This window comes from Nelumbo nucifera, chromosome 5, assembly GCF_055504915.1.
Source record: "Nelumbo nucifera cultivar China Antique chromosome 5, China Antique-T2T, whole genome shotgun sequence".
Taxonomy (NCBI): domain Eukaryota; kingdom Viridiplantae; phylum Streptophyta; class Magnoliopsida; order Proteales; family Nelumbonaceae; genus Nelumbo; species Nelumbo nucifera.
Genome location: NC_142653.1, coordinates 60178654 through 60250742, shown reverse-complemented (window position 1 = coordinate 60250742; position 72089 = coordinate 60178654). Strand labels below are relative to the sequence as shown.

At 37.7% G+C, this 72089-nt stretch overlaps 3 protein-coding genes and 1 pseudogene across 6 annotated transcripts; 2 read left to right on the top strand and 2 right to left on the bottom strand.

Annotated features, from left to right (window-relative positions):
- The first annotated feature begins 7012 nt into the window (after positions 1-7012).
- Positions 7013-7338, top strand: LOC148791663 (uncharacterized). Its single transcript, XM_088888279.1, has 2 exons — positions 7013-7099; positions 7219-7338. Exons 1-2 carry the CDS (start codon positions 7013-7015, stop codon positions 7336-7338), a joined length of 207 nt encoding a protein of 68 aa, XP_088744405.1.
- Positions 7339-8890: 1552 nt separating this feature from the next.
- Positions 8891-11046, bottom strand: LOC148791662 (UDP-glycosyltransferase 73D1 pseudogene; annotated as a pseudogene). Its single transcript, XR_016075897.1, has one exon. The product of XR_016075897.1 is annotated as a UDP-glycosyltransferase 73D1 pseudogene (transcript).
- A 4061-nt stretch (positions 11047-15107) lies between these two features.
- LOC104586218 (UDP-glycosyltransferase 73C1-like) lies at positions 15108-17058 on the bottom strand. The gene has a single exon (XM_088889132.1). The coding sequence runs from the start codon at positions 16793-16795 to the stop codon at positions 15320-15322; it is 1476 nt and encodes a 491-aa protein (XP_088745258.1). The 5' UTR covers positions 16796-17058; the 3' UTR covers positions 15108-15319.
- Positions 17059-40533: 23475 nt separating this feature from the next.
- On the top strand, positions 40534-55085 carry LOC104586201 (NADH dehydrogenase [ubiquinone] 1 alpha subcomplex subunit 13-B-like). 3 transcript variants are annotated; one of them, XR_733424.3, is made up of 5 exons: positions 40534-40865; positions 52823-52894; positions 52983-53138; positions 54748-54925; positions 55022-55085. XR_733424.3 is itself a non-coding variant. In XM_010243360.3 (4 exons), the coding sequence occupies exons 1-3, from the start codon at positions 40651-40653 to the stop codon at positions 53125-53127; spliced, it is 432 nt and encodes a 143-aa protein (XP_010241662.1). In that variant the 5' UTR covers positions 40534-40650; the 3' UTR covers positions 53128-53138; positions 54748-55085. The 3 variants fall into 3 exon arrangements, 2 of the variants coding, with proteins under 2 accessions (XP_010241662.1, XP_010241660.1); XM_010243360.3 differs by having other exon boundaries at positions 54748-55085; XM_010243358.3 differs by lacking the exons at positions 54748-54925; positions 55022-55085 and having other exon boundaries at positions 40535-40865; positions 52983-53328.
- The last annotated feature ends 17004 nt before the right edge of the window (positions 55086-72089 follow it).

The window sequence follows — 72089 nt, the reverse complement described above, 5'->3', positions numbered from 1 at the left end:
GTGTGACAGGCAGAATGAAAATTCGGTTGAAGCTGCCTTTCAGTCTAAAGTTAATCTGCAGTCTCATAAAACAAAAGTTGATGGAAGAAAGTCACAAGGAAAACCAAAAGAAAATAATGACAAGTATTCTTCATGTGGTATTTGCAAGAAGAGAAACCACTTGGAGAAATATTGCTGGTTCAAAGGAAAACCACAGTGCCAAAACTGTAAAAAATTTGACCATGTTGAAAAAGTTTGTAGATTCAAGAAAACCCATCAAGCTAATTTTTCAGAAAAGAAAAATGAGGAAAATAATCTTTTTTATGCTTGTCATTCTATAATAGAAGAAAAAAAGGATACTTGGTATTTTGACAGTAGATGCAGTAACCACATGACTAAAAATGAAAGCATATTTCATAGTCTTGATAAAATCAAGACAAAAGTCAAAATTGGTAATGACGACTTCTTGGAAGCAACCGGCAAATGCACCATTGTAGTTGACACCAAACAAGGCAAAAATACATAAATGATATACTATTGGTCCCCAATATTGATCAAAATCTACTCAGTGTGGGCCAAATGATAGAAAGAGGTTATTCTTTACATTTTGAGGGAAACTCTTGCACAATCTATGATAAGCAAGACAAGTCCCTTGAAATTGCAAAAACAAAAATGACAGAAAACAGATGCTTTCCCATTCAATGGAGAGATGCAAGCTACATAGCAATGCAAGCACAAGTGAATGAGTCGTGACTATGGCATAGAAGATTCGGACACTTTAATTTCCATGGATTAAGGATTCCTCAGCAGAAGAACATGATGTGTGACCTACCAGCTATCAAGGAGTTCAACAATGTCTGTGAAGGGTGTATGCTCGGAAAACAACATCGACAACCCTTCTCATCCGACAAAGCTTGGAGAGCCAAAGAGCCATTGGAGTTAATTCATACAGATGTTTGTGGTCCAATGCATATTCCATCAAATAATCAAAACAGGTATTTCATCATCTTCATTGATGATTATACTAGAATGACATGGGTTTATTTCTTGCGAGAAAAATCGCAGGTTTTTGATATTTTTAAAAAATTCAAAGCCCGTGTTGAGAAGCAAAGTGGTCACAACATCAAGATCACAATAAGTGATAGAGGCAAAGAATACACTTCTAATGAATTCAACAAGTTCTGTGAAGATGAAGGCATGGAGCATCAACTCACAGTCGGATACTCTCTAGAACAGAATGGAGTATCCAAAAGAAAAAACAGAATAGTTATAAAGATTGCAAGAGCCATGCTCATGGAAAAGGGTCTTCCCAAAATTTTCTGAGTAGAGGCAATAAGCATTGTTGTCTATCTGCTCAACAGATGTCCTACTAAAGCTGTGCAAGATAGGACACCAATTGAAGCTTGGAGTGGGCAAAAACCATTAGCAAAGCATCTTAGAGTTTTCGGATGCATATGCTACACCCATGTCCCACAGGAGAAAAGAGGCAAACTGGATGAGAAGACTGTGAAAGGAATTTTCTTAGGCTATAGCACTCAATCAAAAGGCTATCGAGTCTATAGCTTAAGGAAAGAAAAACTCATAAACAGTCGAGACATAAGCTTTGACGAGGATGCTGCATACAATTGGGAGACAAAAGAAGTTGAAAGAAAGACTATCAACTTGCCTCTATTACCAAGTCAAAGAATTGAAGAAGATCGTGATCAAATCAGTTCGCCAACACAATCGGAACTGGAACAAGCTTCACAGTCTACTTCGGACTCACCACCAAGGCGAACTAAATCCTTAATAGAAATATATGAAACATGCAATTTGATGATCATAGAACCAGAAAGCTTTGAAAAAGCTTTTAAGGAAGAAAACTGGAGAAAAGCTATGGATGAAGAGATAAAAATGATTGAAAAAAATGAGACTTGGGAGCTTGTGGATCGTCCACAAGACAAAGACACTATTGAAGTTAAGTGGGTCTACAAGACAACTTAACTCAGATGACTCGATCCAAAAGCTTAAAGCAAGGCTAGTTGCCAAAGGATACTCACAACAATATGGTATCGACTACAATGAGACATTTGCTCCAGTTGCTCGCCTTGACACAATCAGGGCATTGATAGCACTGGCTACATAGAAGAAATGGAAAACTTTTCAAGTTGATGTAAAATCTGCATTCCTCAATGGCTATCTTAAGGAGGAAATCTATGTGGAGCAACCTCAAGGGTTCATGGTGCAAGGACAAGAAGAAAAAGTTCTCAGATTAAACAAGGCACTATATGGCTTAAAACAAGCTCCACAAGCTTGGTACAGCAGAATCGATAATTACTTCTTGGAGCAAGGATTCAGGAGGAGCTATAGTGAGCCAACACTCTACATCAAAACTCAAGGTACAAATGACACTCTCATTATTTCTCTATATGTTGATAATCTTATTTATACTGAAAATAATGAGAAGATGGTCAAGAAGTTCAAAAAAGACTGATATAGGCCTAATGCATTATTTTCTTGGAATTGAAATAACTCAAGAAGAAGAAGGGACATTCATCTCACAAAAGAAGTACACAAAAACTCTTTTGAAGAAATTCAAAATAGAGGGGCGCAAAACAGTTTCCACTCCTCTAGACAACACTAAAGCATTCAAAAAGGAAGATGGCTCACCAAAGGCAAATGAATCACAATTTCGAAGTATGATTGGAAGTCTTCTATATTTAACTGCTACAAGACCAGACATCATGTATGCAGTTAGTCTACTTTCAAGATTCATGCAGAATCCAAGTCAAGTCCACCATGGAGCAGCTAAAAGAATACTAAGGTATTTGTAAGGTACAAAGAGCTATGGAATTTGGTACAGAGTCACACATGACTCTAAGCTCATTGGCTACACAGACAGTGACTAGGCAGGTTCGGTAGATGACATGAAAAGTACACCTGGTTATGCTTTCACACTTGGATCAGGGATATTTTCTTGTGCTTCAAAGAAGCAAGCAACTGTTGCCCAATCATCAGCTGAAGCAGAATATATTGCAGCAACAATAACAACGAGCCAAGCTATATTGGCTCAAAAGGATATTTAATGACATGGGAGAACCACAAGTTGGTGCTACTGAAATCTACTGCGATAGAAAATCTGCTATTGCAATGGCAAAGAATCTCATATTTCATAGCAGAACCAAACATATTGGGATCAAGTATCACTTTATCATAGAAGCTGAAGGAAACAAAGAAATAGAACTCAGACATTGCAAACTGAAGAACATTTAGCTGACATATTCATAAAGGCTCTACCAAAAGGCAAGTTCAAATTGTTACGAGACATGATTGGAGTTGCTGAAAAGTATATCAAGGAGGAGTATTAAATGTTGCTACACATTTTTAGAAGACATTTGAATCTACTCTCTCGAAGAACAGTAAAGTTAAGCTACTTCCAAAGTTTGTTTCTTTCTAATATGTGTCGTTACACCTCCCAAGATTAGTTAGTTCCCATGTTAGCCGATTCTGCTCCCAAGGTGTGTTAATGCCTGTCCTTGTTCAGTGTAAGTCGGTTCACCTTCAACCGACTCCATCTACTATAAAAACCCCTCTTCTGTACTGATTCGAACGATTAGAGAGAAATACCAGAATATTACAAATTTTTTCTCTCGTTCAACTAAGTTCTATTCTGTTTTCTATCATAATTTTTTTTTACAGTATTTACTATTACTATTATCCACAACCATCAGGATCCAATTAACAGGCTCATAAGATTTCTCCATATCAATTTTGCAGATGAGGCCCTGGTTGACCAGTCCTAATTCTTGAATCTACCAGCTCGGTTACAATCCGGATTCCATGTAGGATCTGTCTTCTATGGATGAATAGCACCTTGCAAAGCCTAAATTTTTGGTTTAACTTAATCTACCATGGGCTACATCCTATTTCTCTTTGGCATTATTGTTAGGTTTTGACTTCTGATCTCTCATTGCTGTCTTCTTTTGATATGGTTGGCTGTTATAATAGTCTCCATCCACAGGTGTGTGCATGCTACTGAATTACATGAAAGTGTTCTTTTGATAAAGGTTGTTCTTTTCCATTTATTTTCCTCCATTTTTTATTGTGCTGTCACCCTTATGTTAGCTTTCAAAGAAGAATCTTAACATGATTCTTATAATACTTCCAACAGTTAATCTTAAAACGAGCCAGTTTTGTTGTTGCTGTTGTATTCTTCATCATTATCATCGTTGCAAAAGTACATTATTTTTCTTCATGTTATTGTCTTTTATATTTCTCTTTTTGTCCATCAGTCATTGATTCCACCGTCTTTTTTCCCTTATTTGATAGTTCCTCCTCCTCGGTGTTTTTGTGCTTGAGTGACCATCTCTGTGGGATTGACATCTCCATTTTAAATATAGATTAGTTCAATTTAACTATATTGTTGCCCCACACCTACCTGAGGAGTCTGGCATGCCTACTTGGAAAACTTGAAATGTTGACATGTCTACAATTTTATTTCCTTGTCCACTGGGATATGTTTCCAATTTATGTAATAACCATAAGGACACCGGTATGGATATTTTTCTTTCCGCATACTATTCTTTTTTAATGTGACACATCAAAAAATTATGCTGGTGGCAGGATTCTTTAGTTATCAACTGAATAATGCATTGAAGACTCTCCAGTATTACTGATCATCTTCCAATTAACTTCACTGAATTATACCATCAGTGATTCAGTTTTTGTTTTTATATCTCTGCTGTTCGGGTTCTCCTTTGCAGTTGTGATATTTCTACAAAGGCCTGTTGCACACTTTGGTGAGTAGTTAGGTAGTTTATTTAAATTTTACTAGTTATCATAAAAAAAGGACCATCAGTAATTAAGTATGCAGAAAACTCTCCAATATTAGCATTTACACCAAGTTGCTGGGATTAAACAGCATTTTTTTTTTTTTTTGAGAAAAGGTGAAGTATGATTTTATTAAAGCAAAAGGTCCTTTGTACAATGAGAAGCTGTACAAATAGCTAACAAGTTGGACCTCAAAAAAAGGCCATATTGATGACCTCAGCTTCAGAAGAAGCTTTGTGTTCAAAAGTTCTGTCGTTTCTTTCCAGCCACACCACCCACAAAATTGCCAAAGGGATGGAGGACTAGCAGACTTTCCCTTTCTTAGCCAACCCAGATATGTGCCATTCCTCCAGCATTTTTTCAACTGTAATATTTTACATGAGGTTCTTTTCTTGACTATTTTTCCTTTCTTCTCTTCTTTCTTTTCAACTTACTATATTTACTTTGGGTACTCTTCTTTTTCCATTTTGATCAGGTTATTTTGTTCTATTAAAGATAAACTCCCCTGTTCATATCTTTGTTATGGCTCATCTAATTTGATCATGTTATGTACCATTTTAATTTTTGTAATTAGAAATACCCACAATATGTCTATAGCTTGAAATGCCAGTGAGGATTAATTTAGTATTTTATATCATTTTCTCTTTCTTGACATTTGTGAAGCATTTGGGATCTACATGGATCTTGTTCTGCCATTCCACTCTTTAAGTGCTATATCCATTGTTAAACTATGGACCCCCTCAAATCATTTTTAACCACTTCAATCCATGACCTTTTTGGTTCATCCCCAGCTCTTCTAGATCCGCCAACTTGTACTAGGCCACTTCTCATGGTGCTTTAGATGGTCTTCTCTGTGTGTGGCCAGACCATCTTAGATGACTTTCCATATTTTATCACCTACTGGAGCTACTTCTAGGTTTCTAGGCTAAATTCATTTCTAATCCAATCTTCTCTAGTTTTTCCACTCATCCATCTCAACATTTGCATTTTTCTAAACTCATCTTTTTACATGTTATTTCTTGACTGCCCAAACTTCATTATATACAACATTAAAGACCATTACCCAATGTTGGTCCCAGCTCTTTGGGGTCATGGGAGGGGTAGACTGGGTATAGTCCTAATTTTTGGCATTTTTCCACACAGAGTGGCCACCCTCAGATTCAAATCTGTGTTTTCACGCTTGCCAGCCCAATATTTTACCATTACACCAAGTAATGGCCCCTTTGTTCGGTTGTTCCGTACAACATTGTTGTCCTTATAACTATTTTGTGAAATTTCCTTTTAATCTCATAGGGCTTTGATGCAATCATCTGTTTTGCCCATCCTGCTCTAATTCCATAGGCAATATCCTCCTAATCTCTCCCTTGTTATGAACTATTGAACCAAGGTAATTAAAGAGGTCTTATTGAGATATCTCTTATGAACAAGGACCCCAGTAATAGGAACTGCATTGCTAGGGAATTGTTAACTGTCGCTTTTCCTCTAGTGGCAGCTTTCATCCCCTCACAATTATCAGCATAATCTGATACTCTCTCCTCTTTAAAGATACCTAATTGTGAGTGATGTAGTCTCTGCTACAGATGTTCAAATGGAGGAATTTGCTCATGTGACTGAAGTAAAATAATGAAAATCTGATTAAAAGAGAATTTTTTGTCCCTAAAAGTGGAATCGTGGAGGTTATAATCACTTACAAAGGTTAAAGCTAGCCTTCTCATCTGGCTAGAGTGATCTTGTTGGTGGTGACTATGTAACTGTTAATGAAATTGATCTATGAAAATGGAAGGACCTTGGTCTTTTATGTTCTTAATTGAAGAAACTAAAGCATTGGCTAATTCCTTGCACAGCTCAATCAGCTGGATACCCAGATATCCAAACACTTTGTCTAAAGGTCTTGCAAGGGAAAGAGATCAAGCAGGACTTGCTCTGAGGAGCAGAAGGCCCAGAGGCACACTGTTTTTACTTTGATTTCAGTAGTTGTTGCTTTGTATAGCTTGTATTGTTCCCTGCTTTAACATCTTTTCGTATCAATAAAATCTCCTGGATCAGTGTTGATCAGTGTTAATGATCACAAAAAAGAAAATGTTGTGGAGGTTATAACACACAACCAAAGAATAAATAATTCATTAACTGCCTTTAGTTCTCCAGAGCATTCCAGAAATTACTTTCCCAAAATGGTCTTGTTTATTTCTTGATACATCTTTCTTGGCCGGATTATACAATCTTAATGCCTCGACTGCGCAATGCCATTGTGGCCTCCGGCTTGGTGGCCTTTGTAGCTGCAGGCTTGGCATTTCCTTTCCTCTTTGTGCAAGTAAAATGGAATTCTGAATTTCTAATTAGTACCTATTTTGATATTCTATTTTTCTGTTTCCTCAGGCTATCATTATTTATTTATTTACTTGTTTTATTAATTCATTCAGGACCACAAAGACGAAGCCTGTTATTGATTCATCAAAGCCACTACCACCACAAGCAACTTTCCGAGGGCCTTACATAAACACTGGTTCACGTGACCTTGGACCAGACCACAGGTCTTATCCAAGGGGGTAGCCTATCATTTGTAAAAGACTATGCATACAGCCTACCCAGGCAAATTTATGTAAAAAAAAAAAAACAAATCTTCTTTGTAGTGTACGTTTATACTTAATTAGTGAACAAAAATATGATCCTAACCATTTGAACACTGGGCTCTTTTGTGGATTATGTGATACAATTTGTATTGCATTAGATACCTGTCAAACCAATAAGATTACACGATCAGTCTGTGTAAACCACATTATCTGATTGGTGCACATACTCTATTTCTTCCTTCGTCTCCATCTTTTTATTGCATCAGTAGCTCTATGCTTGGGACTGCCAGTGGTCCAGATTGACCTGAAAGATCCAAAATTTGAGTACCGATTTTTTAGTAGGATTGGGATTGGTTTTACTTGTTCAACCCAAATTAAAAATGCCCCTACTCTAGCAACATTTAATGGTTTTAAAGTAACTTCCTTGTGGAAGGTGCCTACTGAGTGACTGACTCTGTTGGTAAAGTTTTTGGCTGGTTGTAGCACAGATTTGTGATTGATTCCCACCTTCACCTGGATCCAGGGAAGGGGGTTATGGGTTTGGAGGATGGGCTACCCCGTTGTGGCCCCATGAAGTCCAAAAATATAAAAGATATTTCCTCCTACGGCACTAGCTGTTGCCTTTATTCATATTTGTACAATTTTGAAACAGAAGGGTTGACAAAATTTTGAGGGGTCCTTCAAGCCTCAAGAAGAGGAGAATAATTGGGCTGATATATATGACAAGGATAATCCTATGTCTCTTATAGGGCAGCTGTTGTGTTCTTAGATGGATACTGGATAGGAGAGGCTGCCCTTAGGGCAAAACTGATAGTTGACAGTTTTAATCTTTGACTTTGATACCATGTACTGAGGCTATATGTTGATACATGTTACTGATCAAATATATATATATATATATATATATATATATATATATATATATGCATGTTGATACATGTAGCTTCAAATAACCGGGACAAAATATTCTAATACAGAAGTCCTTGTGGATGGCCTTGTAATCCTTATTATGAAATGCAGTATATTTTTATCAGTTTCCTTAGCTTTCCAACTATGACCCATTTATATAGGATGTCTAAAATTGTCATTTGCAGAGGATATATAACATATTTGAAGGAGATAGAAAAAGATTCAATAGGCATATTGTTATCAGTTATTAGGTCTGTAATTTGGGCAACTGGAATAAGACTTATTTAGGTTATTTAAGATCTATTTGGAGACATTGAATTTATTTAAGATCTGCATGTAGGTTAAAGAAACATAGATGATTCTTTTCTTTCCACCTGACAAGAAACATAGCCCCAACTATACTTGACATTTCATTGAAGAATTGCTCTACAGTCAAGTCATTTGTTAGATGAGATTTAGAGAAGGTTGAAGTAGTGATTAAGAGGGAAGAAGAAGAAAAAGTCATAGAGCTACTGATGTCTGAAAGACAGAACAAAGGAGAAATAGGGTGTTAATGGTTCGGTTCTAGGGCAAAATAAAAGAGAAAAAAGGAGGAGGAGAGAAAGAGAAGAAGAAGAAGAAGATGGAGAGAAACGGCTAAAGAGAATTCAAACTTTCTCCCAGCCAACCAGCTCTTTATTTATAGATTTTGTGATAGTAATACAAAGACATTTATGTTCCTCATTAAGTATGGGACTCATAACTTAAACTTAGAAAAAATAGACAAAGCAACTAACAATAAAACAAAGCATAAAACTAGAATACCCTCTTGACTGCCGACTCTAACATAGGTAAAGTGAGAGCTTGGGCAAATGGCAGAAACAGCAAATGAAGAGGAGATTTACTTCAACATTACACTTATGTAACAAGCCAGACATAACACGTTCACATACTTCCTGAAGATGCAAGTGTAAAAACTCGAAAGATTATTAGCTTTCTTTGTTTTGACTGCACTTTTTCTGACCCTCCTGCATAATCTCTTGGATCAACAGTGACATGTTTAAGTAAGACGACCCCTTTTCTTCAGTTGCCTTCTTTGCCTTCTGCCCAAGCTCACTTGCCTTATTTCTTCTTTCTTCTCCTTCATTTCCTTCCTGCATCAGTAACTTTATGGCCTTTTCAATTTCTTCCCTTTTCACCAACACTCCAACCTTCTCTTCGTCCCCCAACTTAACAGGAACCTCAACTCCTATGCGTACTCCAATCTTCAAAACGTGTATGATCAACTTCTCATTGAAGAACTGCTCTGCAAACATAGGCCATGTTATCATTGGAACACCTGCACAGATTGATTCCAGTGTTGAATTCCATCCACAATGTGTCAAGAACCCTGTAATTGCAGGGTGTGACAGGATTTGAACTTGCGGTGCCCAACCCTTAATTAAAAGACCTCTACCTTTGATCCTCTCTTCAAACCACTTTTCCAACTCTGCAAATCTGTCTGCAGTTCTGATTACCCATATAAATGGGTAGTTTGATGCTTCCAGACCCAGTCCCAGTTCTATCAACTGTAGAGGCACCAGGCGACACTGGCTACCAAGGCAAGCATAAAGAACAGATTTCGGCTTCATTGAATCAAGCCACGCTGAACATTGGTTCTGCTCTACTGAAGCCTTGTTACCTCTCTCAAACTTATCTAAATCATCCTTGTTACAGAGAGAAACAGGCCCGATGCACCATACCTTTTTCTGTATAGCTTTCTGGTATTCCTCAACGTACCCAAGCTCCAACTCTTTAAAACTATTCATCACCACTCCATATGCTGTTAAATCAGCCTCTCTAATTTGTCTGCGGATGTCTTCCAGTTCTGGTTTCACAACAAAGGATCCTGGTAGCTGAGCTTTGGTAATCTCAACCCTGTGGAGCATGCCTGGAACCATGAAGGGTTCTGAGTCGGAGGAGACTGTCTTATAAGCATTGTAGTGTTGTACATTGTGGGAACCAAGCAGAGAGAAGCAGCACATCCCATGGAAGATAAGCCTTGGAATTTGGAACTTGTTGGCTATTCTGGATGTCCATGGGAGGTAACTATCTGCAATTATGCAGTTGGGCGTAGGTTGTTGTTGTTGTTGCAGATACTGTTCCAGTGGTTGTTGCAGCATGCTAGCTGCATCCAAAAAATTTCTGATCAAGTCAGCTGAAGGGATGCTGTCCAGATTCTCACATCCCTCTGGTAGGCCAGCTTCTAGGCAGGGAAAACGGAGTGGGAGAAGACGGATTGGAAGACCAGATTCTACTGCACGATCGGTGGCTGTTTTGAAGCGAGAAGCATTGACAAGTGTAGTAACGAAGGTGACAATGACACCCCTCTGAGCAAGAAGTCTGGCCATGTCGATCATAGGGATCATGTGGCCTTGGGCCATTAGGGGAACAAGTACAAAGTGGAGCTGGTGATGTTCTGCAGCCATTGTCACCGGATATTCGTTGTGCCAAGACTCACATCAGCTCTCAGGTCTTATATAGGATAGAGCTTGCCTTTGTACGTGCAGCCGTGCAGGACGGACTAACCCATCAATCAGCCCACCTCATATGAATATGATTGAAGCTCCATTCGACTCTCATCTTCATTCTTCAAACTTCAAAGACATTAGACTTGGACTGAGCTTTAATTAATCTGCTATTGAAGCTTCCAAGAAACTTTGAATGATAAGGAACGCCGGACGGGAGCATCTCTGGGGGCCAATTCAGATGGGTCAATAACCAACAGATGTTGAGTAGGGAAGGCTCTATATGTTTTTTCTTTTCTTTTTTCTAGTACAAGCTTCCTGACAGTTCTTTTTGGGCTGTTACTTCACTCCTGTGTGTTTGGGGTCCGCTTCGAGCTTGACTGTCCAAGCCAAGCGCGTATCCGCACTGCACTCCATTGCGGAATCTGCTACAAACTGTGCGTGTACAACAAGCTACATATAACTCAATCAAAGAATTAACATGCCTGTATGGAGGATGACTCTGCCTAATCTTCATTTGGTTTTATGTAGCTCATCGTATACGTCTTGTTTGTAGTAAATCTGGCTCATTGGATCATGTAGCCCACTGTACATGCCTTGTTTATAGCAGATCTTGCCGCCTTGTAATGGGGAAATCTTGGCTGTTTGGGAGCATTCTGTGCACGACATGTCACTCCACTCGATCCCATTGTACACACCTTGTTTATAGATCTTGCTGCGTCATGATGAAGAGAAAAGACCTAAGGATGCTCACACTACACTACAATTCAATGACTTCTGCTGAATCCAATGGGGAAACCTTGGCTAAACTATAGGGGTGTTCTTCTAGATTTTGAGAGGGGAGAAAGTTGATAAATGGGAATGGGAATCAAAAATTCCCATTGACTAAGAAATCCATATTCTTTTCTTAAGATTTATGTGGAGACCATGGAAAGTTTATTTTCCTTGATACCCATCTCCTATCAGTTTGGATCAGGCACAACATTTTAAGCACGTTCAATATACTTGAAATTTTTTTTCACCTGTCCCTTAATATATCGTCACTCCACCCTTGAAAAAGATTAAACCCACTTTTAACACTTGTCAAAATACTATCAAGTGCTCATTTAACGTGCTTACTTATGTTGTGCCTAGTAGATCCGGTCCCATCTCTTAGGTGGGTAAATAACTTTCCCACTTGGGAGACAAAAATGGCCATTGCCTTATTTACATGGGTAAATGCACTTACCCCGGATAAGTCTTTCCTGGAAAATACTTACCTGGATAAATGCATTTACCTGGATAAATAACTTACCAAAAAGCAAACGAAACCTACAATTTAATGACTTTTACTGAATCCAATGGGGAAATCTTTGCTGTTTGGGAGCATTCTGCACGGCACATTACTCCACTCAGTCCCATTGTACACACCTTGTTTATAGGCAATGAAAACATAAGACCTAAGGATGCCTATACTAAACTGCCTCGTTTATGGGCAATGAAAACATAAGACCTAAGGATGCCTATACTAAACTGCAATTTGATTGACTATGACCGAACCTGATGAGCAATATTTGGCTGTTTGGGAGCATTCTGTCATGTTGTTTCAGTCCCTTGTTTGTATTTTTATCTTTTTAGCATAAATTAGGATATGCTTCTGGTGTGTTCCACTCGCCCATTCATGCGTTTGAGGTGGATCTGTTTTTTTCCTTTTTTTTAAGTGAAGTTTTGGCTCTAGAGGGAAAGATTTTTTGTCCTAAACCTATTTTTTTTTTTTTTTTGCTGCAAATTGTCCTAGGCTTGGTTGGTGAGTGGATTGGCCAATTGAGGTAATTGAACAGTACCTCTGATGATATAAGCATGACTTCCTATGTAATTTTAAGGACAACTTAACAAAAGTACTCGTGAATTAGGCTGTGGACTGCTTAGCAAATTTAGACAATGTTGCTCGAACAACCTCTTTGGCATTATCCTCTGAGATGAAAGGTTTCTTTCAACTAGTCAGATATCAGAAGTTGAATGCTGCTTGCTGACAATATGGCTGCAATTTTCCTTTGTGATAAATATCAAGAGCCTCTTCTAATATAAGGCTGTGTTTTGGAAAAGATGCAAATATGTATAGTCTAAATTGTAAAATTGGTTTAGTTTTACATTGACACCAAACTTTTAGCCGTGATGCAAATATGAATTCTTAAATTACTTCCCTTACCGTTAATAATGTTAATGTCCCTTAATATTTGTTAAAAAAAGAAGAAAAAGACTATTTTACCCTTTGTTTTTCTTCAAATTTTCGTCTTTGCATTGCTCACCGGTAAAGGTCTCGGATCGTCGTCACATAAGAACCATTGTATTGGAATCTTATACAACGGGGCATACCTGCGCCAAAACCATTCAATTTGGATTATGTCTATATTCCAATTTTCTAATGGCTTGGGATATTCCATTCTTTCCTGCCGAAACCAGAGAGACCTATGAGAAGAGCAGCACGCCATGGAAGTAGAAATTCACCTCAAGCCCCCCACTACTAACCTCCGGTGCATGTAGACTTACGTCGTCGCCGCCACCAAGTTTTGCACCCGTGGTTGCAAAAACCTCACCTTAAATGACTGTGTCGGGTGCAAAAACTCCACCTAGAATCGGAAACTCATTCTCTGATTGGGTACCCTAATCTGATGGGAAAGAACCGAAATCTTTACCTTCTCTGTCATTGGCGGTCGCTGCAACTTCCACTCGACATAGAGGACGCAAAGCGGCAGCACCCCCTTCCGATTTCTTCCCTTTTCCCTCTTCCTCTCTCTCTTCTTCCCGCCCTTCTTCTTCTTCTTCTTCTTCATCCCCCATCAATCTCACCTCCCCTATTTAAGTATCCTCTCTTAGTCAACCTTTTAATGCAGCAAATATTAGAGACTGCTATGGCCTATCAGTCCACCACGGAGCGGCTGAACTGCATGCTTGAAAAGGCAATAAGTTATTAAGTTCAGACACCTCAGACAGCACCAGTGACAGTTGCGCTCCATCCATTCATCCAATCGACAAGTCATAATCTGTTGCACTTCAATTCCATTCACTTTGTGTTTCTTAGTTTTGGTTTCATGGCGGTGAGTTATGCAAGCAGTGTTGGCAGGTTGCAATGTGGTCGATGGGTTGAACAGAAATAAGAAAAACAGAAGCACCTGTTCATATGGATTATATGAAGGATAGTTGGGCCACAGCCACTAGAGAAAGACTCCTATCAAAAGCATAGCAGCTCATCATCCCTTGCAGATTCTACAACCGCCCGATTCGTTAAAGGATGAAAGGGTGGCTCGAATGGAAGATTCAAGAAATAAAAAGGAAGGTTCAGGACGAGGAGCCAGAATATGGCCCCGACCTCGTACGCCCACTCGGCACTGAACCGACCAGAATTCCGTCCATCACTAGCACATCCTCTTCAACTTTAACCGGCGTGGCGAAGATCGGCGACGACCTCGAAGGTGGGGTCTCCAGGTTTTCTATCGACAACAGAGGGGATGGTGAAGAACCACGAGGCGATATGTTGAAGCGATGGAGGAGCAGCGGGTGAAACTTGGTGGAATTGATGATGTAAGATGGAAAAATGTCGGCGGAGGGTGAAAGGTATGCACCTGTGGCACGGGAGCACTAGATCAGTGTGGAGTCCACATCGAGGGAATTGGGAATTTCCAGTAGTCCTACAAAACAGGGGACGATGGAGTTGATGTTTTTGGCGGATGAACCTGAGCAGATGATTGGAAATGGGGGAGAAACGTAGTCTAGTGGTCGAGAGGTGTGGCGGAGGGCTGAGTTCGAATAGGGTTGGAAGTTATAACAAGGGCATATTGGGTATTTTTGAAAATTATAACAGTCACCTGATTTACATTTGAATGGTTTACATGGAATGTTAACCGTAAGGAAGTATTAGTCAATTGTCAGAAATAGGGGTAGTGTTAGTCAATTTTCAAACAGTAAGGATACACTTAGTTAATTAACTAAATCATAAGGGTAGTTTAAAAAATTTATCCTTTTTTATCAAAATCCCACTTGAATGCAAATTTATTTCTTTTTTATTGATCTTCTTTTATATCTTACTATCAATGTCGGTATGCATTGATCTGTCATTTGTCAATACATAAATGTAATGTTGCCAAACGCAGTTAAAAGTGAATCAGAGACTGCAAATTTACCCTAAACCGGGATTTACTGCATTTGCATCTTCCAAATGAAGCCTAAGTTGAATGATTCTTTGTGTTTGACCAAGTGGTCTAATGTTTAATTATTGTCATCTTCGTTATAATTAATTAAATTTCAGCACAAGGTATGAATTCGTCTATGCTTGTCAATGCTTTGAGCGAAATGAACTTTCAAATGAGGGGACATATTAGAGAGTAAAAACTTATTCAGAGACTTGAAAAATTGAAGCCTCTCACACTTTATACCATAATTTTTTACCTATATTGAAGAATTGAAGCCTCTCACACTTTATAGAGTACCTGTATGTTTCCATTATTCGGTTTAATCGAACTTGGATTCATAATCTGTTACGCACTAGTTTAAATTTTAATGACCTTGTAACTGTGTGTGAGGATACAATTACAGTGGCTGTTTGTTCTGAATGACTACTTGATTCATGATATCTTGGATCAACAGTGTGATGTTGGTATGAGAAGATCCCCCCTCTTCCACTGCTCTCTTTGCCATCTCCATGAGCTCTGTTGCTCTCTGTCTTCTATCTTCTGCCTCATCTCCCCCATCCATCAACTGGACTATGGCCTTCTCCACTTGTTCTCTCCTTACCAGCACCCCAACCTTCTCTTCCTCTCCCCACTTACATTGGACATCAACACCAATCCTGACTCCAATCTTGAGAATTTGTACAACCAGCTTCTCATTACAGAACTGCTCTGCAAACATAGGCCATGTTATCATGGGCACACCCGCACAAACCCCTTCCACTGTTGAATTCCACCCGCAATGTGTCAAGAAGCCACCTACGGCTGAGTGAGACAAGATTAATACCTGAGGCGCCCAGCCCCGAATCAGGAGACCTCTTCCTTTGGTCCTCTCCTCAAAACCTTCCTTCAACAACCATTCCTCAAAGGATTCATTGCTGTTTCTGACTACCCAAATGAATGGGCGGTTTGATGCTTCTAGCCCCAACCCAATCTCTATTAATTGTGGAGGAATCAGTCTACAGAGGCTGCCTAGACAAGCATAGACAACAGACTTTGGAGCTCTAGCATCCAACCACTCCAAGCATTGGCTTCCATCAATTGAGGCCTTATTACCTCTCTCCACCTTATCTAACAACTCTTTGTTGCACAATGACACTGGCCCAATACACCAGGCTTTCATTCCTTTAGCTTTTTTGTACTCCTCGGCATAACGAGGCTCCAGTTCGGAGAAGCTATTTACCACCACTCCGTAGGACGATAGTTCAGACTCTCTTATACGATTATGAAAATCTTGTAGATCCGAAGAGGTCTGAGTAACAGTTCCGGGAAGATGGTCTTTGGTGAGCTGAATTCGATCTGGTAGGCCTGGCACCTCAAAGGGCTCTGAGTCGGAGGTGATGCTCTCAAGAACCTTGTGGTGTTGTATATTGTGGATGCACAAGAGAGAGAAGCAACAGGTTCCATGGAAGATGATTCTGGGTATTTGAAACTTGTGGGCGATATCAGATGTCCATGGGAGAATCATGTCGGATATAATGCAGTTGGGTGAGGGTCGTAGTTCTTGGAGCGATTGTTGTAGTGGTTCTTGGAGCATTTCGGTGGCATCAAAGAAGCTCTTGGCCAAACCTCGGGAGGGGAGGGTGTCCAGATTCTCAGACGTCTCTGGCGGTAAGCCTGCTGCTGCATGTGGAAATTGGAGTTGGAGAAGACGAATGGGGAGGCCGAATTCAATAGCCCGGTGCATGACGGAGTTGAAGCGAAGAGCATTGAAGGGGGTAGTGACTATGGTGACCATTACTCCCCGCTCTGCAAATAGTCTCGCCATGTCCATCATGGGAATCATGTGGCCTTGGGCCATTAGAGGAATCAAAACGAAGTGAAGCTGTGAAGCCATGGCAATAATGGAGGGTGATGATCAGCTACGACTCCTCTCTCTCTCTCTCTGTGAAGTCTGATGAGATAAGATAAGATATTCAAATAGAAGGTGGCCAAAGCATGTGTCCAATATCAGTGCCATAAGAGGTGGCATAAGCAATTAGTAAGGACGAAGTGGCACGCTGGTCCGTACTCCATTATTATAACTTTTCTTGGAGATCGGTCTGTGTCAATTTCGACTATGTGAATGCTGTATTTTTAAATGGTTGTCCGAGTCATGGACTCATGTGTAGGAGTTGAAATCAGCCCCCACAACGTCCCACAGCACATTCCCACCGTGTATTGTGAATATCTCCCAGCGTTGGTTCATCATTTCTGATATCGGGAAATGTTTCTAATACATGGGGGAAATGTGCTGTGGGACATTGTTGGGGGCAATTTTGTGGGGGGTAACTTGGTTTAATGGTTTTTGACTTTTTTTATTTTTTAAAATTTCCTATCAGAATGAACCATTCATTCGAATCGGATGATCGGACCATTAACCCAAAAACCGGTGATTAAAACGATTCCATTTTTGGGTCGTTTTTTAAAACATTACTTTAAACCATGAACTCACTCAACTTATAAAACTTTTCTTGAAACGTGTATCAATCCTCACAAAGCACTTTACTCATGGTCATTTGCAATCGTGTATCCAGAATATCTCCATACTTTTATATTTTTCTTGTGCTGAATACACTTAAAAGGCCTAAAATCGGTACAATTAGAAATATGGATAGGTTTAATATAATACTTTAAAAGGGTGTTGAAGTGGGTATACCGTATACGTATTAATTTACATCCCTTTTCTTGATGTAGTCCAAAAGATGTTAAAATTAAAAAATTAAAAAAAGAAAAGAAAAAAGTGTTCCATCATATAAACTTTTATCACTATCAATATGTTTTTTTCTACTTTTTCTTTTTTTGATAGAGGAATGTGCTCGTATGAAAGAGCGGGTGTTTTTAAGCACTGTTTTCAAAACCGGACCAGACCGGACGGTTGGACCGGAAAAACCGAGAACCGGTCAATCCTCAAAACCGTTGATTTTGGTCAGCAAGCCATTGAACTGGTTGGTTAATTATTCGAACCATTTGAATCATTCGAACGATTTTGATGGTTTTCAATTTTTTAATTTTTTTTAAATTTTTTGTCAAAATGGACCAACCGTTCAGATCGAACGATCAGACTGTTCGAACCAATAACCGGACCCCTGACCGATTCGTTTTTAAAAACCATGTTTAGCATTAGAAAACTTGAATTAAGGTGTCAGACCCAGCAGACACTTAGATGGCTTTATTTGGTCAGCTTAAAAGCACACGCATTCTCATTTCTTCAAATATGTTTAGTCATGTAACTAACCAATTTTAGCTATTTGCGTTTCTTTCTTGTGTTTTCTAATCGTAATTTCTAATGTTTTCTCACAACTCTATTCCATCCATCTACAATCTCTAATTTTGTTGGTTGAAGTCTTCACTTGAGATGTGAAAGCATACATCATCAGGCCAGTCATATAAGGTCAGAGCGGTCCCATGTTATGATGCCTCCGTACTTAGGATCAAATCAAACAGCTGTGTAAGGAAGGTGATTCTCCAGGCTCCAGCTGGTGGATATGTTGGATCATGTGGGGCCTCCATGCTCGTAAGTCGTACCAATCAGAGGCAGTTCCGTGACACAAAACAACACTGCCATGGAAATCCGCCTTTAAAATTTAAATACGTACCATGAAATCTGTGTTGGGGTCATATGAATCCTAGAAAAGCAAAGTAAACGATGATAAAACCTAAGGTATGGAAGCTGACTTACTTTAACATAGCCAGCGCCTACAGCAAGCTAGCTTTGGATTCACTCAAAACCCTCCTAAATAATTAGAGCAACACATCCACATTCTCCCCTCATCAAAACGTTAGACCCACTCACATAGTATATACGTACCATTGACTTGATACGACTGGCAATTAGCATTCACTAATTCCCTGATTTTTACTTCATGATGATGCAGAAATGCGATGGGCAGTTAGTGGTTTAATGCCTAAGTAGATGTATTAATTACGTTAGACAGAATAATTTAGTTATGTAATTTAATTAATTGAGTGATCCGGTTTTTGTTTTCACATGGTCAAGAAAAATAATGGAATAATTACATGGAAAAGAGAACTAATTCTTTTAGCTGGACCGGATCGGATGGTCGGATCGGAAAAATCGGGAATCGGTCATTTGATCAGTTTCATTTTTTTGTAAAATCGTTGATTTTGATCAGCAAACCGTTGAACCGGTTAGTTAATTGTTCGAACGGTTTTGATCGTTTTTTAATTCTTTTTATTCTTTTTTAATTTATTTTTTTATCAGAATGAGACGACTGTTCTAGTTAAACGATCGAACCGTTCGACCCAATAACCGAACCCCTGACTGGTTCGGTCACCGGATCGGTTTTAAAAACCATGCTTTTAGGTTTTGAGATAATATTTGATAATTCCAAGCATGCCATAAATAAAAGTAAAATTTTAATTCTCGCGGAACATGGTTAAGAAGATGTATAATGTAAAGATGTTAGTACTAAATCAAACTCAATGGTTGATAACTATGTCAAACATCATAACGTTGGGTGTATCACTAAATATATTTTTTTTTTATTATTTTTTTCTGACATTATTTATGGGCTAAATGTAAATGTGTTTGGAAATGATGCAAATAAGTGTAAATGCAAATATATAGAATATAAAATAATTCATACAAATTTACCTTCTTACGAAACAGACTTTTAGCTGCCTTTTTTTTATCAAAAACCCACTTGCATACTTTTTTGGTTGCTCGAGCTGTAAAGCCTGTATACTGCTTGTATACTTTTTTTCTTCTTTTTTTGAGAAAAAGGCAATGTATTATATAAAGCTGAGAAAAATAATGTATAAAGCCCTCTTCAGTAAGATACTGCACAGGGGCCCACACATCCCAAAAAAGTATGCTAATTACATCACAAGCCTAGATACAAAAAGATTGCTATAATTAAAAGAAAAAGTGTAAGGTGTATCCTTTAACTGCTTATGAACAGATGCCTATGAATAGATTTTACCCCTATAAACTTTTCAATACTGTATCTTCTGTACTGTATTTGTCTTCAAAAAGCCTCCTGTTTCTCTCTGACCACATAACCCAAATTTTGCTACTGATATCACTCTCCAGAGTATTTTTCCCTTTTTAGAGCAACTGCCAGCACCATAATACCTCCTTCTGATCCCTAGGGAAGCAGAATTCACCATAAAACAAACCCACTGTTAAGCACTTTCCAGGAGTGGCTGTTCAAAGCACAAAAAAAAAAAAAAGGAGAGCTACTGTTTTCCAAACTCTATCCTCCAATAAACTCTCCAACTCCTCATAAATCAACCTTCTATAGAAAGACTTAAGCAAGTTTATTAAACAAGTTTATCAATCATGATTGAATCTTTGATAAACTTATCAAGAAATTCATAGGAGCTACACTCATGTACAATCAACCCTTAGCACAAAAGTTGCAACAAAATGCAACATCATGCAGTGGCTTCTAAAAATGGCCAATGAATCAGAAAGAGGATTTTGACAGAAGTATTTCATAGAGGTTCTTTATGCAGCAAAACCTTAAACACCCAAAATTCTCTAGAACTCTACAACTTATATACTTTTCCCCTTGATTGATAAATTTGTCATTACAATATACACTAGGAACTGGTTCATCTACTTTTTCCGGAGAAAAAGGCCAGAAGGTTGACACTAAGGGCACGTTTGATAACTCTTTTTAGAGGTCTGAAGTCTGAAATACTTGTTTTTCAGATGCCAGACTCGTTTGGTGTTACGTCTGAAAACCTACCTGAAATCTGTTTTCAGATTGAAATTTTAAGTTCACAGCCTGGCACTTAACGTGCTCAGATGTGTTTCAGAGCCAACACAATGTCAAAAATGCCCTTCTAAAAATTGCAAAATAGCACGAATTACCCCTGTTTAACCCCAAACCTAAAAAACCTAATTCATTTGTATTTTCTCTCTTGAGCGAACGAGAAGGAAGATCGCCGCCTGCATCTGATTTCTCTCCAGGTTTCTCTCTCGAACAAACCTGCACGCGCGTCTTAAGATTGCTCCAGTTTTCATGACCGTAAACCTTCGCGTTGAACATAAACTTTTAGGGGTAGCACTGCACCACCTGCAGAAATTTTTGCCCTATGACCCAGAAATCTCCATTTATATATTAACCATTCATGTATATTTTTGCCCTCCCCCACTCCCCCACTCCTCTACTCCTCCTTTGTATATCAACCCTTCATGTATATTTTAGGTTTTGGTTGCCCTCATTAAAAAAGTCCTTGCTCCACCCCTAAGGAGATTGAGGTTATCACCCAAGGTGAGATGCTTTGTTGATTTATGTTAGAGATCAATGCCGCCACGTGTCAAAATCTAATAGGCGTATCATTACTTATTACCTTCCCACAACATTCTTTTCATGCACCCGCTATAGACAATAAACAATTTGCCTCTTCATATAATGTACATTAACTTAGGCCCCATTTGGTGCATCTTTCTACACAGGCTGTTGGCTGCTTAGAATCCTGACAGTTTGCATTTTGATCTTTTTTCATTTGGTTGGGATGGACTATTTTCGGCAAGCTCCAAATGGAGCTTTTCAACTTTTTTTCACTGTCTTCGCACGAAAAGACATGTAGGAAGATGCCTTAACCAAACGATTTTCAGACTACTAAGATGTTAATGCAAAAGCTCACATTGTCCTTTGGCTGTCAGGTCTACTGAAAGATCTAAAAAAAACTTACCAAACAACACCTTATTAACTGGGGAATACAAAGGTGATGCACCATTAATTTACGCATCCTCATACATTTCTTTTTGAATCGTGGGCCACTTCATGCACTCCCAATAGTTTGCCTTAGACTCAGTTTAGGAGTATAAATGCAAATATGTAGAGTGCAAAACCTTATATTTTGTATGTATTTACACTGTACATATTTGCATTTATACTCTTCCAAACTGAGCAATAAAAAAGCTACGTTGTTAGGTGATGTGTACACGTAATTAGTGCACAACACCTCCATATATATATATATATATATATATTCATCTCCTATGGTTGGATTTAGATCATTATCAGCGGTTGTAACAATAAACGATAACATGAAGCTCATCTGGTATTCCATATCTCAAAGCCCCACACCCCCTCCCCCCAAATAAAATGAAAATGTATTCTATATCAACCATGCATGGACATGCATGTATTTAATGAACAGATATCGCCTTATTATTACCCCTCTTAAAGCCTTAAAGCCTTGGCAATTTTTTTTGTCTCTGACATAAAATCTCTCAATCTTACACTAATGAGCCCAGTAAGAGGAAGTTGGATAAAGTGTTTTTTTTTCAATGATTTTATTAACTACCACTCATAACAGTGAGGATATATTCATTTTAATTGAGGGTTCATTTGCTTTGCATCCGCAATCGAAATAAAAAACCTTCGAAATTGGAATTGAAAGCATCTATTCTTATAGTCTATTTGGTTCAGACAAAAATGAGAATGAGAATTGAAATTAACGGGAATGAGATTTAATTCACAAGAAAGAAGAAGGGAATGGCCATTCCCTTAAATGGGAGAATGCCATTCCAACAGGAATAGAAATGGGATTCCAATTCCAATTCTAATTCCAATTCCACTCAATCAATTCCGATTCCAATTCCAGACCTCTATTCCCACAAATCAAACAGGCCTGAGAAAAGGAAACCTCCAATGGCCATTTGTTCCATGTAGAGACTAGAGAGCATCACATGAAACCATGAGACCATCTGCTAGGTGTTTCCCAATATGTTATCTGATTAAAAGATTTAAAAAATATATATATCAGGTAATTTTAATCCTTTGATTTGTTCTTTTTTTTTCAAATTTTCAACAATATTTTTATCCACATGTTAGAATAGTCAGATTAAGGTTGTATTTTGATAATACGATTGCTGTTGACATTTTGGGTTGATACAAATTGGTGAAAGTATGTCCTGTCACATTACATATAAGAGACATCAATAATATGTAGCCATCAATCCAAAACATTTCAGATGGAAAAAAATATAGGGGTTTTTATTGTTCAGTCCACCTCATAAATCTTAACTCTGTCATACAGTTAGGGTAGGTGTCAACTCGGAATTAATGTCAATACACATGCAGGTGTTAATGTTATAGTGGGGTATTTAAAATTTTGAATTATTGTAGATCTGCAATAGAATTTAAAATGGAATGCAGTATGGTTTTTACAAAAATATATCTCTATCACAAAAATTATATTTATCAGCCTAGAAGCTAAAACATTTGAAATAAAATCAGCAATGGTATAAAAAATAATGTAAGTCTGCATTATTAAGATCAAGGTTTTTAAAACCGACCTGGAAAATGAACCGGTCAGGAGTCTGGCTCCCGGGTCGAACGGTCGGCCCATTCTAACAAAAAAAATTAAAAAATAAAAAATGATCAAAACATTCGAACGATTAACCACTCGGATCAGTAGTTTGTTGACCAAAATCAACGGTTTTTGAAAAAATCTGATTTTGAAAAAAAGCGGAAACTAATTCCCAATTTTTCCAGTCCAATCATCTGATCCGATCCGATTTTAAAAATCATGATTAAAATCATTTGATATGTTTTTATTTTTTTTGCATGGGATAACTGACATTGTGGGTTTTAGTTTTCTTCATTTAGACACAAGGCAGCCTACGAAGGTACCTTCTTTTCTTTCTTATTGTCATTTAGAGGGTTTGGCCGATATGTATGACTTTAGTTCCTTTTACTTTTCAAGTAAAAACTTTCGTCCTTTCTCTCTCCACTTGCCCCTTATAAGTATAAGCTATAGCACTACTCGCCCCACAAGTCATCACAGTTTATTTTTCTACGCATATCCTGAAATATCTCCCTTTAAAAGAGGTCGACCAGCTTTATTTCATCCCAAGCAAAATCGTTGTCAAGTGTTCAACATAGGTCATGTATCAACAAAAATTACATCCTCCGTCTCTTGCTGGATTACTCAGGATATACAGTTAGGAATTTATCTCATAGTCATAGAACTGGCTACAGCAGCTAGTTACTCATTTTTGCAAAAAAAAAATCCTTACACGGAAACAGATATGTGAGGTTTTCTATCTAGAAAACTTCTGTAGTCATTGGCAATTGCCCATATTTTACAAGAATAGTTATCAGTGCTCTTTAGGGGGTGTTCTTTTTTAGGATTTTGAGAGGGGGAAAGTTGGTCAATCAAAAATTTTATGTTCTTTTTTCAGATTAATGTGGGGACCAGGGAAAGTTTATTTTCCCAGGTATTCTCCTAGGTGGATAAATAACTTTTTCACTTGGGGAAAGTTTCTAACACTTGAATAAGACAAAAATGCCCTCTTAATAATAAACTTTTATGGTTAAAATGATCATTTCCATTTTTACTTAGGAAATAAAAGAATATGGGTAAATACCATGGTTTTTAAAACCGACCCGGTGATCGAACTGGTCAGGGGTCTGGTTATCGGTTCGAACGAAAAAATAAAAATTTTAAAAATTTGAAAAACGGTCAAAACCGTTCGAACGGTTAACTGGCCTATTCAGCGATTTGCTGACCAAAATCAATGTTTTGAGGAAAAAGTGGTTTTGGGGAAAAACAAAACCGGTCAGGTGACTGGTTCCTAGTTTTTTCAGTCCGGTCCGATTTTGAAAACCATGGTAAATACACATACCTAGGTAAGTATTTCCTAGGAAAACTTTACCTAGGTAATTGCATTTACCCGGATAAATAACTTACCGAAAATGAACAAGGCCATAAGGGTATTCTTTTTTTGGATTTTGAGAGGGGGAAAAGTTGGTCAATGAGATTTTGATTCCCATTGACCAATAAACCCTTTTTTTTTAGATTTATGTGGGTAGTGATACCCATCTCATACATGGGCAATTAAATAATTTCCCACCTGCAAAAAAGTTTTTATAACTAATAATAAAAACTAAAATGGTCATTGCCTTATTTACTTAGAAAATAAAAGAATATGGGTAAATGTACTTACTTGGGTAAATCTTTCCTAAGAAACACTCACTTAGGTAAGTACATTTACCTGGATAAATAAATTACCAAGAAGCGAATGGGGCCTTAGTGTTTGAGTGATCATTTGGGAGTCACTTTCCACCTTCAGTCTATTCACCTTTGCAGCATCTACCTAGCTGGATGGCCATTTAAATCCTTTCCCTGACCGCTCTTTCTTCAATCTCTAAGACAACAGTGAGAGGTGTACAGTGTAGAGCACTTCAGCAACTAACCAATAAAAATTAAATGCTTTTTTGGAGTATTTCAATAAATCTTCATCTGTATTAATAGATATAAGGGTAAAATGGGTATTTTTAAAAATTAATGCATTAATCCAAAGTTTTCTGACTGGGACGTTGATGAAAGGGAGGTAACTGTCAGGACTTTTTTAAAATTATAGGAGAAGGTTTTGTTAAAATGAACCTTCAAGAGAGATTTTTATAATTATTAGAAACCTCAGGAGAGGGTTTTTATATTTTACCCTTTGGTTCCAATGCTTTCCACCTTACATATGTACCACACAATCGCTATTACCATCCACCAGCACTGATTCATTGACCTGTCCATATGGATAGGGTAGATCCTTAATTCCATATCCACGGCCATTCTTTCTCCCGTACTTTTAGGCCCTGTTACAATAAGATCATTTTTAGTTGATATTAGGATGCACGGATCATACCGCAGATAGGTCTGTAACATCAATTTCGTATTTCCAAATCAAGGGTTCGACTGTTGGAAAGACATGAAAAAATTTAGAGCCAATGTATCAGTATCATAAAAGCTGTAACATGGTGTTCATCAAAATTAATTAATTCAGGGAGCTCTTTGATCGGTGAAAACTCTTTTAATATCTGTGTTTGGTTCCTATTATGTTTTTTACTTTTTTCATTTAATATTTGTATTTTATTTATTTGTAAAACCAAAAAATGTAACAAGTACAATTGTTTATGACAACTAGGCATTACATCAGTATAACAATGAAAAAAATACTTATGGTGTGTGCAGAAACTAAAATCATATTTTGCTATTCTCGATGCATATGAAAGAAAATGAGAGGGGAATCGCTGAAATGACGCATATGTAATAGTATTTATTGAATAAACGCCCATGAAACCAAACACTCTCATCATGTTTTTTCCAGCATCTGGACATAGGACTGTGTGTGAAAGGCTTCAACTTTGATTGAGTTACTTTCACTGAGTCGCTTTTAAAAAGCAGTAAAAATGAATTTCATAGAAAAAGCCAATTTCTGTTTGAATTAGAATGAGAGCATATTTGAGCTTTTTGGGTTTTTCACCATATATAGCTTTTAGACTGTTGTGTGAAGCCCACTTGTAAAACCAAAAGCCACAGTCCATAAGCCATGTTTGATGAAAACCACGGAGAGCCTAAAATAACTGTCTGAAGGCCAAAAGCATGAATTCCCGTCCAAACTGTATTTTATTGGCTTCACCAAAACAGCTCCTATCAAAAGCACTGGGCTGGGCTGGGCGTAGGAAGTGCAACTTGGACAGATTTGGGATTTCTCAAAATTTCAATGGTCCCAATCTGAAGCCCAAGTTGCACCCCTGGCTGGCCGAGGAGCAAGGCTGTGTGACTTGTGCCTGAGTGTTTTCCTATACCGGGTGCTACTTGGTGGCTGGGCCGAGTTTAGGGCCAACTGGAAGTCCAAACCTTAAGATTTCTACCCTCAGCCCAAACATAGCCAGGTCCGAAGTAAAGTCCAAGTGGGTTAACCCAATCCCAGATTGAACTAAATGGCGGGCCTGTCAGCCCTAAAAGATCTTCCTAGTAGATTTGCCAAAGCCTATAATGATACCCATATCTGCATCTCATCTCATGGGCAATAAACAAAGGTTGTGTTTGATTTGACAGGAAAATGAGAGAAACGGATTTTTTTTTCTTGGCTACCATGATGCTCATGACTACTATTTACTTAAAAAATTACGCAATACAAGGGGACAAATAGACAGAATTCAGACAAGAAGCAATAAGGGAGTCAAGATCTTCCCACAGTGGGATGTGGCTGTGAGGTTGGTGTGATGGACAAATTGACAAACAAGCTTTGGACGCTCCCAGGGGGAATCCAAATACACCCAAAGAGGGAAAAAACCCACTCCCATACTGTTTTAGCAACCGAACAAGTAACCATAAGGTGGTAACCAGTTTTCCCATCAGCTTTACAGAGAGTACACCTATAAGGAAGTAAACAAGAATTGGGTCTTTTTTTTCTGAAGTAGGTCATTTGTGTTAATTCTTTCCAGGAAAATTTTCCAACAAAAACTACCAACCCGAGGAATGGGCCTACTCCAAATTTCTTTAACCAGGAAGGACAACCCAATAGGATCAGAAGGCTGAGTTAATGTCTCAAAAAACGAAGCACAAGAGAAAATACGTGATGAGGAAGGAACCCAAAATCTGGTGTCCTCCTTATTAGGGTCCAAGAAAACATTTTCAAGGATGGCTAACAAAGATATGATGTGGCCTAAGTCTGTATCCCTAATTAACCTTCTCAAACCTAGGTTCCACCCAAAACTAGAAGGAGAGTCTGAAGGGCATAAGAAGGATGATATGGGTTCATTTTTCAAACCTGAAAGAGCATATAAAGAATGAAATTGGTCCATCAAAGGTGAGTCCCCAACCCAATGTTGTTCCCAAAATTTTATTCTATTACCGGAGTTAAGACCATACCTGATCCAAGGGAGAAGACTGTAAGCAATTTATAAATGGCTTTCCAAGGAGAGGCATTTGTAGCCCTTGCCAAAATTCCAGGTTCCCAACCATTGTCTTCCAGTCCATGTATGCTAGCCACAATCTGAGGTAACTCTAGGTAAGCCTCTTGCTACCAAGGATCCCCACATTTCTTCCCACTCAGGAGATATGAGGAATCTGTCTACTTTGGAGAAGGTTGGGGGGATTGAAAGTTTGACCAAGTATAATCCACCTAAAGCAAGGGGGGTATCTTAATTCCAGAGCATCTATTAGCCTATTGAACTTCCTCATGCTAGTAGTAAATCCCTGGTTCGGGTTGTTTTGATTCCCCCAAATATCTGATATCATTAAAATCACCCCCACACACCACGGGCCAATCCCACAATCCTCTGATAGCACATAATTCCTCCCAGAAAGCTTCTCTTTGTCTGCAAGAATTAGGGCCATACACATTTGTTAAAGCCCATTCTCTTCCTTCTGACTTTCTTTTAATTTTTAGGGAGATTGAATACTGGCCAATCAATTCTTCACACATTCCATTTCCTCATTCCTCCATATGGTCAGAATTCCCCCTGAATCTCCCCACGAGGGTGTATATGACCAGCTCAAACCCCTAGCTCCCCAAATGCTCCTTATCCACCTTCTATTCAGCTCTGATAATTTGGTTTCTTGAATCATGATCAAGTCTGGTTTTTCTTTCCTAAAAACATTCCTGATTAACCTTCTCTTCTTGGCACTTCCCAATCCTCTTACATTCCAACTTATTATTTTCATCTTATTGATTTGTGACACCCCTGGGTTGGTACTTCTCAACACTCCCCTCTTCTTTCAACTAACTTTTTAATTCAAACCCCAAATAATATTGCAATTGAAAGTTAAGGGTACCTATCAGTCACTACCCCAAAGTATAGGATATCAATCTGTTATTTACCCTAAAAATAATAGAATTGTATAGTTTGAGTTTTGGGCTGAAGGGGTAAATGACAAATGACCAATGATAAGACTTGGTCCTGAATTTTGTTTTGTCTCAGAACAAAGATCAGATCTAACTTCTAAGTCTTACCTCGATATGGCTATGTGTAATCTATCTCTACCACCCCTCCCTGGGATCAAAATATCAATATATAACACCACATTTTCAGTGGTTAAGAGATGCATGAATATCGATACATGTAAGGTTAGGGGTTTTGAAACTTTGGGATGATAGAAGGCATCCCTCTAATACTAATAAAGTAAAAAAAAATAGAAAAAAAGCATTGGGGCATGTTTGTTTGCTCTGATGTCTGGTATCTGAAGTGCAATAATTACATTAAGAGGTATATTGGTATTGGTGAACTTTTCTTTCCTCTGAACCTTGAATGCAAAGAATATTGTTTTGAATTCTAAATTCTGAAAATTATCAAATATCCATTTTAACCCATATATGAGGGTTTTTGTTTGTCTATGTAATTCAATAAAAAATAGTATTAAAAATTATTATAATGATTAATAATTAATTAATAATTACTAACATTATTTATTATTTAACAAGTAATAATAATAATAATAGTAATAAATGATTAATGATTAATGATTAAATATTATAATAATAAGTATTAATTAATTATTAGTTATTAAATAAATTATAATTAATAATTATTATTATTGCATATGAGACTCTTGAGTTATAAGGAGGGGGAAGTGTTTTGTGTTCTGTGGATATCATTGAAAAACAAAAAACATAAGATTCCACTTTAAAAGATAAGAGATAAGAGGAAACAAACAACCATTTTCCTTTTGAAGTTGCAAGATTCCTCTTAAGAGGTAAGAGTGAAACGAACATGCCCATATATATATTATGGTTTCAAAATGTTTGCAAAAAGGGTTTTAATTCCAGGGATCCATGTAAGTAGAGAGTGCAGCGCTGTACCTTATATCCGAGGGAGAGGTCCTCTCTTGTCAGGCAGTGCTTGATCATTAAGGGTTGAGAGGATAAGTGTAAGACCATTGAGAGTAATACCTGATGGGCTAATCTTGCATCTGCCCACAGTTCTTGGGTTTTCATAAGGTAGCTGGATCCAAGAACCATTTAGTGTAAATGTTAGACCCATTAAGAGCCCATGGTGATGGACTCAGAGGTTCACTGTCTCCTACGATGAATTCGGTTAAGCCTTGTAACAAAGACTGGGCTAAACCCATGTGGCTGATGTGTAGATCGATGTAAGGGTCCCACGCCATACAAAGAGAGCCAACTGGGCAACAGGTTAAGGAGTAAGTGAGCACATAATCTTAATGGGCCTAAAGCCCAATTCGAACTGGCTTAAGTTAGTTAATTAAAAGAAGGCAAGATCTAATTTATAATCTAATTAGGATTAGCTGAAAGGATAAGAGAAGTCTTATAAGATTCCGGATCCAAATATCATATTTGGATCAAGAAACTTTCTCCTAATTAGACTAGGAGGCTGATCCAAAGAAGACTATAAATAAGGGGGCGAATTCCTTAGTTTATATACACAACAATCTGTAAAGTTTTCTCCTGTTCTTGCGATCCCAACCCAGTTCGATCTCCACTTGTGGAATTGATCAAGAAAGGTTCTTGATATTATTTCTTGGTTGAATAAACAATCTGAAGTCGTGCTCACCAGCCCTTGTTCGATTTTTGCTGAAGAATCCCGGTTCTTGCTAAAGAGCCATCCTGCTTATCTTGCTTCACCATGCACTGTGTCATCATCAATGGAAGCAGGTTTTGGTCTTCTCCTTGGGTGTGGACACCTTCATTGGGAGTGACTGCTACTTTGTATCAGGTATATCCCTCACTTCCTATTGGTTTCAGATCTGGTCCAGTTTTGTTTCAAGAATGATCATTGAAAATGCAGTTTTCTAAATAGGGAATGCGATTCCCAGATGGGAGAGAGAGAAATTTTTGAAATTTCGCCCAACCTTCCTGCAGGGTTTGGCCATCCATATGATGGATCTCTCATCCCTTCACACCCCTTAGGAATTTTACCCACCACTAAATAGTTGACAATATGAGCAAACCATGGGGATGTGCTTTGGGAGACCACCAAGAGGTGTTCATCTGGAAAAGAGTTGTCATGCACAGGTACACTCTTTTCAATTTGAATTCTGGACAGATGATCAACTACTACATTTTTAGAACCCTTTTTTATCCTGAATCTCAAGGTCAAAGTCTTGCAAAAGAAGGATCCATCTAATGAGCCTATGTTTGGCCTCTTTCTTAGACAACAAACGTCTTAAGGTCGAGTGATCATAGTAGATAACAACTTCGATGCCCAATAGGTACGAACCAATTTTTCTAGAGCAAATACTACAACTAACAATTCTTTCTCAGTAGTGGTATAATTCAGCTGAGCCTCATATAAGGTGTGGCTAGCATAATACACTACCATAGGACATTTATTCATCCTTTGTCCCAAAACTGCTTCGATGGCATAGTTAGAGTTATCACACATTATTTCAAAGGGAAACGACCAGTCGGGAGGTTGAAGAATTGGGGCTTTGGTCAGTACCTCTTTCAGATAATCGACAGCCTTAAGACAAGCCTCGTCAAAATTAAATGGGACATCCTTTGCCAAAAGATTTCACAAAGGTCTAGAGATCTTGGAAAAGTCCTTAATGAACCTACGATAGAAACCAACGTGTCCGAGAAATGAGCGGATTTGTTTGGCAGAGGTGGAAGGTGGGAGTTTAGAGATTATGTCAACTTTTGCCTTATCTACCTCGATCCCTCATTTAGAAACTTTGTGGCCTAAGACAATCCCCTCTTGGACCATGAAGTGATTCTTCTCCCAATTGAGTACCAAGTTTGTCTCGACGCATCATTGAAGAGCTTTTCACAAGTGTTCGAGACAAGTTTCAAAGGAATCCCCAAAGATAGAGAAATCATCCATAAATATTTCTAGAAAGTCACCTACCATTTTTGAGAAAATTGCCATCATGCACCTCTGGAAGGTTGCTAGTGCATTACATAATCCAAACGCCATTCTTCGGAAGGCAAATGTGCCATATGGACAGGTGAAAGTAGTTTTCTCTTGGTCTTCAGGGTAAGGCTATTTGATTATATCCAGAATACCCATCTAAGAAGCAAAAATATTTCTACCCTACAAGTTTTTCTAGAATCTGGTCAATAAAGGGCAGAGGAAAGTGGTTTTTTTTCGTAATTGCGTTGAGTTTCCGGAAGTCGATGCATACTCGCCATCCCATGGAAAGCCGGGTGAGGATCATTTCACCTTGATCACTGGTGACCACGGTGAATCCACCCTTCATGGGCACCACTTGTGTAGGACTGACCCAACTGCTATCTGAAATTGGGTAGATAATACCCGCATCCAACCACTTGACTACTTCTTGCTTGACCACTTCTCTCATATTTGGGTTTAACCACCTTTGCATTTCCCTACTTGGTTTGACACCCTCCTCCGTATAAATATGGTGCATACTAATCCCTTTCAGGTCAGTCACTGACCAACCAATGACACACTTGTACTCTTTTAACACATCAATCTGCTTCTCTTCTTGTATAGGGGCTAAATCAGTTGCTATAATTATTGGTAGTGTTTGGTCAGGTCCTAGAAACACATACTTAAGGGAGTCCGACAAGAGTTTTAATTCTAGTTGCGGAGGAGATTCAAGAGAAGGCACAGGTGGTTCACTCTTTAGCTCTGGGAGAGGTTCAACAGTAGGCCAAGACTGTAATGGGTGTGGATACTTTGTTAAAACATTAGCTTCCTTCATCGGGTCATTCTCTATGACCAGTTTGGTTTCTTCGGGGTTTCTATTTACATTTATTGTACAACAATCTTGTTCTGGGTAGGTAGAAGGACGTCCAGACTCATACAGGTCTTCACAATTTCCCTCCCTTTGAAGAGCTGAGATTTCTTCAGCATTTTCTAAGTATGGGACATTAGAAGTTGTAAGATCTTGGTATTGGGGAAGACCTAGGGATTCGTTTTTGGGGTCTACAACCAGTTGGCTAAGCATTGAATCATTTTCCCACAGCAAATTAGCTTCCATGAGCTGAATTATTTGGCTCTCTAATCTATCGATGAACTGTTGTTGAGCTAAGATCAGTTATTGGAGCTACAGAAACCTATCATCAAGTGAATCGGTTTGATAAGGCTGAGGGGAGGTTTGACATGGCTAAGTTGATTGGGTCCCAGGGTAATTATTGTACTCATAGTGACCTTGGACTTTAGACCATTGGGAGTGCACATCTAGCAGGGGGGTTTCTTGGACTTGGGCCTTGTAAGTGAAGTTGGGCTGATTTTCCCACCCAGGGTTATATCAGTGAAAGAATGGGTTAGCATTGGGTTGGAAAAATCTGTTGGCCGCATGTACTTGGTCTGGAATGACTGGTTGACATGGGCATGCTGTAGTGCACTGGCTAACAAGATGGGTCAGGCTTGCACATATGAAACATGATGGATAGGATGATAAGGTTGGGTATGGGCCAATTTGTTGATGATATCCAAGGACTTAGTCAATTCTGTGGGCCATCCCATTAATCTTGTCTAGTTGTCAAGACGCATGGCTCCAATCTATCTGTGGCTCAAATTGGAAGTAGTTTCTCGTTCCACAAACTCCAACCATTGAATTCATTTTGTTTTATTTTGTTTTAACCCCCCTTTTTCTTCTATTCTTTTTTTTTTGAAATTTGAAATTTAAATTTTGGATTTTAATTTCAAATTTTGATTTTGAAATTTAAATTTTGAAATTTAAACTCAAATTTGAAGTTTTAAATTTTTTATATTCTCTTTTTTTATTTTTTATGTTTTTTTATTTGAATTTTGAAATTTAAATTTTTAAGATTTAAATTCAAATTTAGATTTTGAAACTTAAATTCTTGAAATTTAAATTCAAATTTGAATTTTTAAAATTAAAAAAAAAATGCAAGCAATTCACACATGACCTATGGGTTGACCTAGGGTTTCCTAAACAAGTGGTTCAACCAATGTGAATCCTCTTAGGTTCACTTGGAATTACACCACTTCCTTTGGTTAGCCAAGTAAAAGGTGGGGATGTGGGAGGCTCCCCTTTCTCTCACAAGGACCTAATTAAGTAACCACAAAACCCGCTTAGGCGTAGTCGTTTATCCTCTTTCCTTAGACACCAATCGCCGATTATGGAAAATAATCACAATTTTCCCTAAAATTCAGCACACCTTTGAACCAAATGTGAGGCTCCCTAAAGGATCTTTCTATCCAAATTTTAAATTAGGGTTAGGGTGAACTGCACGTGAAGAGTGGTGATTTTGGGGACAAGGATGGGTGATAAATCCCCACCTTATCTTATTTAAGTTGGATGCCCTTAAATGGATTAACGAAACAAAAATGATCAAACAAAATGAATGCAACTAATTACAATGCATGAACAATTATTTCTAAAATGCAATTTAGCAATATAACATAAAATAATAAAGCAAACTAATTAAGCAAAAGGAACAATTAAAACAATAAAAAGAAAACCTAACACATTCACATCTAGCAACGATAATTTAGAAATTAAATAAACCTATATGAAACATGCTCTAGAATATGAAACCCTAAATGTTGGGATACAAATGCAAAACTTTTAAAATATTAATATTTTTTTAAATTTTTTTAAATTCGAAATTATAAATTTAAATTTCAAAATTTGAAATTCAAATTCAGATTCAGATTCGAATTAAAATTAAATTTAAATTCAAATTCGAAATTTAAACTCAAATTCATAAATTTAAACAATTTCCTATTAAACGATTAATTATTCAATTAAATAACTAAAAAAAGAATTAAATAAGGCAACAAATAAATATAACAAACATAAAATAAACAAATTAATTATGCTAAAAATATTAACGACTACCAAAATAATGTCTAACAAGAAAATTGATATTCTAAAAATTAAACCGAAAATAAAATAAACAAAAGAAAATTATGCGGCAATAAATAAAATAAAATAAAATAAAATAAATGAATTTTTTTTTCTATTTTTTTATCTGAAATAAAAGAAAAACACAAACCTAATAAGATATAAATTCGAACGAGAAAATATAATAAAGAAAGAAAAATAGATCTAAAAACAAAACGAAATAGAAATAAAACTAAAAAAATAAATCGGATCTAAAAAAATTAATTAAAATTTTGAAAACCACTATTCATCCAAAAAACGAGTTCGAAAATAAAAATAAAAAAATAAAAAATAAAATGGGACGACATGGGACGACTACACCTAAAATGCAATCCAATTTTTCTTCTCTTCTCTTCTCTCCCATAGTCCCACAATGCTCCAGTACCCCGCCTTTCGCTATTTCGTCCTGCAAAATCAAAGAGAAGTAAGAATTAAAATGAGATAATGAATCAAGTAATAAAATGAAAATAAAAAAATAATGAAACAGATCTGGATAAAGCAAATAAAAATTTTTCTCCGTTGCTTCCTTGACAACGACGCCAAAAACTTGGTGTTGGTGGAAGCATGTCTCTAAGCACTTCGGAACTCTAGTTCAATATTTATAAAATTTTTCCAATTCTCAAACAAATACAAATGAAGTAAATAGATGAGAACGGGTCGTATCCACAGAGAAGCAATGGAAAAACCGTTACATACTTAGATCTGGGAAAGATAATACAATTGGGAATTGCAGAAAATAAGAAAATAAAATTTATTAATGATGAAATTAATGGTTCAGAATTAAACAAGACAATAACTAAAATTCAAAAATTAACAAAGTACTGAAGTTAACAAAAGAAATAAATAAAAGTGATCCGAAATTCGGATCCAGTGGTGGTTGTTGCAGATTGGCTGAACAGCTTGCAGGAATCCCTCTTGACAAGAACTGGGCGTCCTTCCCCTCTTCAGCCCTTGAACCCCTCGAGACACCTTAGCCTTCAATCGGACGAATTCAGATCTGCAAAACAAAGAAACGAACATGAATTAAATCTAAAAGAGTGCTGAAATAAAAATAATGAAAATGTAAATGAAGAAAAAAAAGAATGGTTGATCAGATCTAGTGGCGGTAGTTGGAGATTGGTTGAACAACTTGCAAGAACCCCTCCTGACAAGAACTGGGCGTCCTCTCCTACTATAACCCTTGAACTCCTCAAGAAACCTTAGCCTGCTCAGTTCATCACTTCCTCCACCGGCTCTACAGGAGACCAGATTGAGAACCTAACTTACAAAGCCTGGCGTATCCAAGACCAACTTCTACTAAGTTGGATCTTATAGAGCATGTACTCTCTCAGGTAGTAGGATGCACTACCTCTCATCAGGTCTGGTCTTTACTAGAAACCACTTATGCACCAAAATCAAAGGCTCGTATCATGCACTATGTTTTGAGTTAAATGCTCTAAAGAAAGGGTGCTTGTCTATGAGTGATTATCTATTTAAAATAAAGAATATTGCTAATGCACTCTCAGCAGTAGGAGAACCATTGTCTGACTCTGATCTTGTCTATTAGACTATAGAAGGTCAGTCATCTGAATATGAGAGTTTTACTACTGTAGTACTCACCCGACCAGATGGTATTTCTTATGACATTCTACACAACCTACTCTTACAACATGATCTTACACTTGAGCGAACCAAGAAGATTCAAGAACTTGCAGTATCAGCCAACATGGCATACAAATATAAAGGAAATCGGCCCAACACTCCCAACACTCCATTTGGAAGGTCTGAAAAAGGAGAAGAATCAGAAATCCAACTCAAATCCAAGTCGCAGATACAAAGGTAGTCCTTGCCAAATCTACAAACTACCTAATCACTCTGCTCTTACATGTCGCAGCAGATTTGATGCATCTATCAAATATACCCCCAAACGAGCACTTGTCTACAACACTGAAGCCTCATAACCTCTATCAAATCAACACTCATCTGTTGATCTCTACTGGTATCTTGATTCTGGAGTGACACACCATGTCACCAATGATTTGCATAATCTTAAACTTCACTTAGAGTACATGGGCCCAGATCAACTAAAAATTAGCAATGGCACGGATTTGAAAATCAATCATATTGGTACCTCATCTATTCCAAGTTCTAATAAGAATATAGTTCTCAAAGATACTCTTCATGTTCCAGATATCACTAAGAACCTTTATCTGTTGCACGGTTCACCATTGATAATGATGTTTTCTTTGAATTTCATCCCTCTAATTTCTATGTGAAGGATTGGAAGTTGAAGACAACTCTATTGGAAGGAACCACTGACCGTGGACTTTACAAACTTCATCTCCCAAAAGCCAATACCAGTCCTGTTGCACATCTCAGTGAAAGAGTAGATCTGAATACTTGGCATCAGTATTTAGGGCATCCGGCATTTAGAATAGTGAAGCAAGTTGTATCTGAGAATAAGCTTCCTATAACTTCCAATAAAGATTTATCATTCTGTTCAACATGTTAGTTAGGAAAGAGTCACTGTTTACCTTTTCTCCCTAGCAATTTCAAGGTAGTAGAACCATTGGAACTTGTGTACTCTGTTCTATGGGGACCAGCCCTTGTGATGTCTAGACATGGTTTCAATTACTATATTAATTTTATTGATTCTTTTAGTAAATTCAGTTGGATTTTTCCTCTTGCTCACAAGAATGATATTGCTTCTACATTTATTATATTTAAGAATCAAGTTGAAAATATGCTGAATAGAAAAATCAAAATCCTACAAACTGATGGGGGTACTGAATACAAGACACTCAAGCCTGTCTTTGAACGATATGGTATTATTCACAAAACATCTTGTCCGCACACGCCTCAACAAAATGGTTTAGCAGAGCATAAACATCAACATTTAGTTAAATTCAGTTGGATTTTTCCTCTTGCTCACAAGAATGATATTGCTTCTACATTTATTATATTTAAGAATCAAGTTGAAAATATGCTGAATAGAAAAATCAAAATCCTACAAACTGATGGGGGTACTGAATACAAGACACTCAATTCTATCTTTGAACGACATGGTATTATTCACAGAACATCTTGTCTGCACACGCCTCAACAAAATGGTTTGGCAGAGCATAAACATCAACATATAGTTGAATTTGGACTTACACTCATGGCCAGAGCATCTATGCCTCTTTCTCTATGGTTTGATGCATTCCACACTGTTGTCTTTCTCATTAATTGGCTGCCCACCAAGGTGCTGAATTATAAAATGCCATGGGAATATCTCTTTCACAAGAAGCCTAACTATATGGCACTTTGTGTGTTCGGCTATGAGTGCTTTCCTTATATAAGGCCCTAGAATGCTCACAAACTTAATTATCGCAGCCTTTCATGTGTATTCATTGGGTATTGTGACAAATCCAAAGGATTTTGATGCCTTCATATACCTTTTGGTAAGGTTTACATCTCCCGCTATGTGGTATTCAATGAACTCAATTTCCTCTATTGTTCATCTCCACAATCTCTGCCATCTCATCCCTCTACTCTACCATCAATGCCCATTGGACCACCTCCCATCGTTTTAGCTCCCTTGCCACTGTCACAACCTCCTCCACCACCATTATCACTGCCTCCATCTCCTCCTATACCCTCTCAGTTGTTATCCACACCAGCACTGATCTCATCACCTCCACAGTCTTTACCCCAGCTCACATCTTCACCTCAACAATGAACTCGCCCCTTATCTGATATCCTTTATGATGCCCGCTCCCTCCCTTCCACAACTATACCACTTGACCAGCCATCTCCCAATCACCCTGAATCCACCCATCCTAGTGATATTCCTCTTCCCATAAGCTCCACCTTACCTCATCGCACCCATACCATGATCACTAGATCATGGGATGGGACACTTAAGCCCTGCTTATTTCTTGCCTCCTCTTACTCTCTGCCCCCTACCTCAACTGAACTCAAAACCATAACCCAAGCCCTACGTCATCCTCATTGGTAGGCTGTGATGCAAGAAGAAATGACTTTTCTCACTACTAACAATACTTGGACCCTCTGTTTGCCACCTACCAATGCAAACATCATTGGCTGTAAATGGATATTTCGTATCAAACATAATCCCGATGGCAGTGTGGAGTGCTACAAGGCTCACCTTGTAGACATTGGATACACATAACGTGAAGGACTTGATTACAATGAGACCTTCAGCCCTATTATCAAACTTGTAACTATTCGAGTTGTTCTTCATCTTGATCTAGCACGTGGTTGGTCCTTACAATAACTTGATGTTACTACAACTTTCTTAAATGGTGATCTTCAAGAAACTATATACATGGCTCAGCCGCCTAGCTTCATAGATCCAATAGGCTCCTCGTGCATGGTATCTATCATCAATTTAGCTCATTTCTTCTTCATCTTGGATTTTATATGTGTATTGCTGATACCTCATTATTTGTTTGTCACTCTACCACTGATGCTACCATTGTTCTTGTCTATGTAAATGACATCATTGTCACTGGTTCCAACAATTCACAAATTACCTCACTTATCTTTGATATGAGTGGAATTCTCTATCAAGGACTTGGGTCCCCTTCAATACTTCCTTGGGATTAGACTTGTTCATGGGCCAGGTAACCCAATGGCCCAGCCTACACCCCGGTCGGGCTTGGTCATGTAATTAGGCCCGCAGGCTTGACATCGGGCCTAATATAGTAAGCCTAACTCTGTTTCAGGCAGGGCTTGGATTTGTCAAAAAAGCCCGGCCCGGCCCGACCCAACATTATATATTTTATAAAATATATAATATGTATTTTATATATTATATAAAATATATAAATAATATAATATTTATTGAAATATATATTTATAATTTAATATATACATTTTTTATTCTTTTCTTTATAATTTCTTTCTCTCTCTCTCTTCAGCCGCTTCAGCAGTAGTAACAGTATGGGCTAAATTTCGGGCTTGGGCCTAGACCTAGGCCCGGGCTTCGGGCTTTTTATGAGGGCCGGGCTCGGGCCCAAGTTGTAGGCCTGATGGTCGGGCTGGGCTCGGGCTCGAGCCTTAGAAAAATCTATTAATACAGAGTGAAAGCTCGGCCCGACCCATGAACAGGTCTACTTGGGATTGAGGTACTTCAAGCTGGTCATCACCTTCACCTCTCTCAACGGAAATATATCGTTGATCTTCTTCACAAAACTGATATGGATTCTGCCAAACCAGCCTCTTCTCTAATGGCTGTTGGTCATTCCCTCTCCAAGACATCTGGCGTGCCCCTTGAATTCCATCAAATTATTGGTGCTCTTTAGTACATTACTATCATACGCCCAGAAACATCTTTCACAATGAACAAGTTGTGTCAATTTCTACATAAACCAACCAGTGAACACATATCTGCTACAAAGCGCTTATTGTGTTATCTCAAAGGCACCTTGGACTATGGCCTTCACTTTGTGGCATCTTCCTCTTTACAGTTACATGCATTCTCTGATGCTGATTGGGCAAGGTGTCCTGATGACAGGCACTCTCATGGTGGTTTTTGCATTTTTCTTGGCTCAAATCTTATCTCCTGGATGTCCAAGAAACACTCTACTGTGTTCTCGTTCTAGCATGGAATCGGAATACCATAGCCTCGCTATTGCTGCATCTGAAGTCTTGTGTCTCCGATCTCTCTTCTTTGAATTATACATTGAGATGCCAGCCTCACCTATCATGTGGTGTGATAATATTGGTGTTATGTACCTTACGGTAAATCCTGTCTTCCATACCAGAACGAAGCACATTAAAATTGATTTCCATTTTGTTCGTGAATAGGTTACTCAGAAACAACTTCAAGTTCACGTTGGTTCTCCATTGTCAACTTGAGGGGTGCTGTTAGTGTAATCGGTATACGTATTATATACCGGTTGGTTTGATTAACCATCAATTTTCTATATTGGTTAACTGAAACCGAAACCGATATCTTCGATTTTTTAAAAACACCTAATCGAAACTGAACCGACCGGTTCGATTAACCGATTTTTCGGTTCGGTTTTCGGTTTTTTTTCTCACCCCTACCATCACAGTTGCTTTACGACAGCATCTGCTCCAGTGTCCGGAGGAACTGCTTAGGGATCGAGTTGAAAAAGTTGATTCTAGGGACATCAAGATCGAACCAGACGGGATCGAATTAAGCCGGGAAAGATGACAGAGGCGATGATAAGGACGAAACCCGGGATGGTAAGCGTGAAGGAGATGCCGCTTCTGCAGGACGGACCTCCTCCTGGCGGTTTCCCTCCGGTACGGTACGCTCGCCGCATCCCTACTAAGGGCCCCAGTGCCCTCGCCATTTTCCTCACTGCATTTGGTGCTTTTTCCTGGGGCATGTATCAGGTCGGCAAGGGCAACAAGATAAGAAGGTCCGTGTTTCACAGTTGTCATTATCACCTCTTTATTTCTTTTGCCCTACATGAATCTGGATTCTAGGGTTTCAGAATACTTTTATCTGGTGCTGCATTGTGTCTCTTTTTTTTTTTTTTTTTTTTTTTTAAATTTTTGTGATTCGCAAACCCAAGTTTTGTTCACTTTGTGATGGATTTTGGTTATTGATATCGATGAATATCAATTTTTTTTTTTTTATTTGATGGATTTCTTTTGTTTTCTCTTGAAGTTGGGATTCTAAAGAATGCTCAACGTATAAGTTTTAAATGCCTTTTCTATTACTTTTCCTTTATTTTATATTTGATTTACGTGGTTTTCATTGATGTTTCCATTTGATGCTTGATTAGAACCTACTAGTTTTTCTTATGGCGATTATAACAATGCTTTTTTTTGTCTTTTTTTTTTCTTTATATTATTGTTTTTGATCTAGTTTTACATTTTACTTTTTTTTTTTTTAAATTTTCCAGTTGCTAGTTTGATTTCAGAGTTGATTATTTATGTTTTCTGTTGTTATTTTTCTTGTGAAAATACTCTATTTAGCATACTGAGTGGGTGTTTGGTCGGAGGAATCAATTTGCCAAATTCGTTTTATCAAGAATTAATGATTTTAAGAGATCTGGGGAAACACCTGATTTTTTTTGGTGAAATTGCATTTGGCAAATATGATGCTGACATGACGGTTTCTGGTATTTTTCTCTGGAATCATGGTTTCTACGAGCAATTTCCCATCTGATTCTAAGACCCGACATGGTATTTGAATTGTAACATATATTACAATAGCTCATACAACCCCAATCTAACATTCCAAATTGTTTTATGTTCAATGAAATTGATAAATATGTTGTAGTAAGTATCCAATGGCCTGGTTTAATAAAAAAAGTAATACATATCCTACTTGGTGGGCTTGGGTTTCAGTTCACTTTATTTGATGATGGGCACTAAGGAAATCGTATTACTTTTATTTTTATTATTAATTTGTAATAAAAATGAGAAAGATCCAATACCACTATTTGTTGGACCACTTTTGACTTTAAATTGACAACCCTAGCCTAAAATCTATATAAGGAATATACTATTTGTAAAAAAAATCTATATAAGGAAGATAGGGTGGTCCTAGGCTGGGCCTACTGGCTTGATCAGTTCATTTATTTACTTATTTTTCATTTTATGGTCAATTATACTCAACCAGAAGAAGAAACCCAGGGGCACTAGATTAACTTTCAATATCTTGAATCAATCAAAATACATATTAATAAAAACCCAACTTGGTGGGCTTGGGTTTCAGCTCACACTTTTGTGGGTTGTCTGCCATAGAAACGGGGATTTATCATTCTAGGAACTGACTTAAAGTATATTGAGAAGGCTCAACACTTCTAATTGATAAAAGATAAAATAAACAATTATTGATAAAAAAAATTGAAGCTGGATAAATATCTCATTAGAAATGCCAATCATTAGAAATTACTTATAAATCAAAGCTAAATAAAGTATAGTGCTAGTTTCTAGTAGTTTACTTGGTATTGGGGTCTACATTGCATCTGCAATCCTTTCTTGTAAACTTGACATTTCTGTATCTATGGATCTACCATCAAATTCATCTTCAAACTTAGAATTTTCTTTGTCTTGCTCTAACACAAAGTTTTTATGTTACTACCTGTCTAGTTTCATATTATAATGTGCTTCATTTTTTATGAAGTTATGCATGATGAAACATGCCATCACTAAATATAATTGAAATAGATCTAAGGCTTTGGGACCAGATGGATTCACAATGGCGTTCTATCAAGATTGTTGGGAGATAATCAAAGATGATTTGATCAAAGTTTTTAGGGAATTCCACAAAGGGGAAGAATTAGTCCGGGGATGAATTCAACCTTTTTAGCCTTGATCCCAAAGAAGAAAGATGCCACCCAGCCAGGAGACTTCGAGCCTATAAGCTTAGTGACTAGTATCTATAAGGTAATTTCCAAGGTCCTTTCTCTGAGACTTAAAGGTTCTCCTCTCAATCATTTCTTAGTTCCAAGGGGCCTTTATCCAAGACGGACAAATAGTTGATCAAATCCTAATTGCAAATGAATGTGTGGAGGCTCAAAAAAGGTTAAAGAGAAAGAGAATGTCAATCAAATTGGACTTGGAGAAAGCCTATGATCTAGTGGATTGGGACTATTTGATTAATATCATGAAGAGTTGTGGTTTTGGGAATGTATGGTGTAAATAGATTAGTGGTTGTTTGCAAACAAGTCATTTTTCTGTTTTAGTGAATGGCTCGGTAGTTGATTTCATTGAAGGCTTACGAGGTCTTAGACAAGGTGATCCACTCTCTCCCTTTCTCTTTACTTTGGTGGCCAAGGTCTTGAGTAAGTTGATTTTAAAGGCTAAATCTTTGTAGTTGTTTAAAGGCTAGATAGTAGGAAGAGATAGAGTTTTGGTCTCTCACTTGCAGTTTGTAGATGATATCCTCGTTTTTTGTGATGGGGAAGGCAGAGAGGGGGTAGAAACTCTGAAGTTAGTAGTGAAACTCTTTGAAAGGATCTCAAATTTGAGGATCAACTGGTCTAAAAGTTTAGTGGCTGGTATCAATGTGGAAGATGATGAGTTGAAATCAATAGTAGATCTATTGGGTTGTGAGAAAGGAAATCGGCTTTTGTGTTATTTAGGTTTACCCCTTCATGGCAACCCTAGGTTGTCTAGTTTTTGGAACCAGTAGTGGAAAGATTTGAGAAAAGAATGGCAAGTTAGAAAAGGAATTATATCTCTTTGGGTGGGAGGGAGAATCACATCGATCAAATCCACTCTAGCAAACCTCCCAATATACTATATGTCGGTTTTTAGGATGCCTCAAGTTGTGGTAAAAACAGTTGAAAAGATAATGAGAGATTTCCTTTGGGAGCCTGGTAAAGGGAAGAAAGATCATTTGGTTAGATGGGATAAGGTGATGGAACTGAAGGTTGAAGGGGGTCTGGGCATTGGAAATGTTAAGTTGAAGAATTTGGCCTTGTTGAGTAAATGGCTTTGGAGATTTTTCCTAAAAAATGAGAGGCTGTGGATTGGAGTTATTTCAAGTATCCATGACAATGGTTGGGATATGGGCTGCTTACATAGAGCTACTTTGGCTGCTCCTTGGAAGGCTATCCATGACAATCTTTTTGTGTTCCTCAATCACATAAGGTATGATTTGGCTTTGGTTCAGAGAATTAGGTTTTGGGAGGATATTTGGGTAGGGGAAGCCCCCCTTTTGGAGGTTTTTCCTTCTTTCTTTGAGCTTTCTAGTTTCAAAGGTAAACCAATTTGTGAATTTATCAGTTCTTCCTCATCTCTTTCAGACCTGAGTTGGAATCTTGGCTTCACTAGAAATCTAAGAGAATCTGAAATTTCCAATGTCTCTGCTTTGCTTCTTCTGTTGAGTTCAGTGTTTTTGGGGGAGGGTGGTTCAGATTCTAGTGTGTGGACCCTTAATCAGTTGGGTTCTTATTCCTATAAGTCCTTTTTGAATTCTCTTATCTCCGCTTCCCCTTCTGCTTCTTGCCCTGTTAAGGAGATATGGTCTCGGCCCATCCCTTCAAAAGTCAGTTCTTTTTGTTGGGAAGTGTTTCATGGCTCCATTAATACTTGTGATTTGCTTTAGAGGAAAAGACCAAATTGGTGCTTGTCCCCAAGTTGGTGCTCTTTATGTAAGTTGTATGGTGAGACTGCCTTTCATCTTTTGATCTCCTGCCCTTCTGCTAATTCTATTTGGGATTGGTTTTCATCTCTTTTTGGATGTAGTTGGCTTCCCCCTGATTGGATGGAAGGTGTATTTAGCTTTCACTTTTTCAGCTGCCCTAAAAGAAGAGGCAGGATTATGTAGAGATGCACTAGAGCAGCAGTGATCTGGACAGTTTGGGAGGAAAGAAACCTAAGAATCTTTGAAGACAAGGAAAGAAGAAAGGAAGCTATGATTGAGGTGATTACCGTAAGAGTAGCTTATTGGGTGAGCACCTTAAAGCTTTTTGCTGACTTTAAGATAGAAGACTTCTTCAGATCGTGGGAAATAATTGCAGGTTCTTCGTATAGAAGACAATAGTACATGAGGTCTGGTCTCCTCCATGTGTTGGGTGGAACTTTGGAAGAAATTAAACTATGATGGTAGTTATTGGGCAATCCTGGACCATTAGGTATTGGTGGGGTAATTAGGGAAGAAAATGGAAACATTCTAGCTTTGTACTCAGGGCCTATACAGCATGGAGATGTGGTGAGATCAGAATTATTGGCAGCAGTCTATGAGTAGAGAAAGCTAAAGAAATGGGGATTAATAAGCTGAATATTGAAGGTGATTCAAAAATAGTTGTGGGCTGGCTGAAAAGGGGGAAGTAATCATATGGAAGTTAAGGAATGAATTCAGGTGATTCAAACAGATTTCTAAAGACACGAAGATCCAAATAAGGTGGATAAGGAGATCTCAAAGACAATCTATGTTCTGGGCAGTTCTGTAAATAGTGAATAGTTTTTGTTTCGGCTTTGTTTTTGCCCATAACTCCTTGTTGTATCTCTGTTTTCTAATCTAATGAATCAATATTTATGTTGTTGATAAAAATAATATATATATATATTATATATATATATATCAATGTTTTAAAACACGGAAGCGTGACGCGAGGCATTCCACTACCTAGAGGCGTGAGGCGTAGTTCAGAACGCAAGAGGCGTAAGCCTCCTTAAGAGGAGGGGGGTTAGGAGGAGGATGAAGAGGAATGGGGGATTCTATTTTTCTTTATTTTTAATAAAAATCTTTTATATTAAGAAGAACAAAGATGCATAACATTAGTTGAAAGGGGGGAGGGGGATCTTGTCGAAGTGGAGGCAAGCTTGCTTCGCTCGCTTGCCGGAGAGGGGGGGATGGGGGGTGAAGCCCCCCAGCCGAAGGGGCGTGGGGCAAACCACTTTCTTTCCCCTTATCCTTTCTTCCCTTCCCTTTCCTTTCCTTTTCTTTTTTTTTTCTTCTCTTTCTTTTTCTTTCCCTTCCTTTTCTTTTCCTTTCCTTTTTTTTCTTTTTTTCTTTTTTTTTTTCTGTCTTTCTATATCAGATGTGCATGAGGCGCATGAGGCATATGCCTCTAGCACGCCTCATGAAAAAAGCACAAGAGGCATACACCTCTTGCACCTGAGGCGTACGCCTCAGAGGTGTTAGCGCCTTTGGTATACACCTCAGGGCATTTTGGGAGTGCCTCGCCTAGAGGCGTGCCTCCACGCCTTTTAAAATACTGATATATATATATATATATATATACATATAATTGAAATCTAAGATATAGGACGACATGTTCTTTAAGATGGGAAGCTTTCCCTTAACAGGAAGACCAAAACAATGCTTGATTGTGTTCTTTAGTTATAAATGGATGAATTAAATAAATCATTTCCGATTTTGAACCTGTAGTGCTGACCTATGCAATCATTAAGTAGTAGTGATTTTTAGGATAAGGTGTGAGGAACTTGGGGCATTGGATATATAAACGTAGTATGAAAACTTGAGATGACTCTAGAAGGTGCCGGGTAGCTTGTTGGTAAGGTACTTGGCTGGTTGTAGCAGGGACATAAGGGTCAACTTGGGAAAAAGCTGTGTGGTGGGGATGAACCTGTAATAAGAGGAAGTTCTTAGAATAGCGGATCTTTTAGGTTGTATAGTCAAACAATGGCCATTGGAGTATCTAGGACTCCCCCTAGGTGGAAGCCCAAGATGTAAGAGCTTTTGGAAGCCTGTTTTGGAAAGATTCACTAAAAAATTGGCACTCTAGAAAAAGAAATTACATTTCTTTGGGTGCGGGGATAACTTTGATCAAGGCCACTTTAGCCAACCTTCCTATCTACTTTTTGTCCACTTTCTGTATACCTGGTAAACATAGTTTTCAAGGTGCCAAGGCGAGGCTAGGCAACTGGGGGGCGCCTTGTCACCTAGTCGCCTAAGCAGGCGCCTAGGCGATGGAGTTTTTTATGTTAAAAACATAGATCCTAGGATAGTTCCCTAGATACCATAACCATATTTCTTTAATAATTATTCATGATTTTCATAAGAAAAGTATAAATTCTATATTAACGTATAGAAAATCAACATATTCATGAGAAGAAAAGGAAGAAGGAAAATAAAATTCAAAAAATATAGGGGCTGAACCCTTATTTTTGTTATAGGAAAAGAAGAAAATAAAAAGTATTGGTAGTAATAGTAGTAGAAGAAGAATATATGGAAGTGGAAAATGTGCTGATTAGACAAATTTTTAAGTTCTTTCTTACTTATTGGTTCTTTTTTTCAAGTCTTTGAGGGTTCAACACAGCATTTAGCAATGTTTGTGTTAATTAACCCTAATAAATAAGAAAATAATAAAAAGAAATTAGTATATAAACAATCAAAATGATTATTCTAGTTTAATAATGTCTATTTAATAATTATTTCTCAAAAAAGAATGAATAAAAAAATATTTTATAATAGGAAGTAGAAAACTGCTTGGCGATTAGGCGAGGCAAGCCTCAAAGGGCTCCTTGTCAACTAGGCGTTGCCTAGGCATCGCCTTGACAACTATGCTGTTAAAATTGCAAGGCAGTTAGAAAAGCTAATGCAGGATTTCACTAGGGGATGGAAAGAAAGATCACTTGGTGAAATGGGAATATGTTAGTAGACCCAAAAAATGGGTTGTCTTGGTTTAGGCAATTTACTCCAAAAGAACTCGGCTCTTCGTGGAAAGTGGCTATGGAGGTTTCCCCTAGAAAGAAACAAGCTTTGGAACAAGGTGATTGAAAGTGTACATGGTCGGTCGGGCAATGGCTGGGATGCAAAGGTAGCCCCATTGCAAATTCCTTGTCTCCTGGGAAAGCAATCCATGAGCTATGTCCTTTCTTTGTTAATCTCATCCAATATGATGTGGGTAATGGGTTAAGAGTATTATTTTGGGAGGACCTTTGGATAGGTAATCAGCCATTGAAGGTCCAATTTCCTGCGCTTTATGCACTCTCCAACTACAAATGTGAACCCATTTCTAAGTTTGTGAATTTTTCAACCTCGGGGATAAATTGGGATCGGGGGAAATGGAGTGTGAATCGCTCATCCTTCTTTTGACCAGACTTGAAACTATCTTTTCAAATCAAAGTGTTGAGGACGACAGGGTGTGGTCCATTTCCTTAGATGGACTATTTACTTGTGCATCCTCCTTTAACTTCTTCATTCAGCCTTCTACCTAGGGGGTGAATATTCTGGTGAAAGAAGTAAGATCAAGCCAATCCCTCCTAAACTTCAGTTGTTTGGGTGAGGCGACCCCTACAAATAGCCTAGTTGCCTAGGCATTGGCTTGACAAGTAGGATAGTAGCATTATCAAATCAAGGGACTACATGCAACAATTTGCTTCACTTATTGTAAGGTCTAGGAGCACATTGGAAATGGTCCGGTTTAGTGTTTCATAAACACCCATTCTTATATTTTAGGTCCAATCCTAGTAGCTGAGACAAATTGCTCCATAACTTGGGCAGTATAAGAATGTCAATCTTATTAGGATAAACTCTCCATGTTTATCCAGCAGTTGAGAACATTCAAGCCTACATATTGAATATGGTGTCTCAGACATAATCCTATAATGTAAGACTTGGGTGAAGTTCATAGAAACATACCAAGTGACACATGAAATATTGACTTTTATTCATAATAATGTCAGATTACATCTTTTTATTAAAGCTAAGGGCATACACTGTCTAATAGGTGGATAGTAATGTCCTTACTGTTGCGATTAATGAGGATCTAGAGTCTTTTGGTTCATTCTTGATGTTTTTTTAGTCCATAGTTAAATGTTTCTGTATTTTTGTTTAAACACTTATCTGAGTTTGTGACTTGGGAATGAGTCTTGAGTTGGAAACATGGGATTGAGAACTCAAGTATTGAGTCTATTGATCGGCAATTTGACAATTGAAATCAAGTTTTATGTATGTTATCGCTACTTAAAATATCCATTTTTTGTTTGAATATGATGGTTTTTTTATTGGAAATTCTAAATATAATTGTTTTGTAGTTTTTTCTATTTTTCCTTTTTTAGAAATTTCAACTATAAAAACATATGCTTGAGGCTTATGCCTTTTTATCAGTAATCAATTCACTTCATTAAGATTGATTAGGTAGCAATATTGAGATTTTCTGTTACAGGAATAATCACCCTCTTTACAAATTAGATAGCCCAAATCACAGAATTACCCAAAACAGTTGATCTCTATACACTCCTTGTTTTTCCAAGGTGTCTACCATCCCATCTGCTTTTCTCTTTACCCATCTAACTCCTTTTCTATGTTAATAATCTCTTATAACATGTTTGTGGATTCACACACCTGGACTGTTGACATCCACCCAGGAAACTACCAATTTTGAATCACCCTCAATTTCCTCCTGCTGAATCGATGTTTCTTTTTTTTTTTTTTTTTGATCAGTAAAAAACTTTCATTAATAACAGAGAGATTAAGATACAATAGCTAAAGATTGCATAGGAAATTGCAATCTCCAGCAATCAGTTACAATTCTGCCCAATACAATGAAGATCTATTTGCCCCTTGTTTTGCTAGGGTATCCGCCATCCCATTTGCATCCCTTTTAACCCAACCAAACTGACCCATTTGCTGAATCGATGTTTCTTTGCTAACTTCAATCCTTGGTGTAAGGCTAACACTTCTGCTTTAGCAGAGTCCCCCCCCTCCAATCGGTCCAGAGTATAATGCCACCATTTTGCCCACTGCATCCCTGAAGCCACCTCCCACTCCTGACAGTCGTGGATTTCCCAAGGAATTTCCATCAAAGTTAAGTTTGATTTTATTTAAAGGAGGGGTCTTCCATTCTGTTATTTAAGACAAGGAAGCAGATTGGTGGTAGACTTGAGTCAGGAGGACTTCACAACCTTGATGATGGTTTGAAGATTGCAGTCTTATATATTTTTTTGATAGGTAAAAGTTCATTAAGAATTCATTATCAGCAAAAAAGATAAATGTCTGTTACAAACATCCCAAGGGGAGGCGTGAGGTGCAGCCTCACTCTTTAAAAGAGAAAAACAACACAAAAATTACAATTGGGCCCAAAACAACTGACCCCTAGTTACTCCTTGCTTAGTTAGATAGTCAGCAAATGCATTAGCAATTTAGCCTCCCTTCCCACCCATTGTATAGTCAAATTCATATGTTGTGTTACCTATTTGAATTTCTTCATTTCATTTCTATAACACTATATCACTGAGTCTGGGTCTCTAAGCCAACCCACCACCACCTCGGAGTCCCCTTCTATCACCAAATTCTCCAAGCCTATCTCACTTGCAATCTGTATACCTTGTAGGACTGCATACAGTTCAGCCCTTAAGGAGTCTCCATTCCCCATCGGTCCTGAGTAGAGTGCTCTCAGATTCCCATCCTTGTCTCTTATGGTCCCTCCAATTCCAGATAGGCCTGGGTTGTCCTGACGACCCCCATCAAAGCTCAGTTTCATAAAACCTTCAATGGGCTTGATCAAAAAAAAAAAAAAAAACTTGAAGGGTAGCATGCCCATGACAATCAGGTATTGTTCCCTTTAATGATCTTAATATTCCATGCCTCTTTGTAAAGGTACTCAATCATGTACCAGGTATCCCTTTGCTAATTTTACCACCTGTGATAACTTGTCTCCTTTTATCATGCTTACACGTCTACTATCTCTGGTATTTCCTTTAGTAAGAATGTTGCAGTCCTTGGAATTACCTGAGCTGAAAAATGCAATGATGGAGGAAATTGGTGCCTTTTAGAAAACTGCCCATGGGAATCAGTTGATCTTCCTAAAGGTAAAAACTAGTAGGGTGTATGTGGGTTTTCTTGGTGAAGCATTGGGCTGATTGGTCCATGGGAATATAGAAGTTGGAGTTTAGATCTTAGTTTGAAGTTAAAGATCTGGGCCCTCTAAAAATAATTTCTAAGGATTGAAGTGCCAAGTCCAACAATTGTATATTCATTTCCCAAAGGAAGTATATGCTAGATCTTTTCCAAGGTGCAGAGAAGTTGGGGATTGAATAAGCTGATACCTTAATTGAAGTCAATCATAAACTCAGTGAGAACTGTACAGAGGCACTTCCTAATGGTAAGCAGTTTTAGAGGCTAGTTAGTTAGGAGACTCCTATATACAGATTTAATGAGGCTTGATGTTGCTTATGCTGTGGGAGTGCTTAACCTCATGCATGTTTTGAGGACAGCTCATCTTTTTACTGATAAAATGAGTATTTAAGTACTTAAGAAACACCTTCGGAGAGGTATCCTCTTTTCTAAATATGGACATCTAAACTTGAAGGCATATATAGATAATGATTGGGTTGGATCTATTAATGATGAGAGATCTACTACAGGGTATTCTACCTTTGTAAAAGGTAACTTCATAACTTGGAGGAGCAAAAAGCAAATTGTGGTGGCCAAATCGAGTGCTGAGTCAAAGTGTCATGGCACATGGTTGTTGAGGTTTAAAAACATACTAGTAGAGTTGGCATTTCCTACTCATTGTCCCGTCACTTTATCGTGACAGTAAGGCTGTTATTAATATAGCCTATAATCTTATCTTGCATGACAGGAGAAAACACAGAAGCGGACAAACATTTCATTAGAAAGTTGGAAATGGGTGAAATATGTATTCCTTATATGATAAGTACCAACAATTGCTGATGTTTTTACAAAGGATATAACCATGGTGTGTAATGAACTGTGTAAACAAGTTGGGAATGAATATATATGAGCTAGGTTGAGGGGGAATATTGTAATTCTGTTCTTTAGACTCAGTTGGGAAGGAGTACACATACAAATATGTAGAGTGCAAAACCTTGTATTTTGTATTGTATGTATTTGTACTGTACATATGTATTTGTACTCTTTCCAAACTGAGCCACAGTGACTTGGTGGTATTATTACAATATCATCTTTTACTAGAATACCCTAAAAGAAATAATAATGTAGGTGCCACCAGTCCCACTTTTGGCTCTTTAAGAATTACGTTTTTTGCCTTCTCTTTTTGTCTTCTTACCCGTTAATTCTCACCATATAGCGCTATAATTATTTTTCCGCAAAGAGTGAGCAGGGTTGGCTGTCCAAAACATGAAGCTTGTAGCTGTTGTTTGATCTTTCTTCTTTTTTAAGGAATTAGACCTGAAATTAGAGTCCTGTTTTTGGTGGCTCATTGGGATGTTTTACTGCATGTATCCAATATTTGGAACAATATATTTACCATATGATTCTCATACTTCCCTTGCCTCACATAAATATGATGGGCATTCCAAAACTTTAGTCCATCTGTTTTCACCCCACTAATCATCTCCCTTCCCTCCCCCTCTCTCCTTGCACATGTCACTCTACTAGTCAACTATCTAGAAGTTCAGCATGCCATTGAAGATATATATGTTGAAATCTATTATGTTTTATTTGATATTACATATTACACATTACAGGGAGATTAAGGGGGTGAAGACAGAGCAGGGTGCATGTGAGGTCCACTGACCTTACCATGGAGAGCCTGCAGTTACGCAGGTTTGATCCTGTGCCTCCATATTGAGAGGGCTGCCAAGTGACCATCTTATCTACTGGGTCATCAGCAATCTATTATTTTTGTGAAAGCATAGTCTAGGAAGCTCTATTTCTGTTCTTATATGCTTCAATTTGCTTACAATTTTCTTTCTCTGGTATGGTTTGGCAAATTTCATTTACCTTTTAGATTGAAGACTACAAATTTGTCTGTAAACATCTCTCTCTCTCTCTCTCTCTCTTTCTCTCTCACACACACACACACAGTTCCCATCATTGCTTGGGATGGATGCTTCAGCTTCATTCTTGAGAATGAAGTTTGTAGGAGGGTTCTGATATGTTTTCAATTATTTCTTGTAACTTCTTGAGCATTGCATTCTCAGTCACTTATCCAGCCATTATGTTGTGTGTACTACACAGGGAGCTCAAGGAAGAGAAATATGCTGCTCGCAGGGCAATATTGCCCATGCTTCAAGCTGAAGAGGACGAAAGGTAAAAACCCTTGCTATGCTGCCTTCTGTTCTTTCCTCTTCTTTTCAGAGAAGTGAAAAGCATCTGTTATTTGTTTTCTTCAATTTAGATTTGTTAGAGAATGGAGCAAATATTTGGAAGAGGAGGCCAGAATCATGAAGGATGTGCCTGGCTGGAAAGTTGGCGAAAGTGTCTACCATTCTGGGAGATGGATGCCCCCAGCAACTGGGGAGCTGCGACCTGATATCTGGTAGATAAGGAAAAGGTGGGTACTGTGTTGTCCATAGGTACCTCATGCCTCAAGGTGTCCATTTTATTTTTGGGCGTGTTTCTGGAAACTGTGGAGGGCTGGACCTTTATTTTTCAAATATCACTTTTCGTAAGATCTTTTTCCTGTTTGTGGAAAGAAAGTTGGACTTCTTCCTGTTTAGCGTAAGGAAGCTCTATTAGAACAAGACGTTGGATCTGCTACAAACAAGATGTGTACAACGGGCTATCTACATAAGCCAATCACGAGTAATTACATCAGCGACCTGTGGCAAGGTTTAAAATGTCGATGTCGATGTCGATGTCATTTACCAAAATATAGGACATATGTCGGAAATGTCGAGGGAAATATTGTAAAAATTAGAGACATTGTGGAAATATTATGAAATATGTGGAAATATTTAATGATATTTTGTAAAATGATAAAAGAAGCATTAAGACATATTTCTAAACTATTATCTTATTCCCAACCATTATATAAAGCTAAGAAACTAAGATCAATAACAAATTAGTAAATGACGATTTACTGATTTATTATGCATTTTGATGTTTTTACAAGGTTTTCTGATATTTTCTTTTCTTATTTTTAATTCTGATTTATTATAAATTCAAATATATTTATTTCACACTAGTAAATAGAAATCTGTTTATTCTGATTTTTTAAATATTAAAGTTATAATACATTATGTTTTATTATAAATTTAATAAATTGATTCTCCTTTTTATAGTATTAAGATTATGATAAATTCTGATTTCTTATAAAACTTAATGAATTTATTATGATTTTTAATACTAAATTTATAATAAATTATGATTTAGTATAAAATTTAATAAATTTATTCTGATTTTTTATATTAAATGTAGAATATGATTTATTAAAAAATTTAATAAACATTTTCTGATTTTAATAAATATTTTAAAAATACTGACTAGTTAATATTTGACTAGAAAAATATTTTATGTTTTATATTATAAAGTAATTACTTTATTCTTTTGTTTTATATTTTGTTAATTCTTTTTTATAAATATTTTATTTGAAATATTAAATAGAAATTATTAATGGAATAATTTATATTAATATACTTATTATAATAATATAATATATTAATGTACATTAGTTGGCATCCTATCGACATTATCGACATCTTGTTGATATAATAGGAAAAATTGCCTTTTTTTTGGTTATTTGGACCGATTTGGTCGATATTTCCAAAATATAGGAAATGTTGACCGAAATAATGTAATTTTTATATTACCATCCACTTTTATGTCGGTGAGACTTGACATCGACATATGTCGGGCGACATTAGCGACATTTGAAACCAAGATGTACCAGCAACTGGCATGTTTAACCATGATTAATTTTGAATTCTGGACATTTGTTTTTCCTTCAAGATTGTTAAATCTTTCAAGGAAGTACGGATTTGCCCAATGCAGATTTCTGATTTCTACTACAGAGCTATAAACATTCAAAAGGTCTACAACCCACATTCTATGCACCAACGTCCACTCATGAATTGGCATCAATTTAGAGCTAGCACTTACCCCTCAAATTCTGACCCTGTGCTGATCAGTCATTCTCCTTAAATCTTTTTTCTTTGTTTCAGGATCTTAGAGTTCAGACTACAAGATGCGAGCAAGGCGGGAAGGCCTTAGACAAATATGGTTTTTCAATCTAGTTTAGTTGTAGGTTTTTGCATATGCAGGTTGGGAATCGCCATCAATTTAAGTCTCTATATGCGTTGGCTGATGATGAATAAAATTCTGTTTTCAGCTGCAAGCATGGTAGGAATGCCCCAATCTAATGTATTTATTAAATATATTCATGTATAATGCCCAATGGATTTACGGTTCATGTGTATAATTCCAATTAATTTACAGGTGTATAGACTGTTCTTCTATGCGAATGTTGTTGAATGGAATCGCCCTATACATCTTTGTCGGATGTTTTCTCTCATCTACTTATGAAACTATCAGTCGGCTCTCTCAAAGGCTTAAAGTTTGGTAGGATAACCTGTTCTCTATGTTTTGCGTGTATATCACCTATTTTTTTAACTTAGAAGATAACTTCGAAGATCAATCACCAAAAGTAAGTCCCTTCATATTCCTTTTCCACACATATCCTCCAATAACTGCTGTTCAGGTCTATTTTATAAAAATAGACATCAAAATTTGCTTTACATGCCAACATCTGTTGTTAATTTACAGGTGGCATATTTAGAGGAAAATTTGATATGTCATATAGCCATTATTTTGGCCATGTGAAAAGCCAGGTGACTCACCTACAGGTAAGGCGCTTTTGGGATTAGATTTAAATATACCCAAAACCTATAAGGACATTTTTGAAATTTCTCTCATTCTATCAAAGTTAACAGTAAATTAGGGGTGCAAATGGATAATGATCTGATTCGAGATGCGATCCTATTTGGTCAAATTCGGATCACCCCTGATCGAATCTTCGAATCGGATTGGATTTGGATGATCACTTCTTATCTGATCTGAGAAGATTTGATCCGATAAATATATATATATATATATATATATATATATATATATATATATATATATATATATGTTATTTATTTATTTATAAATATATTATTCATATTATATTTTTATATATTTGTTATATTATTTATTTTTTTTATAAAAACATGTATATATGTATATATATGATGGAAATAATTATAAAATTTATATCTTTTTTTTTCTTTATTTAAATTAGTATATTTTATTTTTCTTTTAATAATGTATTAATTTTAAAGAAAACAAGCCGGATCAAATCAGATCCAAAGATCCGATAGGATTCGAATTCAGATTGAGTCTTATCAGATCCGATTGGATCTTCGGATTGGATCAGATCCAACATGAACAGTGTCGGATCAGGTTTGAATCCAATCCGATCTGTTTGCAGGCCTATGTAAAATCAAGGGAAAATTAGATATTAGTATCATGTGCTTTGAGTATAGTTTCACTTTGGTCTCCAAACTTCAAAATGTGAATGTGTTAATTTAGTACAAAACTGTTAACCGTCATTAAGTGGCATGTGAAAGGAAGCAAATGCCCTTCAAATGTCATCTAATTTTCTTTATTAATCATCCAAATACCCAAACCTCTTAGAAGCAAATAGAGAAAAGTAGTTTGTCAAAAATCAATCAGTTGCTTTGGTTCAATCTTGATTCTTGAGTAGAAGATGATGTCATCACGTGATAGAGATAATTAACGGGCTGCTAATGACAGAGACTAAATTAGCACGTTTTGGAAGTTTAGGTACCGGATTGGTACGGTTTGAAGTTTGAGGACCAAAGTGCGGTTGGGCCCAAAATACATGACACTAATATGCAACTATCCACAATATTAATTATAGAAATGGTTGAAAGTTTTGGGTGTTAGTATCAAAGATGAATACTTCCTTTATCGAAAGAAAATCGTGATTAGAAACGATTGATAAACGTAAATAATCATTGTAAAATTCATTAAAAAATTATGCAAATTTATCTTTGCAAGGGAGGTGGAACTGCAAATTTTTAAATCCTTCCTGACAGCCCACCTGCAAAAGACCCATACAAGGTTCAATTTACAATAGAGACTACGGGGGGGGGGGGGGGGGGGGGTTCAGGGGTTGTACATGTTTGCAACCTGGACCTATGAAATTGGAGAAGGAAAAAGAAAACATATGGGACCAAAATATTATGGGAACCATCGTGTGTATAATAAATACTCAAAGAAAATCTTACCATTTACGTATAAATTTTTATATAGTTATATTTTATTGGGATTTATGACCCAATTTAAGAGTAGAATTAATTGAAAATATGTACAAATTTTCTTATATAACTATAAGGGAAAATTGTAGATTAGGACCTTGTATTTTGGGCCTAGTCTCACTTTGGTCCACGAACTTTAAAACGTGTCGATTTAGTATGAAATTATTTACTGTCGTTAAATGGCATGTGAAAGGATGCAAATGCCCTTTGGGTGTTATCTAATTTTCTTTATCAACCATCCAAATGTCCAAATCTCTTATCAATAACCGATCTGTTGCTTTGGTACAATTTTGATCTTTGTTAGTTTAGGTACTAGATTGGTACGTTTTGAAGTTCGGAGGGCAAAGTGAGACTAGACCCAAAGTATTGTTAGATAGTGTATGCCCATAGCTCCAATCAAATTGATGTATAGATACATTTATTATAAATGAATAGAAGTACATTATTGTTTCATGTTGATATTGGTAGGTTTTTATGTAATTACCCCTTAAACTGGACGCTTATGAGACTCGTGTTAGTTTAGAATGTTCTTAGCCATTGGATATAGTTGGGAAGTTTATCTTGTCAAGGCTAACATTGATGTGCTACCAAAGAAGTTGGGGTAGATTGTCTTAGTTGCTAGGGTTAGACCTGAAGACATTTTGTGTGTGTTTGGATGAAACACTGAAGCAAGACCATTTTCCAATTATGCCCTGGACCTTGGAGATTGATGGGAAAAATTGAAAATTTACACATAATCAACCCCTAAACTTGATTATAGTACTGCACTAGGTGTTGGATTGGACTGTCTTTGATATGCCAATCAGTGAGATCCATCAAGGGTAAAAACCTGGGCATGTTGGGGTAGTCTGAGAATTGTTGATATGATTGTAAACCATAATTGTTGATATGATTGTGAACCATTATTGCTGATATGATTGTGAACCATAATTGAGAATTTCATATCGTTACTTATATGAGTTGATGCATGTTTTGGACACCAAACCTTAGGCTAATCTGACTTAGTTTTGGTACAATCTTGTTGGATCGAAACTATGGTTCTTTGGGGTCTGATCACACCCCCTAGGGTCACTATTTAAGTAGCCCAAAATCGATCTAGACTAGGGGTTTGATGGCCCATTGCATGGACCAATTTGGCCCATACTTGAAAAACATTTTTATGTTAGATTAAAACAAGACTAGCCCATTTCAACATGGATTGCTATATAGGTTAAACTGTTTTTTGTAGTTTAGCCCATATGGCAAGATAAAATTATTGAATAATTTGGTTCATTAATGGGATGACCATGTATTAATCTAAATGGATATGGATTTTACAAGTTTTTAATTGATATTGATCAATTATGTATGTGTATGAAATGTGCTGAATGGATGTGATTCGTTCATGAGTTATAAGTTCTTGGGCCATGTATTCACTTATATGGCTTTCTATGAACATTATGGTTGAATGCACATCATTGCTATGATTCCCATGGATCATTGCATGATCCTCCTTTTCTAATGGGCCCTCTCAATAGCTTCCTCCACAAGAGGAACCTTAGGAGAACCCTAACCCATTAAATGACCCATTTAAATATGACTTTATGAAAGCTAGTGGGAGCCACTATTATATGACTTAAATCTGACGTAGGGACTGATATACACGTTCCTTCATGATTAATATAAGTGCAATGAGATAAGGAATATCATAATATAAATATCTCTAAAGGCCTTCCTTCATTAGCATGAAAACGGACTGAATTAGTGGGTGGAGATGCACCATAAAATTGGGCTATTCATTTTATTGAGATAGTCAGTAGGATTGCTTCATGAAATGATAGGGGCGTCATAGACTAGTGGGAGGGGCCTATCCTAAAATGGAAGACTTATATAGTAACTTGGAGCTCTCGATATGATAGGTCTGCACTTACCAACTAGAAAGGTTTAACCTAAAATGACATTGAACCTTGTCTGATTGAGGCCAAAGGGAAAGCTCATTTGATGGGTGGATATGTGATTTTTTACAAAAATTGGTGGGGCTATACAATTGAAACAGTTGGCCCCATGCAACTATGTGATTTCCCACATTTCCAAGGACATGAACTATGTCATCATCACTGAGATAGAAGGAAAATCTCAAAGATGAACAAATGGAGATGAAAAATAGAAAAAAGTCCATTGTATGAAAGATAACATGAAACAACATTAAGGTCGTGGACTAATTAATCATGCCTTTTATCAGAAATGGCACACAGACAATTTACTAAATTGGTAGGGGTGCAACTTGCGTGGGCCTAGCCCGAGCCCAAACTGGCCAAACCCAGAATTTTACATGGGTTGGGCTTGGATTTTTGGTCTTCGGGATGGGATCAGGCCCAAGAAGTTGGTTTTTTTATTTTTTGGGTTGGGCTCGAATCTAGCCCTTAGGTAGCCCAAACCCGGCCTGAGCCTGACCCAATTATATACATTTATACATATATATGTGTATATATGTAAATGTTGCATACATATTTACATATACATACATGTATATTTGTATATATAACATTTGTATAGATATTTTGCATACATATTACATACATACATACATAAATATATGTAAATATATTTGCATAAATACAGTTATATATGTATAATTTTAGAGTAGGTTCATTGACCAACCTAAACCTGGCTTGGGCTCGAGCCCAACCCGAGTGCATCAAATTAAAGGTGGGCTGGGCCCGGGTTGGGAAAATCGGGCTTGACCTTAGGCTCGGGCCTTAAGCCCAAATTTTAGGGTCAGATTTGGGTTAACGTTAAACCGACCCAACCCACCCAACTTGCACCCCTATAAATTATTAGACGATAACAAATTAAAAGGACCTAACTATGCAGACTGGTTTCATAACCTAAACCTGGCGCTCATGTCTGAAAAATTGGACGAGGTTGCCAAAAACCAACACCAGAACATTAGGGCGATAGGGTTTCTGAGGCAAGAAGAAGCGAATATCAGGAATAGGAAGAGAAAAATTCTCTTTGTAGGTGTTATGCCATAGCCTCCTTGGATAATTCATCTAGAGATAGTTTGACAAAATTGATATCTCCAGAGATATCTTGGATAGTCTTAAAACCATGTATGAGGAGAAAAATCGTAATACAAGACAGAGGGTCCTCAAACTATTGATGACCACAAGGATGACTGAGAGCCAACCAGTTCATAACCATGTCTTGTAGATGATAGGGTATATAAATGAAATGGAGGCTCTTGGCTCCTAACTAGAGGATGACACTAAGATTGATGCCATCTTGAACTCTCTACCCTCATCCTTTAATTAGTTTGTCATGAACTACAACATGAACAAGCTAAAAGTTAGCTTGTAGGAACTCAACAATATGTTACAAAGAACTGAAGAATTGATTAAGAAGGATAAGTCGGTAGCCATGCTTGTTGAATGTGGAAAATTTGGCACGAAGAAAATGAAGGGTAAGAAAAGCCTCAGAAAAAGGGAGGCAAATCAAAGAAGTAGAAGAGAGACAAGCCATCTGATGAATGTCATTTTTACAAGCAGATTGGGCATTGGAAGAGGAATAGTCTTTAGTATCTGGAACCCCGCAAGAACAAAGAAGGTAATTTCGAATCTCTTGTCATAGAGACCAATATGTTGGTCACTTTTGCATCCTGGTGTATTGACTCTGGAGCTTCCCCTCATGCATGTAACACATTGTAGGGGTTCAAGGAAAGCAGAAGGTTGAATGATGAGAAGGTTGTGCTTTACATGGGAATGACTGCAAATGTTGTAGCTACTACTACAGGAATAGTAGATTTAATTTTTAGAGAATGAATTGTTATATTACAAGATTGTCTTTATGTACCTTTCTTAAGTACATAGTGATCGCTCAAACCATTAGAGTATAGAGGATACCGAATTAATACCCCACGGATGCCTGCGATGACATCACAACTCATCGGACGTCTGCAATGAGTATATGACTCATCGCATGACTACGACAAACTCATACCAGAAATGGGTTGCAATGAACTTTGGCTAGTGTAAACCTGCGATGAACTTTAGACACGCACAAATCTGCATGAACCTTATGCACACACAGATTTATGATGAGTTTTAGACACACGCGGGGCTGCAATGAGTTCAAAGCTATTATAGAACCGTGACAAACATATAATCACGGTAGATTGGGAATAAATATTAGTTACATGTGCGCCTTTAAATTATGTGTGTGACAGGATGCCATTTAGATCTAGTAAAGGCGCACCCACTAAATGATGACATCACTCGTGTCACGTTGGTTAAATGGGTCACAAAAGGAAGTAGCACACGTGGATTATGAGAATCATCGGACGAAAGGAAAGTTCGTCCCAAAGATATCTCGTAATACACGTGGTGAAACCCTAGAAGTGCTCCATGACAACTGACAGCGAATCCAATATTCCCTTTCGTAGTGGGAATCAAATGCTTTTAGCTCATTCCTTTTGGGACCTTAGGATCTCTGCCTATAAATAGGGGTCCATCTCATAATGAAAGGACCATCTTATCACTCACATTTGCCCTAGCCTTTAGCCTACCTCCTGCATACGGTCTTGCTTTGTCCTTCAAGGAGACCCCTGTACGTAGCCTCATTGCCTTACTTACACCTTTACTTAGAAAAAAATTAGATTTCAGTTTTTAAGTTGTATAATGATGATTATTCTATTTTATTCAGTAATAAGATTACAATTAAATTGAATAACAAATTCCTTACTTATGGATAACTTGAGAATGATCTTTATGTTCTCCATCATTCTCTAGAAATAAATGTGACCGAAATCATATTGGAGCACATCCCCAAGAAAAAAACACGTGATATAATTAATCCTACGTGCTTGTGGCATTACCGACTTAGCCATATTAATATAAAGCATATCACAAGATTGGTGAAAAATGGCCCTCTAAATTTTCTCACTGTAGAAGATCTACCAACTTGTAAGCCTTGTCTTCAAGGCAAGATGACAAAAAGGTGATTTACAGGTAAGACTGAAAGAACTACAAACATACTTGACCTTATACATATTGATGCATGTGGTCCCATGAATGTTAGGACACGGAACCAACACTGTTATTTCATAACTTTCACCGATGATTATTCTCGGTATGGTTACGTGTACCTAATGAGACATAAGTCCGAATCATTTGAAAAGTTCAAGAAGTTTAGACAAGAAGTCGAGAAACAGTTGGGGAGACAAATAAAAGCCCTTCGATCAAATCAATGAGGTGAATATCTCTCTGACGAATTCAGGAACTACTTAAAGGATAATTGTAGTTGTCTCCTCCTGCTACACCACAATTAAATGGTGTGTCAATGAGAAACAATCATACTCTATTAGATATGGTTTGATCACTCCTTGTCCATTTAGAGTTACCCATATCCTTTTGGGGTATGCATTGGAGACTGTACTTTATGTGCTGAACTGGGTTCCAACAAACTTGGTTCCTAAGACTCCTTTCGAGCTATGGACCAGTAGGAAACCAAGTGTAAGACACTTGAAAATATGGGGTTGTCCAACACACATCAAAAAGACAAGTGCAGACAAATTGGAATCCAAACTAGTCGTTGCCTATTTGTAGGCTACTCTAAGGACTCCGTAGGGTATTTCTTCTATGACCCATAAGAACAAAAAGTGTTTATTAGTCAGAATGCCTACTTCTTAGAGGATGATTACATCCTGAACAATCATCATCAGGAAATTGTTTTTGATAAAGAGAGCTTAGGAATAGTGGAAGATAACCCACAAATTCTAGATAATGATATCCAACTTAGAAAATCTACCCGGGTTTCTAGACCTCCAGTACGTTACAATTATGATCAAGAAAGTTATTTGATGGAATCTATGAACAGTGAGAAAGATTTTGTGACTTATACAGAAGCTATGTTGGACATAGACTCCCTGAAGTGGGTAAATGCCATGAAAGTCAAGATGGACTCGATGAAAACCAATGGAGTCTGAACTCTTGTAGACCCGTTACCTAGGGTTAAAGCAACCGGTTGCAAGTGAAGCTACAAGAGGAAAAATGGCCTTGATGGAAAAGTTGAGAACTATAAAGTTCGGTTTGTAGCGAAAGGGTACACTCAGAAAGAAGGAGTCAATTATGAGGAGACCTTTTTGCAAGTGGCCATGCTTAAATCCATAAGGATATTATTGAAAGAATGGTAGGATCCATCGTATGGACGCCAAAAGGTTGCGGAATGGGTGGAAAAATTTCAAAAATTTCCTACCTTTCTTCCAATTGGGAATCATATTCCCTGATTTTAGAATAAAAAATTCAAGGATTATACTTGAATCAAACCAGACCAGATCTAAACCAAGAACAAAGGGAAGGGTTATACCTGATACAGAGAATCAAGATCTCCCAACGTCGGTGTTCACGCCCAAAGAAAGATCCAAGATCTGCTCCCGCTGAAGATGACACAACGATGGTGGGGCAGAACCAATAGTGTACGTCCCACATACCGAACTCTTCACAAGAATCCGTTAGAGGCTTAGAGCACCGAACCAAACCAGTCTTTCAGCAAAGACTGATATCAAGAACAAGCTTCTTGATCGTCCCTCCAAAGGAGTTCGAACCAAGCAGTAAGGCGGCGGCGGCTGGAGGAGTTCCTAAGGTTGAAAGTGGCGTGAATGCAGATTTCAGCTTAGGGAAGGTGAGATCCTATCTCAGATTGTAGAAGAAGTAACTGCAAAACCCTAGGTCGAATTCTTGTAATTCTAGATTAGGGTTTCCTCCTTTCTTAGTGATTAAGAAACCTCTTAATCCTATTAGGAGTTATCCCAATCCAAATCTGTATTTGGATAGGGGATAATATTAATCCTATCTACAGATTAGATCAGTCCACTCCTGATCTCATCAGGAGGTTAATCTTAATCATATATGCAAATACGCCCCCTTAAGTGGGTGATCATATTAGCCCAGGTCGAAATGGGATTTTAGGCCCATTAAGAAAAACAATGCTCAATAAGTTTCCAAACTGTTGCCCAGTTGGGCTTCTTTGTATGGCGTGGGACCCAAGCATTGATCTACACATCAGTCACATAGGTTCGGCCCAACCTTTGTTACAAGGCCTAGCTGAATTCACTAGAAAGCTCAGTGAACCCCTTGAGCCCATCACATGGACTCTATGAGCCCAACACTTACACTAAGTGGTCCCTGGGCCAAGCCATCTTATAAAAACCCAAGGACTGTGTGCAGATGCAAGATTAGCCCATCAGGTATTACACTAAATGGCCTTACACTTAACCTCTCAGCCCATAATGATTAAACACTGCCTGACAAGAGAGGGTCTCTCCCTCGGTTGCAAGGAATAGTGATGCACTCTCTACTCACATGGATCCCGAGAATTAAAACCATTTGCAAACATTTTGAAACCTTATATAAGTATATATCATATATATAAATTTGCAAAACAAATTTCAACGATTCAAATAAACTGCTGGCAGTTTGGTTTCCATCAGAAAGAGTGCATCCCCAATCATTACCTTTGTCCGACAAAGGGGTTGATCCCGTCACTATAATCACCCACTCAGATGAATTCTCAGACTCTCCCAACATACCCAGGTTTTGACCCCTGCTAAGGATCTCACTGATTGGCATATCAAAGATAACCCAATCCGACACCTAGTGCAGTATCATAATCGAGTCTAGGGGTCAGGTGTAACTTTCCAGTTTTGCCCATCAATATCCAAGGTCTAGGGCAATATTGGAAATCTGGTCCGGTTCAAGGATTCAAGTAATCCTACACTACATGTGCCTTGGGTCTCACCCTGGCGACTGAGACAAGCCACCCCAACACTTGGCAGCACACTAGTGTTAGCCTTGGTAGGATAAATCTCCCTATACTTATCCAACGACTGTGAAGGTTCTAAACTAACACAAGTCTCATTAAGTGTCCAGTTTAAGGGTCTTACACTGAAATATACCACACAACATGAATCAAACATGTGCTTTATTTATTTATACTAAATATCAAAAGTACATCAAAACTGATTGGAGCTAAGGGCATACAAAACTGTCTAACAATTATTAACTATAGTTGCACACTACGATTATGATATTTGGCATATGGATGTCAAAATCGCAATCTTGAATGGAGATCTTATTGAATATATCTTTATGCAACAACCACAAAATCGCATTCTTGAATGGAGATTTTATTGAATAGGTCCATTTATGGATCAAAGCGAGCTTCTAGAAGCTGGAACATCCGATTTGACTTAACAGTCAAAAAATTTGATTTTGAGTAGAATTTGGATGAACACTGTGTTTACAAAGAGACAATGGGAAATAATGTTACATTTATGATTCTATATGTAGACGACATTCTGCTCATTGGGAATGATGTAAGAATGTTGACTACGACGAAGGTATGGTTTTCATAGTAATTCTCTATGAAAGATCTTGGAGAAACCTCTTATATCTTGAGATTCAACTCCATAGAGATAGATCGAAGAGGATAATTGGATTATTCTAATCTACTTACGTTGATAAGATCATCAATAGATACAATATGTAGAACTCCAATAAGGGATTTGTTTATTTTAGGCATAAAGTCACTCTCTCCAAAGGAATGTCACCTAAGATTCCTGAGGAGATTGAGGACATGAGAGGTTCCATATGCCTCAGCCGTAGAGAGCATCATGTATGCTATGTTATGTATTCATCCAAACATTGCTTAAGTCGTTAGTGTTGTAAGTAGATACCAATCATACTTAAGACAAGAGCATTGGATTGCTGTGAAAAATATACTAAAGTACCTACGGAGGACTAAAGATTATTGTCTTATCTTCGATGGTAGTTCACTACAGATAGTCGGTTATATTGATGCTGACTTCCAACCTGACCTAGATGATAGAAAGTCTATATCTGGATACTTTGGAACCCTATGTAGTAAGAGATATAGTCCACGACTAAGGCCAAACACATTATTGTAAGTGAGACTGCCTAATAAGTAGTAAGGATGGAGAAATTCATCTTTAAATTTGTAATCCTAGCATATCACACATTCCACTATTGTGTGACAACATTGGATTTACGGGAGATTGTTAGTAGATGAGACATCCAAATTCAGAAGATAGCATCAATAGAGAATGTGGCAGACCCATTGACTAAGCTACTGACATAGAAAGTTCTTGGGAAACACATGGATAGTGTGAGACTGAGGTTTGTACCCGATTGGACCTAAGTACAAGTGGGAGCTATTAGACACTGTATGCCCTTAGCTCCAATCAGACTGATGTACAAATACATTTATTGTCAACCGTTTGATAGACTTGGGGAGTTTATCCTGCCAAGGCTGACACTGATGTGCTTCCAAAGAAGTTGGGGCAACTTTTCTAAACTGCTAGGGTTAAACCCGAAGCACATGTAGTGTGTGTTTGGATGAAACAATGAACCTAGACCATTTTTCAGTTATGCCCTGGACATTGAAGATTGATGGGCATAACTAGATAGTTATACATAACCCCTAGACTTGATTATGATACTACACTAGGTGTTGGATAGTTACACATAACCCCTAGACTTGATCAGGCCCGGCTCGGCCTAGGCCCGTGTAGACCTGGGCTAGGGCTTATGTTTCAATCCCGAAACCCCAAACCTGGTCGGGCCCGGGCCTAAGATATAGCCCTTATCATAAGTGCAAAGCTTGGCCCAGCCCGACCCATGATCACCCCTAGCTTACACTCTCTCTGATGGAAACCTAAATTACCAATAGTGGATTTCAACTGTGTTTGAGATTTGGTTTTGCAATATATATATATATATATTATGCTTTTTGAAAAATGTTTGCAAAAGGTTTTAATTCACAGGATCTGCCTGAGCAAAGAGTGTAACACTGCACCTTGTAGCCAGGGGAGAGGTCCTTCCCTGTTGGGTAGTGTTTGATCATTATAGGGTTGATTACTTGATGGGTTTTATCCTACTTAAATCCATTATCCTTGTATCTTTATAGGATGACTGAATTCAATGATCATTTAAGTGTAAATGTTGGACCCGTACTGAACCCATAGTGATATGTTCAGGGTTTCACTGTGCTTAATAGTAAATTCGGTTAAGCCTTTTTATAAAGGTTGGGCTGAACCCATATGGACTTATGTGAGGTGATTATGGGGTCACACGTCATATAAATTAGGGCTAAGGCCCATAATTAATAAGATTAAGTAAGCTGTCACATGACAAACTTAAGTTGTCATGTGTTCTGTGTCAAATCTGGGTTTGGAAATGGGTATGGAGCACCCATCCTCTTAAGAGGATAGGGTTTATCTCTTAATAGAGTACATATCCAAATTAGATTTGGATAGTCTCTTAATTTGTTTAGGAGAGTGCTCTATAAGGAGATAAAAGAAAAAGAGGGCAAACCAGTTTAGAAGACTACTCTCTGTTGTTCTCTCTTCTTCTCTTTTGTCTTTTAAGAAATCTTATCACGACCTAGGCTTTCAAGGACTTATAGAGATTAGTCTTCTTCTGATTTTTTCAATAAAAATTCAGAGAAATTTCAGGCTCACCTTCCCTAGTTCGATCCAAGTAGTTGGGTTGCAGTTTTACTAAAAACTGTGTTGTTGAATCAACTTTACCTATACATTGCACCATCTTCAATAGAGGATAGTTTTAGGACTGATATGGGTGTGAGCTTCCACCTTGGGATCTGCGTTTGTGATATCCATATTAGGTATAAATCTCCCTCTTTATTTGGTTTTAAATTTGGCCCGATTTAGTGCAAGACTGATCCTGAAAAATGCGGTTTTTCAAAACATAGGGAATAAGATTCCCAGAAGGATTAGGAAATTTTTGAATCACCTTCAATAATTAAACATAAAGAAGTCTATTAACAACATTATATATAAATATGTCTTCATAGTTGAAATGAATCCATGGGGTACTAATTTAGACATAAAGAAGACTATTAACAACATTATATATAAATATAAATATATATAATAGAGAAACATCAATAAATTAAGATACTGAAAGATGAAACCTATATACTCCACATCATTGACATGAAATCATTCTTTTGATTTTGGATGGATGACAAGTCTACCCTTAAAGTAGACATTTCCATATCAACCTTCATTGCATGTTCCTTAGATGATCTTTCCCACGTACTCGACCACGATGCTCTTCTCCCATTACACGGGTATAAACATTTTCTAGGTAAGAGCCATTTTCCCCACTCAAACTCCTTGAATCCTCAACCATGAAATTTTCATTTGATTCTATACAATACAAAAAGAATGTGTTTACAAGAACTATTTTAAAATAAATTATAGTAAATTAAAAAAATTCACAAATGAAAGAACTTAACATCTATACCATACCATCAAATTGGATGATCTTTCATCTAGAAGAGTCACATCCTTCTTTGTATATGTCATAAAAAATATCTCTATATGAGACACTTCATGGCCTCTTTCTTCCCTCTATCATTGTGAAATAATGTGCATTTGTTAAAATATAAAATTTAAAACATACTAGTTACAATAGAAATAACAGTAAAAGTATAATTAATTACTAATTCCTCATGAATCCTTGCAAAGCTTTTTGAGCCCACTGTATGGCCTATTGTCTATTTTGAATGGTTAAGCTTATTAGTCTTAGGCCGTGCCTACACCCATAAAAGAAGGTATAAAATTATCATACCATTAACTAAAAATTTCAATTTTAAAATATTTAAGATACTCACTTTCCCTTGTTCAGATTTCCAGTATTGCACCAAGTTTTAGCATTGGTGGGGATGAACTCGATCATTTTTTATTTGCACTTTATCAGCATTATGAGGAATAGAATCAAAATATATTCTCTTCAGGTTACACTTCCAATCTCTCCACTTCATCGACAAACACTTTAATACAAAATCCTTGTCATTTTCTTTTGTTTTAAACTTTGTCTACAACCACATAAGAAATGTTTAATTTATGCATATACAACATATATAATAGAAAGAAAAAAAAATCAACTCCATACACATGAAAACAACTTTCCACACCTCCCCTTTCATCTCTATTGTTATATCTCTCCAAGACTCTACATCTATCGACAACTTATTACCATTCCTTGTGATGCATCCCAGAATCTTGTTAGCTTCTAGTGTGTCCGGAAGCATGTCGTTAACCACTTCGAAACACCAGTTTAAACATTTATAAAATTTTTCCGATTCTCAAACAAATACAAATGCAGTAAATAGGTGAGAACGGGTCGTATCCACAGGGAAGTGAGGGAAAAATTAACATACACTCAAATCCGGACAAGATAACACAAAGGGGAGTTGCTGAAATATAAAATTAATTAATTAAAAAAAATGGAATTCATTAAATCCAATTTCGAACAGTACTGAGAATAACAAGTGCATAAAATTAAATAAATAATAGAAACAACTAAATAAAAGAAACAAAATAAAAATGTCTGAGAATCCGATCAGAGGTAGCAGTTTCCGAATCTCTCCTTCCACCCTCGAACTTCTCGAACTAGGCCTTCCGTCTTACCTGGCTGAATTTCAAATCTACAGAAGAGAATTAAAACACAAATTAAATCTAATAAAAGTAAATTTGTGTGAAGGAAAAATAAACTGAAATTAAAGAACAGAAAGTAATTCTAAAACTAAAGAAAATATGGTTGGGATTCAAATCCAGAGGTGGCAGTAGTGGTGTTGGCGAACTGCAAGTAGGAACCCCGCCTCTTGCTTGGGTGTCTTCCTCTTCCTTTACCCTTGAACTTTTCAAGATCAGCCTTCCTTCTTACTTGGGTGAATTGACCAACCCCTTTTACAGGGCCCCTGAGACCCTTTTTATAGAGAAGGGTGGACACAACTTGGAATAGGGAGAAAGATAGGGGCGGCAACTGGGTTTTAGCAAAGTTAGGGACGCCCTAGGGATTCTAATGGATGGCTAAGATGGTTTTGGGGTGATTCTATGGCTGAGAATAAAAGGAAAGGGCGCCCAATATTATGTAGGGCTGAGATTCGGGCGCCTAGAAATGGAGGGTGTAGATTAGAACATCTAGGGTTGAAGGGTTAAGATTAAAAGAATAGGAGGTGCCCTAGATTGAATGGTTGGGATATAAGATGGAGGGAGTGGCTGAGATTTGGAGGTGTAGGGCTGAATGGTGAGGATTAGTAGAATAAGTGGCGCCCTAGGGTTTAAAAGCTATAAAGGAGAGCCCTAAAATGAGTGGTTGAGATTAAAAGAGGTGGAGGGTAGAGATTAAACACCTAGGGGCGGCTAGGGTTTGCTAAGAGTGAAAAGATTAGATTAAAAAGGCTCCCTAGGGTTTGCTAAGGAGTGGGGAGCATAGTAATACAATAGGATGGGCACCAACTAGGTTTAGCAGATAGGAGGCGCCCTCCTGTTCTCAGTTCTTTACAAAAACACCCCTCTCTCAGCTAGTCTTCACACCAACTTCCCAAAAACTGCACTTTAGCATAGAAAACTTTCTAGTTTTCTACATAATTTGCATAAGGACCCTCAGTGATCACATAATTGATTTTAATTGGGAAAAGGGTACACTTTGACTATTCTAAGGCCGAAAACACCCTTGAATTGATGCCCTTAAGGCATCAAAATGCAGGGTTATTACACCCCGAACTTAAACATTGCTAGTCCCTTAGCAATGCAGCCTCAAAATTACACTGAGTATATAGATCTTTCCCATTACAAGGTCATCCCTAACAGAATTAATCAAGCATCCTGATTACAGCATTTTCAAACTCTATATAGATCAGTATTGGGCTTTAGGGGTAAAACTGTCTTATTTTGAATATTTGTAAATGGTGTCTTGGAGGTGCAACTCAGACTTATCAAACGGGGCCCTGGTGGCTGGGATCCTTATCGATCTCCCTCAGTATCTGCTTTGATGCATTGGTGGTACGTTGAAGGGACGAGGGCGAGGCCGTGGATCAGTGGGCGCCCCAAGAAGGCGTGATAGCAGGTCCTTCCCGAGATTACTTAGAACTCTTGCATTATGGTAAGTGGCCTGATCGCAACCTGCAGTTTGATAGACCATTCGATGACAGACGGGTTCCCATTGAAGTCTGTTACCTCTAAAGGCAATCCTTTGATATCCTCTTTTCGAACATTCATTAATTCTAGTGTATGGACAAAAATCAAATTAACAAAGCTTCCTAGGTCGACCATTGATCTTCTCATGTCAAAACCCCATCTTCACCATGATATATAGGGGTCTATTGTGATGAGGGTCGGCGGCCGACATGTCCTATGTTGTGAACTCGACGTTGCTGTGGTCATGGCTGCAGGGGGTGCCGGAATACCTCAGCCAGTGCCCTGATGGCCAACTTTCGTGTTGTTGTGTTGGCCCCCTGTTTGGTGAAGAACTATTGTAGCTCTTCACTTTGCTCCAGCTTCTCTATCAAATAGTCAGCCTGGTACTGTCTGGATGCCCCTACCATGTTGATGCTGCCTCCTTGGGTATGGGCCAGGAGGGGGTCGACTTCCACTCGAACCGGGTCTTTCTTTACAGACTGCTCTAACTTTACTTTCTGTGTGAATATCCTCCTCAAGGTGAAATAGTCCATTAGGTCGTGGTGAGGCGTCTGATGGTAGTTGCACCACCTTCCTCCGCGCTTGTTTTTCTCTGGGTATACTCCTGGTGGTGGCGGCGGAAGGCTGATGACCCTGTCCTCCACCAGCTTATTCATGATCATGATCACCTCCTCCCTTATGTAGGGGAAAGGATGGGGTGTCGGTGGGATTCTCTTCCATGGGTATTGTCTCACTGATACAACCCTTGTTTGGCTCCTCCATTATTCTTGGGTCTCCTATCAACTGCGTACACTTCATTCCTGTTGGATGGGAATGTATCCTTGACGGTTTGTGCCATTCTCTCTGTGCATCTCCAAAGCTGGCTGAAGGTTTTGACTTCGATATTTTCGATGTCGTTTCTGTAGGTAGGGCATATACCTTGAATGCACTGCTCAACAAAGCTCTTTTTGGTGGTGTGCTCATCGAAAACAAAGTGAGTGAGTTTTTGGAACCTCATGACGTAGGGCAGAAGGTCCTCTCCTGGTCCTTGCTCTACGTTTCGCAGATCAACCATTGTCAACTTCCTTTCTAGAGTGAACCATTTGGATGAGAACTTCTTGGTTAGCTCACCCCACGAATCAATGCTCCTAGGGGTGAGACTTACAAACCATGTATACGCTGGGCCGATCAACGACTTCGA

What these genes read in the sequence shown, in the direction of transcription:
- LOC148791663 (XM_088888279.1), top strand. Translation starts at nt 7,013, where the DNA reads ATGCCTCGACTGCGCAATGCCATTGTGGCCTCCGGCTTGGTGGCCTTT. An exon ending in TTCCTTTCCTCTTTGTGCAA is followed by an intron (nt 7,100 to 7,218) that starts GTAAAATGGAAT and finishes AGGACCACAAAG; the next exon opens with ACGAAGCCTGTTATTGATTC.
- LOC104586218 (XM_088889132.1), bottom strand. Translation starts at nt 16,795, where the DNA reads ATGGCTTCACAGCTTCACTTCGTTTTGATTCCTCTAATGGCCCAAGGC.
- LOC104586201 (XM_010243360.3), top strand. Translation starts at nt 40,651, where the DNA reads ATGACAGAGGCGATGATAAGGACGAAACCCGGGATGGTAAGCGTGAAG. An exon ending in AAGGGCAACAAGATAAGAAG is followed by an intron (nt 40,866 to 52,822) that starts GTCCGTGTTTCA and finishes TGTACTACACAG; the next exon opens with GGAGCTCAAGGAAGAGAAAT. An exon ending in CAAGCTGAAGAGGACGAAAG is followed by an intron (nt 52,895 to 52,982) that starts GTAAAAACCCTT and finishes TCTTCAATTTAG; the next exon opens with ATTTGTTAGAGAATGGAGCA.